Source organism: Grammomys surdaster, unplaced genomic scaffold (assembly GCF_004785775.1).
Source record: "Grammomys surdaster isolate TR1022 unplaced genomic scaffold, NIH_TR_1.0 279, whole genome shotgun sequence".
Taxonomy (NCBI): domain Eukaryota; kingdom Metazoa; phylum Chordata; class Mammalia; order Rodentia; family Muridae; genus Grammomys; species Grammomys surdaster.
The window spans coordinates 9,391,001-9,454,136 of record NW_021604720.1 but is presented as its reverse complement, the minus strand read 5'-3'; the positions used below and the strand labels follow the sequence as shown (position 1 = coordinate 9,454,136).

General features: G+C 42.3%; 1 protein-coding gene across 1 annotated transcript; it reads right to left on the bottom strand.

The window, feature by feature from the left end:
* Window positions 1-3,760: 3,760 nt before the first annotated feature.
* Ttc8 (tetratricopeptide repeat domain 8) lies at window positions 3,761-56,170 on the bottom strand. Its single transcript, XM_028777259.1, has 14 exons — window positions 55,998-56,170; window positions 41,479-41,599; window positions 40,430-40,493; window positions 40,188-40,347; window positions 39,885-39,974; window positions 37,025-37,069; window positions 26,535-26,620; window positions 22,551-22,638; window positions 19,927-20,037; window positions 10,424-10,563; window positions 8,814-8,988; window positions 8,360-8,482; window positions 6,936-7,019; window positions 3,761-4,607 (listed from the first exon to the last, which is right to left on the bottom strand). Exons 1-14 carry the CDS (start codon window positions 56,109-56,111, stop codon window positions 4,491-4,493), a joined length of 1,518 nt encoding a protein of 505 aa, XP_028633092.1. The 5' UTR covers window positions 56,112-56,170; the 3' UTR covers window positions 3,761-4,490.
* Window positions 56,171-63,136: the final 6,966 nt, after the last annotated feature.

Below are 63,136 nucleotides of genomic sequence, written 5' to 3'. Positions count from 1 at the left end.
CACACACACACACATACACGCACATACACACACACACACAATATACACACATAAACACATGTACAGGCACATACACACACACACACCACACACACACACACACACACCCTCCACGCAGCCTCAAAGGTGTCATCTGCCTGGCACCATGTGGGCAGCAATGGGTGTGGAGACATGCCAGTGTAGAAACTGTCTCCAAACTCAATTCTCCCACCGCCATTCTCCCACCGCCTTCCAAAAACACAGTGTTGCGTTTACAGCTTGAAAATGTAATTAACACTTTTACTTACGGGAGAGTAGATCTTGAAGAGTTTTAGCAGGACATGCTAGAAACAGTCTTAAATCTCACAGTGAACCACGGCTTTACCCAAATAGTATTCCAAGTGTAGCCACACTCTTTTGAACTCCCAGGAGACCAATACAGGTTTAGGCCAACCTTTCTTTGTAGTCATCCCAGCCTACCACACTTCAAGACTTTAAAGTTAACTCCTACTCACTCCAACACTAAACAGCCCCATAGCGAAAGCTTGGAAAAGCTATTTGAAGGATTAGGTTCTGTCTTTGTTTGGTTTCCACTGCTATGATACAGACACCATGACCAAAAGCAAATTTTGGGGTAAGGGGGTAAGGGATGATTTCAGTTTACAGTCAGTCCATCATGAAAGAAGTCAGGGCAAGAGCTCAAAGCAGGGACTTGGAGACAGAATGAAGTAATGACCATGGAGGAATGTTGCTTACTGCCTTGTTCCTCCAGGCTTGCTCAGCCTGCTTTCTTATACAGCTTCCTCCAATTTGCCCAGGGGTGGCACCACACATAGTAAACAAAGCCTTCCTACATCAATCATTAATGAAGAAAATGGCTATAGACTTACCTTCAGGCAATCTGATGGAGACATTTTCTCGACTGAAGTCTCTTTTCCCAGATATCTGTACCTTGTATCAAGTTGACTAAAACCAAACAAAAACAGACCCACCAAGACAGGTTCCACAACTTTCTGCAATGATAACTTTACTGTCAAGGCTCTACATGTGTCTTTACAAGGCACGGTGTGTGTGCATTTAGGGGTGACATGACTCATAATATCTTGTTCCCAGATCTTCTTCCTGTAAGTCTCTCTCCTGTAAGCCTGACACAACACCTTGGGTCTTATGTTCAAATACAAAAATCTTTTACTTGAAAGAAAAAAAACAAAAGTATCATGATTAGATAGTTAGTAGGTTGATAGGTTGGCATGGTCATTAGGGAAAGAAACAGACCAGGCAAATTTTGGTAAGGGAACCGAAGCTGCTGCTGGGTGGTGGTGCTTGGGTAGGAATCTGGGCCCTGGTGTTCAACCAAAAGCTGGTCCCATGTGAGAGAACCATTACTAAGGTGCAGCAAGACTAACAAAAAGGGGTGGGGGGCAGACAAACCCAGGATTGCATAATTTATTGGGAACATAGGTAAAGAAATGTCTTTTGAATAGCAAGACGGGTGAATCCTCATGAACTGGATCAGAAGGGGGAAGATAGAATGCCCAACATAGGACTTCATCCAAGCCAAATGGATGAAGTCAAGCCGATTTATTTCCAGCTAATACCAAGGACACTGGACAAATTCCCGGTGCTAATGGACACATTCTCGGTGCTGATGGGTCTAGAGTCTTGGTCATAAAACTCTAAGGATCACACTATTTATAGATACTGGCGAGCTATGTGGAGAAAGTTTGCCAGAGTTATAAGGTGTAGCCATGGTTCTTATGACAAGATGGCTGCAGTCAGGTCAAGTTAAAGCCTCACACCTGTGCAAAGGGAAAGGCAGGTAGGCAAGCCAATCGGGCAGAGGGAGATCAGAACTTGTTTCTTCTGCTTACAGCTAAAACATACAGACGCCACTGGGAAAAAACACAAGCTAAAATATTGGCCCCGTCCCAAACAGCTGCTATATATGATGATGTGAGAAATTCATGTTTTATGTTAAAACAAATACAGATTTTTCTTTGGGGTTAATTGCAAGATTCACACGGTTATTTTAGGTAGAAAAAGCAGAAGGCTCTAGCTTCAAATTTCACGCATAGAGTGGAGTCTTTGAACAGTGACTTGAATACCTCAGATTTTTTCCAGTTGTCCTCACCTGCTCCTGCTAATGAAGATGGCTAGAGACCTGAGTGAGATGCTTTTTAATGAGCATCAAGGATGTAACACTAAGAAGCCTTGTCACGATGATCCGAAAACAGTACTAAGAATATGAGATCTTTGCACTCAAAGTCCTTGAGGGTGTCTTCTCCCCCATTTGGAATTCTGCCAAGGACTATCAGGACCAAGATGATTGCACTCTAGGCGAATCAGAATGAGGAGTTGAGAACACAGTCCATCCATTTCTATGGCAGACCACCAGCATCAGCGACTTCCTTTACAAACTGAGACACAAGCTTAAGGCTCATTCCCTTACTCCATGTAATATGCCTAAGACATGGCTGGTACTACTGGCTAAGACTGAATCCAAGATCCCTTCCCTGGCTAGTTTAATAAGCATAGCTCCAACTTGGGAACCATAGAGATAACTTAATAGTTTTGTGAAATTGTATGCAGCAGGTGCATAATACATATTCATCACTCACTATTAAGATATTTTACAAAGATCTCAAAAGATGGACTGGAGTCTTTAAAGACCTCTTTTAAGGAACCCGAGGCATGTATTGGACTGTACAGGAAACTTATTCTTGTGGTTATATTGCTAGATCACCTCTTTAATAGCTGTAGGGACACTTACATTATCTCTGCTTCTTCTTGGAGGAGCTTCAATGGTGTCTTTTAAGGGATTTAGAGATGAAAGTGCTTTTCGAAACCATTTAGCAAAGTGGTTCTCAACTCCAACACCTGTCAGAATGACTTCGGCCCTACATATTACTTTGAATATTATAATAAACACTGTAGGAGAGAAAGGGGCAGCCTGGGGTAAATATTAGTATTTTCTTCCTCCACAATTCCCAATGAAATATAAAAACACCGCACAACTAGTGGTCCTGAATGTGTAGACAGACAACGATCTTGTTGAGAAAACTATTTGTTGCAAGCCACAATTAATGAGGCACCATCTGTGAGAGGAAATGTTCGTTGCATAAGCTGTGACTACCCAAAGTTCTTATGCATTTTAGCCAGATGGGAGAGAGACAAGGGTGTAACAAAGCAGAAATGTAGTGCAAAGTATCTGATTAATAACATATGCTATCTATGTGCTTAAGTTTTTATTTTATTATCTGACATATAGATTCATTTTCCCATTCTTCTTAGAAAACTTGATTTAAAATTTATATCCAACTTTGAATTTGTCCACTTTACATTTTTTGTCTCTGTCTGTCTCTCCCCATGCCCCTGTGTCTGTCTTTCTGTCTCTGTCTCTCTGTCCATCTCTATCTCTCTGTCTCTCTCTGTGTCTGTCTGTCTCTCTGTCTGTGTGTATGTGTTGTAAGTTTGTCCATCACTCATTTTGAGTTAACTTTTGTCAAGTTATGAACCAGCTGGCATTTGGAGTTGGTACATAATTTCAAGTAAACTTAAAATAATGGTTTGAGTTATAAAATGAATGGGCTTTTAAAACCAACGTATATCATCAGAGATAAAGGAAATAAAAGCTCATGACAAGTGAAAAAAGTGTTTTAGGTACTGATTTATTTAAGTGCAATATATAATACAAAGTTTCTGATAAAAATAGTTTAAGATACAAATTTTAACGTTCTAATTAAAGCACTCATGATAAAAGCACAAATTATTAGCCATAAAAATAAAAATTTTAAAGCAGATTTCTGACCTCCTACATTTTTAATGATAGCTAATGCTTAAAGACTTTTTTTTTGCTTAAAGAGTTTTAAAATATACATTTATAAAAAAAATTGAGGGTCTTGGAAATGTTTAACAACTGTATACAAATATCTACCATGCATTGTGAAAGGAGAGTTCATCTTAGAAATGCTGAAGCCAGCTGGGCATGGTGGCGCCTGTCTGTAACCACAGCACTCAGGAGGCTGAGGCAGGGGATTTTAATTCAAGACCAACCTATACTACTACAGTACGTATGCACGCACACCCAGCTAATTGAGTCAGACTCAGAAAAACAAATATTGTGTTTTTTTCTCAACTCTGTGGCTTCTAGATTTTACTCAAATAACTAAAATCACATCCATACAGATGACATGAAAGTGGCTAGGGGACACAGGGGACAAAGCGGGAGGAGAGCACGGCAGAAGTGCACCCAACATATATGCCATATTTCTTTGAAAATGTCTGTATCTAATAATAAATTTTTTGATTGATAAAGCAAATCTAGGAAATGCTTACAACCTGTTTTTATAGTGTTACTTATAAAACGACAAAGTTCTTATAACAGGTTGTGGTCTAGAGTCTTGTAGGGCACCTTACGAGGTCTCCACCACACTACTGATACAAATGCACTCAGCATGTTTTCTCCCCTGTGCGCTGGCCCTTCATGAAGACAGATTTGGTCCAAGGACAGCTCAGAGCATAGCGAAGTGCTGCTTTAGCTGCTTAATTAAATGCTGGGTGTCCACATGCTCAGGAAACGCAGCTTCAGACTTCTGAGCTGCAACATAGCTTCTCTGAAGATCTCCAATCTGGAAGAAATACCAGATCATGAAACAGAATAAGATTTCTGTGTCGGAAAACCGTGAAGGGTTCTTAAAAATAAATTGCAGTTGAGAATCACCTCATCTAAATTAGAAATCCAGCATGGAAAAAAATGAGGAAAATAAAATTATATAATGTACGCTGTGTTATCGTTCTTTAGTTATGAATCAGAAGCCCGTGTTTTTGCTCCCTGTAAGTATAAGAGAGAATTTGCATGCCTAAAGACCTAGCTTGATGTTACTAGAATAAATGCAACATCCAACAGTGACATTTTGATTAGTATAGTATCTCTTAGATAGGAAATTTAAGATATACATATATATATTATAAACTTAAGCTATAAGATATGCTCTGAGAAGTTCCAAGTGAAACTAAACACAACAATGTTGGGAATGTTTTCGACGTTTATAAAAGGACATCTCTAATGTTCAATTAACTCTGTTTAAGTCCAGTCCCAAATTTAAAAAAAAAATCTACCTTCATTCATGTATGTACTTCTGAAAAGACAGAAAATTATTTGAATGTGTAACCCCCCCACCAAAAAAAAAAAATCTAGATGTCAACCCTGATGGATTTTTCATAAGATTTATGTATTTTAGGTTGGAATAGTTTCCTTTTAAAATTGCAACATTTCAACGTTATTATTTTACAGTAGTTTGCTATCCTACCTTATAAGAATCCATTGAGGTAAAGTCATGAAAGCGCACTGACCTTCCTGTAAGATGCCTGTGCAGTTTAACTGCCTGGCAGCAGTGGGGGATGGAAGGGGCCGTGGGGGATAGGAGGGGCTGTGGGAGCTGGGCTTCAGTGTGAGAGCTCAAGTGCCACATGGCTCTGGTGTGTGTCTTTGATTTGTTCTATTTTTTCATATTGGTTTTTAAATTATTTTTCATTATGTGTAGATGTGAGTGAGTGTGGATCTGCATATGTGGATCTGCATATGTGTGTGCAGGTGCTGTCAAAGTCAGAGCCGCAGAACCTCCTGGAGCTGGAGTTACAGGCAATTGGGAGCCGCCCGGTGTGGACGCTGAGAACCAAATTCTTGGACCTTTGGAAGAGCAGCAAGTGCTCTTAACCAATGAGCCATCACCTAAAGACCCCTGCTGTTTGAGTTTGGTTGGGACAGGTCCTTGCTGGTCTAGCTTTGAACTAGTGTCCCTGCCTTAGTCTCCAGTGTCTAGGGTTTTACAGACTTGTATCTTCATTCCCAGCTTCTACAGATGCCTTGTAACCTCTGTGAGTCTCAGGTTCCAAAAGAGTGTAAGTATCATGAGGTACAAATTTTTGTCTGTTTCATTCATTGCTACATCTTCTATGCACACCACAGGGCCTAGTACAGAGAGGCTCAGGTGAAAAACATCACTGGGATTTTGGAGAGAATTCCAGAAGACAGGTACCAATAGAATCTGGTACTTAGCAACTGTCCCTAAAATTGTAAGACAAGTGAGAGCTTCTTCTATTTTCAAAACAGACATGTGGATAGTTTTGTATTCATGCTATAAAAATACCGTGTTTGTATCTTTAGTCAATAAGACCCTGTATTTATATCTCAAACATTTCAACTGTTTATTAATCTTCAAAACAGACTTGCTCTTCATGGTAAAGTGGAGACATGCCCTGGCTTGTTTGTTCATGTCGTATTTAAAAACAGCTCACTAGCCAAGCATGGTGGCGTATGCTTTTAATCCCAGCACTCGGGAGGCAGAGGCAGGAGGATCTCAAAGAGTGTGAGACCACCAGCCTGGTCTACAGAGTGAGTTCTAGAATAGCTAAGGCTAGTCTTGAGAAAAACAAAAACCAAAACCAGCTCTCAGTCTTTCTGTTGGCCCCTGGACATTAACTGATTGGTGACAGAATATTAACAGTTACCTTTCCCCAATATTGTTCATAACTAAACAGCATTCATGACTGTTAATCCATAACAATCATGAGAAAGGTGTGGTGGAAATATGATCTGCAGATAACATACACAATTCCCTTGCTGTAAAAGTCAGTTATAAATCCTTCCCGAACCAGGAATTATAGAACAAGTGTTTCTTTAGTGATTAAATGTGGTATTTTAAAACCTAGAGATTTATTCTGCAATTTATACTGGTGTTTTAGTCAATACCCAGTGATAAAGTTTATTACATAATCTCCTGAAATGAAGATATTTGTGATAAAAATTTTTAAAAAGTCATTTCTTTCAGATTGAAAAAAAATCAACCTTCTGTTCAGAAAGATAAGGTTTAAAATGTTGTATTCAATTTGTATTTTTTTAAAGCAAGAAAGATCAAGAATGTGTCAGATGACAAATTAATAAAGGAAGAAAATACCTTATCAGAGACTGTTGCGAAATTAAAATGTGGCTCATACATATGGGGTGCTAAAGACGACGCAGTTTGTAAGAGCGCTCGTGCCTGTGGGGAAGAAAGAAGAAAAAGCGGACATATGAGTGGATATCAGCACTGTATCTGTGATTTCTTTAAGTTAAAACAAAAAACCTTGACATGTATCTTGTGGAAATATGGATAACAGTCTCAGAAATATAATGATGTAATGAACACAGCTTACTATAGACACACCAGAAAAATTATAGTCGCAACACACACATCAGGAGGCTATGATTATCTATTCCCTAATAACGACTTAAAACTAATACATGTCCAGTGCAAAGGTCTGCACAGAGTGAGAGCAAGCAAGCATTTACTATATTACCGATCAGTTCGCAAATGAAATAGCAATAGGAAGTGACAAGCTCTCTTTAAAGCATTGTCCTAGGTAGGGTTGCTATTGTTGGGACAAACACCATAACCAAAAGCAAACGGGAGGAAAGGCTTTATTCAGCTTACACTTTCACATCCTAGTCCATGACTGAAGGAAGTCAGGACAGAACTCAAGCAGGGCAGGAACCTGGAGGCAGAGCTGATGCAGAGGCCACGGAGGGATTCTGCTTACGGGCTTGCTCCCCATGGTTTGCTCAGTCTGCTTTCTTATAGAACCCAGGACCAACAGCCCAGGGATGGCTCCACACACAATGGACTGGACCTCCCCCCCCAATCATTAGTCAAGAAGATACCCCACAGCTGATCTGATGGACGTATTTTCTCAATTGAGGCACCCTCCTTTCCTATGACTCTAGCTTGTGTCAAGTTGACATAAAACTAGCCAGCTCAAGTACTCAAAGTGGAACAATTAAGATTACATATCACAGGGTCATGTTTTGCAGAGACTTTGGAGTAAGACAAGATACTCATGTGTGCATCACAATTCATGTGAAGCCAGCAGACAACCCTCCCCAAACTGTGTAGAAGGAAGACCAGCTCAGGGGCACCTGGGATAGTGCAGGAAAGAGATGAACATGGACTAGAGAAGACGGGCCGTGGTGAATTAGGGCTGACAGGGCGGCTGAATAATGTGGGTGCAGGGGTGGCAGAGAGAAGAAAGAAGAAAAGACTGGCTGGAAAGGTAGCCACTAGGGTGTTGACAGGAACAGCTAAATTATAGGTGGGAGATGCTGCTTTGCAGGTGGTGAAGCCATGGGGGGGGGACATTATTCTCTGTAAGTCCAATGTCCAATTCTGGCCTCAGAGAAGTGAAGTAACTTGGCCAAGGCCACACAGCTAGTACTTGACAGGGCTGAGATTCAGGCCCAGGCCTGTAAGACTGTAGAGCTACTAAAACGAGTAACACACAATGACAGCTAAGCTTTCCTTTGAAGGAAGTCAGCTGTCCACTGTGACAGTCGCAGTCCTCTGACCTGTTCAGTGTGACCCTTCCGCATCTCCAGCACAGCTAGGTTGTTGTAGGCCTCGGCATGGTGGTTGTTGTGGACCAGGGCCAGCCTGAAGCACTGATGGGCCAAGTTTGTGTCTCCTATCCCCTGCAGAGAAAAGCATGTGTTTATACACACCAAGCCACGCCCTTCCCACTGCCAAGGCCTCCCTCATTTGCATAGAACACTTTCTAGCTACTTGGAGAGAACCAGCACCAACCTCAGCAGCGAAGGGTGAGGTCTGTGCTCGGATTTAACTTGAGGATATAAAAATGACTCCCACAAATCTCTAAATTGTCAGTTGGATTTATGATATCTGAGAATTGCTTCACAGGAGCGTATGGTAACTTTATCCGAATCGGGAAACACACACACACTCACACACACACACACTCACACACACACACTCACACACACACACTCACACACACGCACATACCACAGCAATGTGCCCCAGGTTGTACCAGACATCAGCTGCCTCTTCTTCATTTTCAGTCAGGGAAAGGGCGCGTTCAAACGAGGTCAGAGTCATATCATACTGCTGGGCATAGAAGCAGCACAGCCCCAGGTTATTGAAAAGCTGGCAGTTGTAAACCCCCATCTGCAAGAGGCGCCTTTTGAAGGAGGAACATAGGATTTGCTGTCAGACTAACTTTATAAATGGAAACTTTTTTTAAAAAAAAGTTAGAAGCGAACTCATTTAAGAACTTTAGGAACCCTGATTCACACAAGCAGATCAAAAAATGTTTAAAGCAATGCTCACGACCTGTCACAGGGTATGCATCCAGGGGCACGATCAGAAAAATATTTGCTTGTTTGTTTTCCAAAAGCTTTATTAGAAAGAGAGGAGGAATAGTCAAATAGAGGAAAGTTCCCACCAGTTACTTCAGAGGCCTCAGTGCCTTCGGTGAATTCCCTGAGGCCTGATCCAGCCTGAGGAGCGTGTTCCCCGTTTACCACCAAGCCTGCAGTTGCACCCCGGATTCTGCTGTCTGTCCTGCATGGTACAGATGAGCCAGTGAGCTTCTGCGACAGATGTCTCTGCAGGCGGCTCTCTGTGTTGCCCACTAGCTTTCCCATGGCAGCTCAGGAGCCCCACTTTGCTTCTCCACATAATTATCCCAGGGTTCAAACACACAGAGGAGAAGCCAGCTCAGCGGCTGTGAGAAGCCTCTGACCCACTTTAGGGAGGAAAAGTACAGTCAGCGCATGTGCGCTGGATGGCATCTCTGTATTTATGTTCCCGGCATGTGTTTGCGAAGGACTTGTCTGTAGCAAGAGGTATTAAAAAAGAGGCTGGCTCCCGGCTTAGCCGTTATGTTCCCACTTGTCAGCTGTCAACCTACTCCCATGTATTACAAGGGCTGAAACCACTGGGTAAAAAGTTAACTTCAGGGGCCAGAGAGATGGCTTAGTAGGCAGAGCTGTCTGTCTCCAAGCCTGATGACCTGAGTTTGCTCCCTGGGACCCACATCTTTCAACCTTCACAAGTAAGGCATGGTACATATACCTTATCCAGGCATTCACACAAATAAATTGTGGATGCTTAAAAATGCATTTCAGAAGCCACATACAGGATAAAATAAGTGTGTGCTTAAACAGGACCAGTGACCACAATTTTCTCAGGCTTGGAAAAAGCTGCAATACTTCACAAAGCAGGTGAGCCTGTTTTAAGTCCTCCTCAAGGTTCTGAGCACAGAGTAACTGCAAATCCTTTCCTGCTTCAGCCTCACCGCCTTTAGGTTTTGTGGTTTTAAGAGGCAGAGACAAAAAGAGGAATAGTTTAAATAGCTATTTCGCTTCTGTTGTTTCTTGACGACTAGCAGGCACCCACCCTGAACTAAAACGCAAGCCTGGTCGTTGCAGGTATGTTTCTCAGGGCGCCAGCCCGCACACCCCTAAAGTACTGAATGCCACTCGAATCCTCAGAAAGCAGCTGAGAGATGCATCCTAGATTTATAACCTTGTGGCCTATGGAAAATGCATAATTTGTCTGCATTTTCATCCCTTCCTGCCCCACCCCCACTCTTTCACCAATGTAGGGCCCACCTGTAAAACCGGAGAGCAACCTCCGGCTGGTCAGAATAAAAGTGGTTGCTTCCAATACAGGCGATGGCTTCCACGTGAGTATTGTCCTGTTTTAGAACTTCTTTGTAGTATTCTGCTGCATTGGAACTATTGTTCATTTCCTGTTCCCCATCCAGAGAGAAGAACGACACTTTAGTCACACGGGACAAGGACCTGCTTTTTTTTTTTTTTTCCTGACCGACTTAAGTTCATTCATTCACCAAATATTTGTTTCGAGTCTGCCACATGTCAGACTCTGCTCTAGACGTCAGGGACAGAATACGAACGAAAAGCATGAAGTCATCGTCCCCTGGGAGGCGGCAGCTGGTGGAGAAGCAAACAAATGAGTCAGTGTGGGGCGTGATGTCAGGGAGGGATGCGCAATGTAAAGAAACAGGGAAGGGTGAGTGGAGAGCAGGAGAGGCAGGGCTGCTCACTAATGGTCACCTTGGAAGAGGCCCTGTCTGACAGAGATGCAAATGAAATGAGGTGTCGGAGCCAGCATCTGTGGGGACAGTCTCACTTGGCAGAGAGACCAAACCACACAAGCCTAAAATGAAAACACAAGAAACATACCCAAGTGAGCCTGGAAAGGAGGCAGTGCCCAGGAGACTGGAGAGGCAGCCAGGGCCCTTTAACGGGGGGTGGGGGGGGAGAGAGACAGTGCCCAGGAGACCGGAGAGGTAGCCCCAGCCTTTTGAGGCTATGGGGAGAGCCTCAGACTTCATGGAGAATTGAGAGAGCATCCGGGGATTAGAAACAGCACAATCATACTGCACCGTTTCAGAAATCACCTGGCGACTGTCTGTAGAGCATTCCAGCTAGGGAAGACAAAACATAAGAAAAACCAGGCCTACGAAAGAAATGAAGGCAACCCAGACCACGTTTAGAAATACATAATGGTAAAAAGCCAAAGGAGACTTTGTCGTTACTGTATACATTTGTAAAAAATGGCGGTGAGCACAGATAAAAGTCTCTAATTGCTCTGACTTACAAAAATCAGGCTTGCTTCAAGGAGCCAATGTGAATGACTCTTTAGATGACCTTTATTAGGGGAGAAGTCATGGTGATGAGGGACAGTTGAGGGAAACCCACTACTGGGAGAGCATCAGGACAGACTGCATCATCCAGAGGCCAATGTAATGCGGTACTGAAGGAAGAGTTCAGTTTCCCCAAGGGAGCACCATTGGGAGAAACGCCCAACACGCACAGCATGCCGAGGGACCTGGAGGAAAAGAAGCTTCAGTTTCCAAGGACAAGGTGGTTCCTGAGTCTTACAGGTGCTTCGAGTGGGATGGCGTGGGCAAGCTCCATTGCTTGGGACCTAAGCTGGCCTGGCCTGCATTCCAGGAGACACAAGAAAGGAAGGCACTAGATAAAAGTACACAATTCATGGCTGTCCTAAGTCTAGGGACTGGGGACTGGGCTTGCTCACAGCAACAAGCGGAAGGGAGGGGACTGAATTCACTGTCAGTGCTGTCACACTGTCAGCTTTGTCCCAGAGCTGAGAGGGTGTGGCCTGAGTTCCAGGGCAGGACAGCTAGTGGGCCTGTGATCTAACACTAATTTCATTAAAATCTGAGGTATAATCTCACTGTGTTGCCCACTCTGGGTTTGATCCCGGGCTTGAGCTAATCCGGCACCTCCCAGCTTCCTAAGTAGCTGGACTGAAGGCAAATGTCATCATATCTGGCTGGACAGATTTGTTAATAAAGGCTACCACAGCTTAACTCTGTCTCAAGGTCCAGTCCATCCTCCATGAAACTTTGCTCATGTCTAACTTCCCACAGATGTCTTCCGCCTCGAAGGTCACATGACCTTCACTGTCACCCACACACTTGCTCGAGAGGACTCTTATCTATGTTAGGTTTGAACCACCACACAGTGCTTCTTTAAACACAGGACTTGTTTTAGATATAAGATTCACGTAGACCAGGATGGGGACCCCTAGACCGCATTTGCATACTTAATACATATTAAATAATATGTAAAGTAAGTTCTTCCACGTGCGGAGTCAAATTCTTCCAAGTCCTCGTTTCACTTGGTTACCCTTGTCCAGATTTTTCAAAACAGTACTGTCTGTGCACTTGGTGCTCTTCACATTTTATTAATAATTCTCTATGTTTGTGGGACATGATGTGCAGCCTTGACAGGAACGTTGTATAGAACGAGTATCTCAGGCCAAAGCAGGCATCTGTGGCCTCACTTACTTCTCATCTCTTTGAGATGAAGACAGTTAAGGTCTGCAGTGCTCCTCACAAGTGCTCCCCGCCAAGGCTCGGGATTTGCTTCCAAGCTCCGGACAGTTTTTGCAATGCAGATGCCTGTGCTTTCTGGCTCTAACCAGCAGGTGTCAACAAAAGCTTTCAGGCAACAATCAGAGATAATTACCACCTTCACCATGTCGGCTAATCAGAATTAATCGCCAGGTTCTCACAAGAGCTGCAGATGAGAAAAACTACACAACAGCTGCTATTTGGCTACAAGGATCAAAAAAAACAAACCCTATGGTATATATAAATGCAGTGGAGTATTATTCAGCCATTAAGAAGACAAAATTATGCCATTTGCAGGAAAATAGTCAGAAATGGAAACCATCATGTTAAGGAAAAGAAGCCAGGCCCAGAAAGACAGGCACATTTTTTTTTTCTCATATGATTAGCAGGAAGGAGGAAGGAAGACGTAAGAGAATGACGGGGTGGTGAATAAGATCAAAGTTCACGATACGAATGCACGAGCAGGTCACGATGAAACCCGTTACTCTGTACAGTGACTACACGGTAATGAAAGGGAACACGCTCCGTATCGTAGGGTGCACTCCAACAGCAGAGTCGTTCAAGTGTGAGGATGGGTTTTCCGTGTCTCTGTGCGTACGTGTGTACATGTGTATTATCGTATGTGTATTATGTGTAGAGAAGCACTCACATGCACATGTATGGGCATGCACGTGGAGGCCACAAGTCAACTTTAGCTGTCATTCTTCAAGCACCAGCCACTTTGGTTTTTGAGACAGGGCAGCTCACTGGCCTGGAATCCCAGTGAAGCTATGTTACAGGTATGTAAAAATGAAGCCCACTGATGCACTGTTCTTTTTCGGTGGAGTGGTCACTGCCAACCAGAGCACATTTTCTTTCTTGTGTGTGACGTATTTGTGAACACATTTGTCTGTGCATGTGTGCACCTGTGGAGTCCAGATGCCAATACTGGGCGACTTCCTCTATTGCTCTTAACCTTGTTTTTACTCTAAGAAAAGGTCTCAAGGAAGTGAGAGCTCACTGGTTTGGCTAGATGGGCTGGCCATAGAGTTCGGGAAATCTTCCCGGTACTACTTCCCAGTACTGGTGCTGGGATTCTATGTGCACACCATGTTTCGGCACTTTCTGACCGAAACAGACATTTGCGTCATTGTTTTTAGTTCTACACAGTGATGCTTCGTGGTCACATAGATCACAAATTACCCAGGCCCTTTTGGTGAACCTTTAGAACAAGAAACAGAGTATAACCCAAAGAACAGGGTATAAAATCTACACACCATGGTGGGAAATTCCCAGAAGTAAAACCTCCCAAAGAAGAACCAGATTTGCAACCAGGTCTGCAGTCTCCTTGGTAACTGTAAACAGCTTCCAGGTGGGCAGCAGCAACACATGCTCCCACCAACAGTGTGTGCACATTGGGTCTGTTTCCTCACACCCTCGAAAGCCTAGGTTCTGTGGAACTTCTTCACCTCTATCACTCCAATCAAGTGGAAAGGGTAGTATGGTTGGCTTAGCATTTAATTCTGACGGAGACCAGGCACTGAATGTATGAGACATCATACGTGCTTCTCTGTGAGCTGCCAACCTGTGACCTTTGTCTATTTTCTGAGCTAGTCTGCCACTGCCCTTTTGTTATTGGCATTCTGTGCGGCTATAATAGAACAACACATGCAGGGTAGCTTATAATGAACAGAGAAGTATTCGGTTCTGTTTGGGAGGCTGTCGAGCTCAAGACCAAGAGGTGCTATCTTGTGAGAATCATCATGTCCACCCGACAGTCACGTGTCACCTGTCATCTGTCCCAGACTTGACAGGCATTGCACTGGTTGATATTTTAATCTTTTAGTTTGATCTTACTTAAATTTTAATTTTTGTTACATAGGATTTTTTTTTTCGGGATCACAGAGTTCCACCTGCCTCTAGCTTCCCAGTGCTGGGATTAAAGGCGTGCACCACTGTGCTTGGCTTTGATATATAGGAAACCTATACAGGAAATAAAAGTTTTCAAATATCAGTCTTTGCTGCTGTGGCCTTATGAGTTGGTATTCTTTTAAAAGATTCTCCTCATGTAAGAAAGATCACTGGATGCTTTCCCAGAGGACATGAGTTCCATTCCCAGTGCCCAGATGATGGCTCACAAGAGGATCTGAAACCCTTTTCTGTCCATGGGCATCAATCATGAACTGTGGTGTATAGACTTATATGTAGGTAAAAACACTCATAAACATAAAAATAGCTAAATAAATTTTTTAAAAAAGATTTTCCTCATTCTAATTTATACAAATAGCACACCGATTTTTTTTCCCCCATAAAATTTTCATTTTCCTTGCTGGATGGTTTTAACTATCAACTTGACAGAACCAGGGAAATCACCTGGGAAGAAAAGTCTTAATAAAGAATGATCTAGATCAGGTTATCCCGTGGGATGTCTGTGGGGAACTGTGTAGACTGTTGCTATAGGGATAATCCACCTCACTGTGGGAGGCGCCATTCCCTAGGCATGGGGCCCAAAACAGTATAGAAGGAGAGGCTGGATGAGAGCAAGCAAAGATGTGTTTATTTTCTTTGCTTTTGCCTACAGGCAGCTGCTTGAGTTTGAATCTGGGGTTGTAAACTGAATAAACAACTTCCTCCCCAAGTTGTTTTTGTCGGGATATTTTATCACAGCAACAAAAATGAAACTAGAGTAGTTTCAACGTTTTGAGGTTTTAACTCTTTTTAAAATGTTTAGATCTGAGACTGGAGAAATGGCTCACTCAGTAAAATTCTTGTTGCAGAACACTGAGGTCCCGAGTTCAATCCCCAGAAACCACATGGAAAAGTCAGACATGGTGGCAAATGTGTGTAACACAAGCGTTCGGGAGGTGGATTCACGGGGCCTGTTAGCCCATCAGGCTTGCAATTAGCTAGGCTAGACTAATTAAGGAGCCCAAGTCTCAAAAACAAGTTGATGGCTCCTAAGGATTGAGGGTAAAGTTGGCCTCTGGCTTCACACACATGTGTACATACATGTATACAAGTAAACACACAATTTAAATCTGGCTGAAATAATTCTTTTAGTACAAGAAATATTTGTTCATTTGCTCTATTCTTAAACTATTTAATCAATAATCTAATAAGTCAACTGATACAACAGTCAGTCTTTTGTCACATCCTAAAGTTTCATATGGACTCTCTTTTGGTCCTTAAATTTATTCCTGTATCGGAATTGGTTAAATCATAATAGTTCTAGAATAGATTTTAATAACATATCCTTAAAATAACACTTCCATGTATATAAATATCACCTCAAGAGTGTAATAAACTTAGTGACTTTTAAAGTGGTTATTTCTGAGCCAATTCATGAAACATGAACTACACTTACAGTTGAATTATTTGAAGTAAAATTGCAAATTGCTTAAGAACGTGAACACCGGAATGGTTCTGCTCTGAACAGCAAAAATGTGTGTTCAAATATAAAAGCCCGTGTCCTGTTTCCAGGACTTAAACTACAGCAGGAAAAAGGCTGCTTTATACCTCTTAAATATATGCCTGAGGCGATTTTTACCCTCAATAAAGTTGAAAGGGCACAAGAACACTTCCAGCAAAGAACAGTTGAAATGAGGGCCTTTCTATTAAAATGCTTCAAAAAAAAATCAAAGCATCAAAAAGTTCAACAAAAATACATGATCTAAGCAAGTGTCTGTAAGAAACACAAGAAAGTCAAGGCGGTACTACATGCTCAGTGCAAAAATGGTGCGCCCAGGCCCATGGCAGAATGAACGTAGCAATTGGAAACAAACACGAGAAACGGAAGAGACCCTCAGAGAAAAGTGAAGTCCTCAGAGGAATGGAAGAGACTCCCCAGAGAAAAGTGAAGTCCTCAGAGGCAAATGCAGTGTAGCTGCAACCTAAGGACTTGGCTAATTATCTTTCAAGCCAGAAAAAAGGAATTCTCTAGAAATCTGGCTTTGGCATGGTAAGCTTTGACAGAAAGGAAATTAATTGCAAGGTTAAGGGGGAGATACCATGTGTAACCATTTCTACTCTACGCTGCCACTTCCCCTGGGCTGCTTTCCTCTCCGTATCTTTCTCCTGCTGCTGCAGACTCCACTCTGAGGAACAAAGGGCAGCATGTAGCTGCTGAAAGACTAATCTAGAGGATCACTGGGTGTGGTGGTACACGGTGGTAATCCCAGCACTCTAGAGACAGAGTTAAGAGGATGGAGAATTGAAGGCCAGTCAGGGAGGCTGACGCAAAGGAAAAAACCAATCTGCTCCAGAGCCATGGCCATCCCAGCCTTAGCAACAGCGTCTGCAACAGACAGGCATAGATGGAGTTCCTCTGAGAAGCAGTGTGCATTAAAGATGGTAGCAGTTTCCGGGCTCTTTCTGCCAGCACCTTCTATGAAACAGAGAGGGATAAAGGGTCTGAGAGATGCAAAGGGCAGGTCCAACGGTCTAATCACCACCCAAAGCTCACTGCCATTGGCAGCAGCAAGAATTCCCCTAACTTCAGAAGGTGACTCTATTTTATTTTCTTTCTAAGTATCTTGGTCAAAGGTCTGTTTGTATTCCATTTATTTAAGGTCACAACAAATAAATATAAAAAAACATTGGCAGTGTTTGTTTGGACGGGTCAAAGTCTTCTTTGTATGTATGTATTAAAGTTATGTTTCAAAAAGAAAACTTTTTTTCTAAACAATTTGAAAAGTATTTATTTTCATTCAAAACATAATTCCTTAGTAGGGTATGGTAGCCTGACCCTGTATTACCAGAACTAGAGAGGTGAGGGAGAGTATCACCCCATGTTCAAAGGTAACCTATTCTACATTGTAAGTTCTAGGTCAGCCTGGGCCCTGTTTCAAGAAATAAAATTAAACAAGCAAAACACAGAATTCATGTTCTTCATACAAAATTTGGAAAATACACAAAGTGTAAGAAAACAAAAGTTATTCACACACTATTGTCTAGACACAGCAACCCTCAATCTCTTCCACTTTTTTTTTAACCAATATTACAAGTTAGTGTCTTTCAATGAATTTAAAGAAAACAGGGATGTGTTTGTTCAATATCATATTAAAAGTTCTAAAAAAAAACCTGTAAAGTAGAATATCAAAACTAAATGATTATTATTTATAATGATTATTTTATTTATAAAAAGATATTTAAGAGAATCTGTGGACAAAGTCTTAAAACTTAAAGAGTGGCTACTATCAAAGTAGCCTTTAAAAAGTAATATATTCCTATTCACCACTGTCAAACAGAAATTGCATTTCATTCATAATAGTACATCTATTCATAGTAATACATCCTTCATAAATATACCTAGGAATACATGTATGCAGGAAAGAGTTAACAGTGCTATTCTTAGAAAGGTATGCACTAGGGAACTCAGCTGATTCCTGCTCTCATATAAACTTTCCCCAGATGACAAGAGTAGCTTGCTAATGTGACACTGTTTGTACCATGTGGTTTGTGCTGATACCTGGTAATGGAAAGCTTGGTACATGATAGGCATGTGGAATCCACACACAGTCTCTAATGAGATTCCTGAAGACAACAGTCTGCAGGAGCTGTCACAACTTGTTGCTAGGAGAATTAAGTGTGCTCCTTGTGTGTGACTCTACCCTGCGGAGAAGCTCATTAAGACACTGGATGTTCTCAACAGAGGTGAACTTTCCACCCTGCAGGGGAGCTTATTAAGCTCAAGAAGGAAACAATTCAAAGGCTTCAGGAAGTCCCTGAAACTGACCAGATACATTAGGTTCCTCCTTCCCAGAGCATATATAAAGGCTACTGAGCAGCACTCTGAGACAAGCTGAGCTGCCTAGGAGAGGCTCAGGCAATGAGTCAGCCAAGCCACCTGGAGGAGCAGACACTAGTCCAGCTGCCCAAGAGAAGCAAGGATCAGCTGAACTATCTTGGAAGAGTCTAACCACTGGAGCTGCCTGGCTGCAGGCTGGCAGTATGCTCTCAGTTTCCAGCCTTCCTGAGCTGATACCCATGGTGCTGTGGGCCTTGGTCATGCAGCTGTCTTTGAGTCATTCCTGTCCCTGTATAGGTAAGTAACCCTTCACCTATACTCTTATAGGTAGCCCCAATAAAACTCACTGGTTCCCCAATATAGATGTTGATGTCATCCATCCTTTTGTTTGTCACTGGTGCCCTATCTGGGATAAATAGGAGTTTATTCCCATCTCTGCCAGCAGGGTCACATAACACTCCACCAGAAGAGGTCTTTTTGAAGCTCACCCTTTGCTTCCTCTGAATTTTACCCATGAGCCTTTTCCCTTTCTAATTTTGTTTTGAATCTCTTTTGTACTAACAAATGTTCCTTGTGAGCCCATTGCATGCGGTGTTTTGGGAGTCTTACTAAAGTGCTGAATTTTAGCATGGTTTGGTAATGACCAACACAACCTTTTCCTGGAAATAATCACAAAATATTCACTGGAGGACAAAGAAGAATAAAAAAACTGAAGCATTATATCATACTTGAGAACGGAAGGAAAGGCAGCTGACCTGCCCACCCCACCAATCAAATAGTAACTAAAAACCTAGTCATTATGCCAGCAAGGATTATAAAGAGAAAGCAGTTCTTGAGGCATTAGTCTTAAAATCAATATGGAAGGGCAGAGAGAAAATTTTTCAGCTGTAAGGGGAAAACGAGGTGGAGGATTGCCTAACCTAGCCTCGGAATCATTGCAATGCTACAGTAATTAGCAGGGAAAAGAACTCAATGGAAATTTTCTATGGTATCTGAGACCATGGATCTAAAACTGTGTAAGAATAAGGAAGAGTTCAAACTGGGAAGGCCATCCTGATAAGGCACTCCTACTGGGCGCCATTAGAAAACTCGAGAAATGTAGCTAGCCTGAGATGGGTAGGAGGATGGACAAACAGGCTAGTGGAAAGATCAAGCCATATGAAATGGGAAAAACTGCTATTTGATGTTAAAGATCTTAGGAAAGGATTGTTAAGTGTGCTGAGATAACAGGCTACCCATACAGAAGAAATAAGTTAAAGTCCTGTCTTGTATCGTCGACCTCTGGGTGTCTAAAATACTTCATTATAAAAACCTAGCTGAATTAAAACACACACCGCAAAATCTCTCCTCATACTGCTGAATCATGGCCAATGATTTTAATTTTATAAGCTGTGCTCCCTCCTAGCACCCAAGGGCCTATGAGCTTTTTAAAGTAGCACATAACCTCAATTTTATACCAACTTTTAAAATAATATGAACCTTACCTCATAGATCCTGGCAATTCCACAAAGCAGGGTCACCTCTCCTGGAAACTTCTCTAAGCTTTGTTTGAACAGATTTAAAGCAGTCACTGGTTGATCCAAAATGATATAAACCTAAAAGCAAGACGTATTTCAATAAGATTATGGGTTCTTAAAATAATAGCATTTGCATGGAAAATTTTAATTATTGATTAGAAACAAATTATGTCCCAGAAATTACAGTAAGAATTTTCCATGGGCATAATTAGATTCTAATAATGACTTTACAGTTTATCTGCGTATGCCGTACATAAAATTTATCACCCCAAGGAGAGTCTTCTTTGGGGTTATTATTATCACACAGACTAGATGACAACAAAAAAGGGTCAGGGGAGTATCTCGCCCCCGCCCACACCAACACTCCACCCCCCCACCCCCCACCCCCGTAAGCCCTTTTCTGACACTCAGGTCTTTTTGTTCTGTTTCTTGACCCACTAAGTGCAACCGGAGTAATATGCATGACAAGAGTTTTGAGCTACCGGCTGGAGCCTGATGAGCTCACTAATGGATACACATCTGAAGACAAAGACTGTCTCTCCCCTAGAACATACCAATAGCCAAAGTTCAGCAGGATGGAGGTCCCTTCTTCAACCCCCAGCTGGCCCATTTTAAGCTTGGTCTTGTACAGGTAACCCTGACTGCTGTGAGATCCGGATTACAATGGCCATGGGTACACCCAGAGGACAGCAGTTCACAGCCTGCCCCCTCCCTTCCAGCCCTTATGTTCCTGCTCAAAGCTCACTTCTTCTCTGTTGTTTTATTCAATTTATTTATTCACTTTACAACCCGACATCAGCCCTTCCTCTCCCTCCAGCACCCCCTCACAGCAAATCCAACCCCACTCCCCTTAGAAAGGGAAGCCCCCTCTGGGTGTCAACCCCCCACTCCTCCTCCCCCACCCCACCGCCTACACATCAAGTTGCAAAGCATGATTCTTGGAAATCTTTTGCAGATAAGCCAAGGTAACTGCCACTTCATCAAGTGTTTTTTTTTTTTCAAAGTGTCCTTGATGAGACTTAGGAAGTATCTTATTCCAACGATGTAGAATAAGGTAGAACTTTTCTTTGCTGAAATGTTTTACCTCAGAAGTGCTCTTAATTTCTGATTTTGGGGGTACTCTGGGATATGTGAATATGAATAACCAGATACCTTGGGGATAGAACTCAAGTCTAAACATGAAATTCATTGTTTTTAAAAATTGTTTCTATTTTTATTTTATGTGTATGTCTGTGTATCGTGTGTGTGCCTAGTAACCTTGGAGACCAGAAAAGGGTGTTAGATTTCTTGGAACTGGAGTTCAGATGGTTGTGAGCCACCATATGGGTGTTGGGCCTCAGGCCTGGGTCCTCTGGGAGAGAGACAAGTGCTTTAATGGCTGAACCATCTCTCCAGACCTCTTGCTGATATTTTCCATCTATATGTAAGGCAGTTTTACACAATAACTTTAGTGTGCACCTGTGCTTTAACTGTGACACACCCAATGATATCGGGTGTGTCACAGTTTAAATCAGATGAAACTGTTGGCATTAAATCACGTTGGCATTTAATAAATTCAGATTCGGGAGCATTTCAGATTTCAGATATCCAGTTTAGGAATGTGCAATCTATATTGAAAAACTCTAGGTGGCCCTTGCACTGGAGCTACAGGTGACACCATGCAGCACAATGGATTCGAACCCTTGCTCTTAGCAGCCCGGTGGCGCTGAAAAAAATGTGACCCCTTGCAGTCTTGTCATCCTTCGCAGCATAAAGGAAGGTATAAAATGTATCCTGTAGGGTTACTGCACAGATTAACTTAATCTGTCTTTACTAACAGGTCTGCTACAATATAGCAGGTACAATTGTTTCTATAGTATAGAAACAATTATAGTTAGTTTATAGTATATAGTTAATTTATAGTATAGTTTCTATTCAGTATAGGAATTGTACTATACTATACAGTAATACTATAATTGTATAGTATAATTGTATAGTATTGTAGTATACTATATTGTATATATTGTCTATATTGTATTATAGTATACTATAATTGTATAGTACAATTCCTATACTGAATCCTGCTCAGTAAGAAAGAAAGGAGACTTGCCATTAATTACTGCAGCAGGACTGAGTGACTAATGTCCTACAAAACAGTCTATGAAATGGCCCCTGTTCTTAGAGCAGGGTTTGACAGCACAGGCCTGGAATCTCAGCTACCCTGGAGTCTGAGGCAGGAAGATGCTGAGCTGATGTCTGGACTATAGAGAAAGAGATTTGAAAACAAAGGGGCCCTGTTCTCTACAACCTGCCCAGGTCTGGGACAAAATAGATTGTAGCAAATGCCTCTCTGGTGCCTATAGGGTGGTGAGTCTGTGGTGTTTTCTTTTGTCCTGCTAAGCAATCTGTCAAAGGGATTTTCTTCTTTTTCCATAGCCATCTATTCCCTGTGCCGTGGGTACTCTCCATATGTTATTTTTCACTTGCTATAAAAAAAAAAAACTCTGAACATATGAACTTGTCAAATATTCTACAAGGAACTGGCAACTTTTCCCCGTGCAATGGCCAGCACCTTAAGACAGTTTTCACTCAAATTAAGAATATTTACTTACTTTTGCCAGATAGAGAACTGTATCTACCATTTCCTGCTGCCTCAGAGCGGATTTAAACTGTTTCTCAGCTTCACGGTACATTCCTAACCTAGAAATAGCCATTAAAAAGAAATCAGCCATTCAATTGAAGAATCAACACTCCATCATTTGTTTCAAGCCCTGAGGATATGAACAGACACATCTCATCCTAGAGCAAGCACCGACTAAAGCAGGCGATGCCACACATGCTGACAGTCACATGGACGTCAACAAGAGCTAGCAAAAGCCACCTGTCTCCCAGAGTCAGGAGCTACCTATGCCTCAAATGGTGTTTAAAGACTGCAGCTCCATGGAGTGGGACCAAGAGCTGTCTGTAAGCGAGGTCACATCGGTTCACCACGTGAGAGCTTACGACCAGCTGCACATATGGCAAGTGACCTGGATAAATGTGGAGCCGCCACTTCACCAGAAGCACTGAAGGATGGCATTTCCTTGAAAACATCTCCTTCCCTAAGACACCTCAGCCCTCTTTAGTTATCCCTACACTATTTTGGTAAAACAATTGCCACTTGCAAGCCATAGCTATATCGTCATTCTTCTACAAATCTTGTTTTCCTTTGCCCTTAGTGGACTGCCTCCACTATGAATCTGAAACTTGCTCCTCGCCTAAGTGATGGCCCTGATGACAGTGTCCACCTCTGGCCCAGGGAGCTTTGTCACCACCAGGACAGTTATTGAAGCACATACAGATTTCATTCAACTTGATCTGTTATGCTTTTTACTAGCTACTCACTCTGAAGCAATCTAAGAGCTACTTAGGTATTAGATTTTGCAAAAATAAACTGAAAAGTATTTTCAGTATGCTTCATTGTACTAACTTCATGTAAAGGCTGGAAAGAATAGCTTTGATCATTTTTCAAGATGTAGACTTCAAGCCCTGGTGTGGCTGATACACTAGCAGCTGCTGGAAAGAGGGCTTAAAGTGAACAAAAGTGGCTTCACCAGATAAAGGTCAAACTGGCGGGCATGTGATAAGGAAGAAGCCCCTTCCTCTTCAAAGGTCCCATACACTTCATAGACTATGTATAAATTATCATTGGAGAACCCCAAAATAAGAACAGAAATAATAAAAAATAAAATGAATTTGTCACATGAATTATTGAACAAAAGAATAGAATAGGCCATATTAAAAGAATTCTAGTGGATGGGAAGATAGCTCAGTTGGTAGAGTGCATGAGGACCTGAGTTCTAGCCCCAGAAACCACATAAAAGTTGGGCCTGGTGACCTGTACATGTAATTCCAATGCTGGCAGCTGGAGATAAGTGGATGGACAGTCAGCCTAGCCCAATAGACCAGCCTCAGACTGAGAGAACTTATGGGAAAAAGGTGTATGGCATCTAAGAAATGACACCAGAAGAAGATGACCTCTGGCTTCCATATATGCATTCATTCATTCATTCAGTTCTCTCTCTTTCACACACACAAGTTCATACACATCCATACAACATACTTAGACATACCACCACCACCAAGTTAATCAACTCAGATCAGTATCAGAGAGTCCAGAGAGACAGTGCCCGCCAGCTTCCCACCTTTTCTGCCAATGAATTCAACAGAACTGTGCGGCATCACTGTGCATGCATTTGACGCTGTGAAAGAGCTATGAAAGTGAAGAGGAGAGTAAGCATCCTTAAGGTAAGGACGGGTGAAGCCTACATGTGTTCACTAACTGAGTTGGCCAGCGAGAAGAATTACTTACAGAAACATGAGTGAATTGAGAAAATTGTGGGTGGGAATTGGACAGGCAGGTAAGGTGTGTGCTGTGCGACATTTCCAGGGCTCTAGGAGTTATGACGGCATCAGCACACGGCAGGAAGGTGGACAGCGTGTTAGGCACAGACTAAGCTATCTAGTTCAACCGAAAGGGACATAATGATGCGAATGGTGAGAGTAGGAAAGCAGGGAGACCTGGACAACAGCATGAGACTGCTAATCCTAAGAGTCCACACGAGAGCCATCAAGGAGCTAACAGCAGTGTCTGTGCCACTCCCTCACTATACTCAGGAAGGGTTGCTGAGACTAGAGGCTGGAGGCAGAGACCCAAGGAAGAAGTCACTGTCAGAACTCAACAACAGATATTAAAATGCTCACAAGCGAATCACTGGTTCTCAACCTGCGGGTCAAATGGTAAAATGACCCTTCAACCGGGGCCGCAGATCAGAATTCCTGCATATGAGATATTTCTATCACAATTCATAACAGTAGCAACATTATAGTTACGAAGTAGCAATGGAAGTCATTTTGTGGTTGGGGGCCACCACAATGTGAGGGACTGGATTAAAGGGTCTCAGCATGAGGAAGGGTGAGAACTGCGGTGGTAAATGACAATAAAACGTCCAGAATTAGGGTACTGGAGAGGTCAGTAGAACTTAGGTGAGGAAGGAAGAGGATGAAGCCAACTTCAGGCTGCATCCCCTAATGAGGTATCTTTGCTCTCTCCAGGTGATGCCACAAGTCTTCCTCTGGGTTCTCAGTGTGCTGCTAGGCTCTTGCTTTCATAATAATGGCAATCACCACAACACTTATTTGTTGTCTGGCTCAGCATTGGAAAGTGTGGACAATCTAATCCATCTTTGTAATCCCATTTGAGAGTAGGTGCTCATTAAATATTGGCTAAGTGGATGAATGTACAAAAGAGTGAACAGAATACATAGCAAAGATGTTCTGAAAAGCAGAACAATACTTTAATGTGATAAAATGCACTCATTTGAAAGAAGGTACAGTCACATCAATGGCATGATTTTTGGGCAGTTCAAAGAGTCTGAGTTGTGCTTTCTTTTTATTATTAACCATGTCTGAAGGTTATGTATGGAAGCTCAAGATGGTAAAATTGTCTTTAAGAAGTAAACTCATAAGATTTTAATGTTATAATGATCTCATACTATCTTCTAGTACAAAACACTTTTCAATTTGTCAGTGAGGAAAAAAAAAATAGCCTAGAGTTCTATGTGAGATGCCTAAATGGAGAGTCATCTTCATTTCCACAGCAGCGACAAGTACACTTTCAGTCCATTTTCTTCCTTTTCCTCACAGAGCTGGTCTAGCAATGCTGATGGTTACTCATGATAACTGAAGCCAAGCTTGATTCTTAACAATAAAACCAATTTGGCATTATAAAATATGAATGCCTATCTTTCCATTTTTCCAAAGGTTCTAAACTATCCGAATATCAGCAGCAAGTTTCAGATTGCGCTTGTTGCTAAATAGTCATAAAATTAGTTACGACTTTGCTGATCTGTTTTCTTTCCGATGTATTTAAACATTAGGCACATTTAAAAATATCTGGGTCCTAGAAAAACAATAAGGATTATGGAAATAGGAGCTGACTGTGGTAGGCTGCTGGTAATCTTGGCACTCTGAAGATTGAGGCAGGAGGATCATGAGAGCAAGGCCAGCCTGGGCTACATAACAACACTCTGTCTTAACTAAATAAAGTGTTAATAAGAGAATCGGATCCAGAAAATTAAATTCTTGCTATAGCACGTCAGTTCTAAGAATCTGGACAGTTAGCTTTGCACTGGCAGGCTCAATCCTTCTCAACTGAGCAGCTACCTCCTGGTGTCATGAGTCCTGAGTGAGCCGAAGCAAGGCACAAGCAAGCTGGCTCCTATGTAGGGTGCCCTACAGATGTGAGGCATTTGAGTGACATTGAGAACCAGGAAGACAGACTTTTATGAACACACTGGGTTCTTGTCCCAGGTCTGTCACGAACCAGTTTCTGGTGAGAATCACAATCAAGCTCCGGCCTCTGCTTCCTTGTACAAGTTCTCAGGGCGCTCACTGTTGCTGTCACATGATTGTTTAGAAACTGTTTGCTCAAATAAGCCCAAACTGTCACTGTTTCATGAGGAAAGGTTTTGTTTTTTTCTTTTTTTTTTTTATTCTCATATTTACTGACAAAACTATTTCCACTTTAAGGCTTTCATAGATAATGAAGACTTTACCTGTAGTAACATTTTCCAATCTGTACCTTCCACCACCAGTCCTTGTACTGAGAATACTCCGTGGAAAGGGATGCCAAATCCAAAGCCTTTGAAAACAATTCATTTTCAATTATGATTTGCTTCTCTAACAACAAACAGGCAGGGGGAGAAATAATGAAATAAACCAGATAATTAGCATCCATCAAAACATATATTAGAAATTAGAAACTCAAGTTGCCCAAGTTTCCAGATGGCCCCACCAATTTCCCCTGAATAATCAGTTCCAGGCCAGAGGGCAGACAGAACACAGATTGGAGACATTGATCCTAGGCGAGCAGAAGCACAAACATATCAGAATACAATTTTAATATACAAGGCACAAAACTGACATTTAAAATGCTAGGGTTTTACTTTCTTCCTACTGTGTATCTACTCTCTAAAGGTTGATGTCTCAAGATTCAGTGCTGTCAAGCTTCTGTATGTAAGACGAATCCACTCAAAGCCCCCATTTTAAACAAAGATGTAGAGAAGAGAGGGAACAGGTAAGTAGATAGAAAGGGGCTTGGAAGGACAGAGGCCATTGCTTAGGGTGGAGTATTTCCTCACATGTGCGACCAGCCCTAGCTTCAGTTTCTGGTCACACCAGAGGAGGAGCTAGATGCTGCCTGCTTGCTTAAGGCCGTCAGTGGCTAAAATGCTTGCTACGCAGGCATAAAGACATGAATTCGGACCCCTAACCCCTATGAAAAGCTGATTTTGGCACCATGTACCTGTAACCTCCATGCTAAGGAACACAGATGTGAATTCAGAACGAGGAAAAAAAAAAGAGCTTTGGAGAACGGGACGACGGAGAAGAGGCAGAGAAGATTCAGTATTTGGGTAACTGCTGCCTTCAAGGAACACAACTCAATGGCTCTGACATCGCTTTGCCTTCTAGTAATTAAAAATTTTCTCCATATTTTAACTGTTTAATCTCATATCTTCTTTTAAGGATTCCTGTGTGTGTGTGTGTGTGTGTGTGTGTGTGTGTGTGTGAGTGCAAGTGTCTGCATGGATCACAGACATCAGATTCCTGGCCTTGGAGTTACAGGGTGGGTTGTACACTTCCAGGGGTGGGTGCTGGGAACAGAAACTAAACTCAGCAGCAAGAGCAGCATGCTCTTAACCCCTGCACCGTCTCTCCACCACAATCCCATATGTTTTTATCTTTTTCCTTCCAGTGATTTTAGATAGTCACAGAAGAGATAACTTAATCAAGAATTGGGATTCTTATGGAGAGGAAAACCTTCTGACAAATGAGAAAGAGAACAATTTGAAGTTCGCAGAAATCCAATACTAGTTATTAGTTAAATGAGAATTCTGATGTTTAAGTCTTGTCTTCTCACTGTTGGAACTCTTTTATTCTGGAGTCAGTCTTAATATAACCATGATAGCCAACAGTTCCATTAATGGGACACTTGGATGTTGTGGTCCTATTATCTATATTATATTATCTTTTATTATAGGACTGCATCCCCTATTACTGTCCTCCTTAACAAGAGCTCTCTCCTGAAATGAATGCCAGAAAAGTCCCCTCAACCTCCTCTTGCAAAACTTAATTACTTTTCCTTGTGTTCTCCACCTCTCCTGCTCCAGGGGAGACCTCTAAATATGCAACTACTTATCCAGGAATGGTGCCACCATGCTGAGCCTCTAATGGACCTAAAAAAGAAAAAATCAACATTCTCTACTTGAATGCTATGGAAATGAAAAGCCACAGACAATTGTACTTTCATGTGCTTATTTTTCTTTCTCCCCTCTAGCCAGAATAAACCAGGCTTGCACTGTAAACATCTATGCATACTAACTTTAACTCCATCTTTATTAAGACTTTTCCTAGCAAATAGATCACATTCACCACCATGTTTAATATAGACAGACCATCGACACTTTTAGAAGACGCTCTACTTTGACTGGTTCTTATGTACCTGGACTTCCTAAGGTTGCATAGATCGGTGGCTGAGTTTGCCTTCCGATACAATCCTGAATCAAGTCTAGGATAGAGGAACCAGATGTTACTGTTAATCCCATTAGGGAACATTTACATTTCCGAGACAATAAAAATGGTAGGAAAAAGGTTATATCTTAGCAATTCTTATTCACATGAGGCTCAAGTTGAAGTAGACAGGAAGACTTTCGATGACTCCTGAAGGCCCCTGTGATCCCCTAGGGAAGTCCTTTTGTGGTCAGTTGAATGAGACTGTTCCCATAGTGTCATGTTCTGGAACACTTGGTCCCCAGTTGGTGACACTGTTTGAGGAGGTTTAGAAGATATGGCCTTGTTGGAGGAAGTTGTCACTAGAGGCTGGCTTTGAGAGTTTGAAGATTCATGCCTCTTCCAATTGCTCTGTGCTTGAAGTTCAGGATAAGAGTTCTCAGTATCCTAGTCTAACTGCCATGCGTACCTACTACTGCCAATCAACCGTTATAGACTCCACCCCTCTGGAACCATAAGCCAAAATAAACGGTTTCTTCTCTGTGTAGCCTTGGTTGTGGTGTTTTGTCACAGCAACAGAAAAGTAATGACTATCCTGTCTTTCCATCTCCACTGTTCTGGAATGTCACTGTGCTCACAAGACGCAACTCAAGGATGACTTGCTCAGGTTGTTAACTAGAGCTCTTGCTTCTGACTGTTGTGGAAAAGAGTTTAAGAACCAAATAATTCCTCTTCATAGTCCAGAGCTACTAGATTTAAAGTATTTTATGTAGAGGCATAAGACCTGTATTTCTTTAAAATGCTAATCTCCCCCAGAGCTCGCTCCCTCTCCCTCTCCCTCTCCCTCTCCCTCTCTTCCCTCTCCCTCTCTTCCCTCTCCCTCTCTTCCCTCTCCCTCTCTTCCCTCTCCCTCTCTTCCCTCTCCCTCTCTTCCCTCTCCCTCTCCCTCTCCCTCTCCCCCTCCCCCTCCCCCTCCCCCTCCCCCTCCCTCTCTCTCTCTCTCTCTCTCTCTCTCTCTCTCTCTCTCTCTGTCTCTGTCTTTGTCTCTGTGTGTATGTCTTTGTCTCTCTCTCTTTCTGTGTGAGTATGTGTTTATGTGTGTCTGTGTTTAAGTACATGTGGAAGCCAGAGGACAGCCTTGGTTGTTGTTCCTCAGGTGCCAACTACCTCATTTTTTTTGAGACAGAGTAGCTCATTGAAACTTGCCAAGTAGACTAGACTGAGGCCAGCAAGTACTCCAGGGATTCCCCAGCACTGAACTTATAAGCATGGGTCTCCATGCCCAGCTTTTTGTATATAGGTTATGGGGCCGAATTCAGATGCTCATGCTTGCACAACAAGCACCTCACAGGCTGAGCTATCTAAGAATCTTATTACACTTAAGAATCTTTGCAGCTCCAAGGCAGCCACTCCCTGGAAACTGCACCAACCAAGCTTCTGGGAACACAGCACATGCTGCAGGTCCCAGAAGAAAGACTGCTACCTTCTAGCCCCACTCCCAGGGACCCTCTCTGGGCAGCCTATAGCCATGTCTCAGAACACACTTCATGTTCCCAGGATGAATGCTACTCTCAGCTTTATTAAGGGAAGCCTCTTTTTCCAGAGAAGAGTGGTAAGTAAATATAGAATCTGATGGCTACAAAGAGTGCTAAGAAACGTGATATACAAGGGACAGCCCTTAACAAAACATTCATATCATCCCTTCTAAGGCTCAGGGAATACTGTGGAAAGGATGGGGGAAGAACTGTAAGACAGGGAAAAGGGCTGCAAAATGCCATGTCTTCCAATCACAGACTCACAGTAGCTGCAGATGCCTGTGCTCTATCTGCACAAGAACACAAACATCGACAACCAGGAATGGACGAAACGTATTTCAGGGGACCCTTCTCCTCATTGCTGAACTACTTACTACTGATAGATGCAGGAGAGGGAGAGTCATTGTCTCAGATGTATACCCACTGGTAACTCCCATCAGATTCCAATGGGGAGTCTGACCCCAGTAATCACAAAGAGGGTCTTGGATAAAAGAAACAGATCACACACACACACACACACACACACACACACAGAGAGAGAGAGAACCCAAAAGTCATGAATCTAGAAAAGGGACTGGTAGAGATGAGAGAAGAAGAAGGCTGGCAGGGATGAGAGGGAGAAGGGAATAATCAGAATACATCATGTACCTATGAAAACAAGTGAGTGTGGTGGTTTGAATACAAATTACCCCATAGTGTCCTTGCTTATAGATTTGAATGCTTGATCATCAGGGAACAGAACTACTTGAGGAGGATTAGGAGGTGTGGCCTTGTCGAAGGAAATGTGTCATGGGGTAGGGTTTGGGGTTTCAAGGGTCCAAGCCAGGCCTAATGTCCCTCTATTCTTGCTGCTGGCTGATCCAAATGTAAAATTCTCAGCTACTTCTCTGGCACCTGTCTGCCTGCCTGCTGCCACACTTCCTGCCATAATGATAATGGACAGGACCTCTGAAACTGTAAGCCAGCTCCAACTAAATGCTGTCTTTTATGAGAGTTGCCATGATCACGGTGTCTCTTCACAGCAATAGAGATGAATAGTTATTTTTAAAATAATATTATAATAAATAGTTATATTAAATACCATTTATTATTAACAATGTGTGTTTAATATAAAACCCTCAAGTGTCACTTTTTAAAGCCACAGGTTGGTTGAAATCCAACCGTAGAAGGATTTGGCGAATCTGACCAATGAGGTCTGTGGACATGTCCAAACACTTTGAACTTTTGAAACTCTCGTTACAGTTATGACAACTTCAAGAAAGTGAAATGAAAGAGCATATGGACATAAAGATTCCAGATCCTCAACCCACATGTCTTACTGCCAAATACCATCCAAAACCAGAGAGAGAATGTCACGAAAAACTGGAATGTTTACATATAGGTACATATAATAAAAGAATAAATACAGATCTCTTCAGATCAACTTAACCGTGGCCATGCTTGTCTTGTGTCTCTGCACATGCTACACTGCACATGCAGAACTCAGAGGATAGACTGCAGGACTCAGCTCTCTACTTCTACCATGTAGGGCTTAGGGATTGAACTCTGGACCCTGGGCTTGGTGTCAGGTGACTTGACCCACTGAGCCATCTCACATGACTGACTTTATTTATTCTTAACATTGAAATGCAATGTCATAGTACACTTAATTGCTCTAGCAGTCTCCCTGTTAACAGAAAGATGTCTGACCCGCATGTCACTTTAGGATTGTCAATGATGCCACCCAAATAGGAGCACAGAGACAGAAATGTAGTTGTCACATCAAAGATCAATTTCACTTTCTTAACATTTAAATGCCACTGCACAGTTCTTGATATTTACCTATAATATCCCCTGAATTTATGTAAAATACTTTCTTTTGAAAACTTTGAAGGTCATCCAAAGTAGTGCAGATAAAAGCAGCTCTGATTTCATTAGGATACTAAAAGACCGAAATCTCCCCCTCCCCCGCCTTTATTCGTTTTACAGTTAAAGTTGCAAAACATATGAAACGCTTTTTTTAAGGCCCAGTTTGTGCTCATTATCTAAATCCTCTTGGAAAATAACATTTGTGATAAAATCTAAAATGACATTTTAATGTTAGTGTCTGATCCACAGACGTGTGTGTGTGTGTGTGTGTGTGTGTGTGTATGTGTGTATGTGTGCGAGGGGGGGGAGGGGAGGAGAGGAGAAGCAAGGGGAGAGGAGGAGGAGGAGGAGGAAGAGAAAGAAAGAGAGAGAGAGAGAGAGAGAGAGAGAGAGAGAGAGAGAGAGAGAGAGAACGACCCCGCATGCGAGCAGGCATCTGTCCCCGGCATTCCTCCAGTCAATCGTAGGATCAAGGCAAGGGATTTGGTTATTATTTGCTTACGGAATAAACCTGTCATCTATCTTATAAGTACAAACAGGAAATGAAAGTTCTTACTTTTCAGTGAGTAAAAACATAGCAAGCTACCTCCTTGAGTGTTCTACACTATAGTGAGGAGCAGTGAATATAATAAGGCCCAATTTAAATTTACTAGGGTACCTAATTTACAGCTAATATATACACCAAAAGTTGCTACTGAACCCGGAAACTTACAAAACGCTTGAGAAAACAATAGAAAACGAGACCCACTCTCCACCAGTGCTGTGAGCCAAGCTGCTTTCTGTACTGTTGTGATCCAAGCGGCTGATGGATTGTGAGCATTCACCAGTTCACATGGAATGTAGGAATCTTAAAGCTATTCACTAGAAACACAACCAAGTATGTCCTGAGTATATGTGCGCATGTATTTACCTACAATTCTGTTTACCATTATGAATGGAAACTTTTTGACTTAACACTATATAAAAACAAACATTTGCAATTCTTATGATTTTGAAAATTATTATTTTAATGGATATCTGAAAAGTCCATCCCGCTGTTTGCTTACCAAATTTGTTCTCTAGTACTGAGCATTTATATTGTTTTTCAATTATTTTTGCTACTATGACTAATATTATAATGACCATGTCAAATACAGCTATGTTTCCTGACTTTCTTGAGAGCTGAAAGCACAGAACAAATCAAGCCAATGTGTTTATGGCTATCTGCTTCCTGTTATCATACCATTTTCTAAATTGCACCCTTTGCAACATTATCTATGATTTGTAATAATTTATGACCCTCTCCCTAAACATTCTAAAGTCTTTTCCTTTACATTTCTCATCAGCAAGAAAATATATCTCTACTGCACCTGGTTCCTGCTATTTCCCCCAAACTGCCTGTCACAGGGTCACTTCTATGTCCAGAAGAAGCCCTCTAAGGGCTGGGGAGATGACTCTGTGGGTGAGTCAGACTCTTTTGACAAAGCATGAGGACCGGGAGTTTAGATCCTTAGAATCCACCAGGTGTGTGTGTGTGTGTGTGTGTGTGTGTGTGTGTGTGTGGTGAGCTGCCTATAAGCCCAGAGTACAGGGCAGGGAAGCATAGTGGGGCGCAAAGACAGCAAACCCCCTTAGTACCTAGACTAGCTGGAATGCAAACGAACTTCCAGGTTCAGTGAGAGAGTCTGCCTCAGTACATTGTGATTGAGGAAGATACCTGACAGCAACAGCAGGCCTCCACGTGCATGCATGCACATAGATATGTGGATGTGTGCCCATAGACATATGAACATGCATATACATACCACATATATGGCAGAAAAAAAGCTTCCTAAAAATTCAGTTAATCTTTTTTTAAATATGACAAACAATATTTAAAATCACCCTATAGATATATTTTCCCCTTCTGCCCACTACATAGAATTTTACATAAGAACCAGGCAAATTATTTGTGATGGCTTCACAAATCTAATCCATGAGGTAGCTTCATTGTTGAACTGTATGTGAGTGAGTGTGTGTGTATGTATGTGTGTGTGTAACTGTATAAATGTGCATGTGTACATCCATGTGGAAGCCAAAGGTACGCCTGAGTGCCATTCCTCCAGAGCCAGCTATCACATACACACACACACACACACACACACACACTCACATGCAGTTTAAAAACCAAATCTTCATGAATCAGATTTATGATACAATCATAAATGTAAGAAGTTGCCTGGTTCTTATATACAATTTCTACATAGTGGGCAGAAGGGGAAAATATATCTATATGGTGATTTTAAATATTGTTTGTCATATTTTAAAAAGATTACCTAAATTTTTAGAAAGCCTTTTTCTGGCATATATGTGGTATGTATATGCATGTTCATATGTCTACGGGCACACATACATGTATCCATGTTAGGCTAGACTGGACAGCAAGCCCCCAGTAATCTGCCCATCTCCACTTCCCCAGCACAGGGATCATAAGAGCATGGCACCATGACCAACAACTGCATGTGCACTCTGAGGATTAAGCTCAGGGTCTCATGCTTGTAAGACAAGCACTTTACTGAGCTGAGCCATCTCCCTAGCCCTAATTTAAACTCTAATAACTAGTCACCCCAATGTCTAAAAGAACGTCTCTCAACAAGCTTCCTCAGTTGTCATTTAATGAATCAAAAAGATCTACTGCAAAGTCTTCCTACCTGTTGAGCATTGCTTGTTTTGAATATATTGAGCCATTACTCATGAACATAATCTTATAAAATTTATAAATAGAAACTCTGGTTCCTGGTAAGAGTTTGCATCATTTTCTGTTCCTGAGATGTATTTAAGAGTCATTTTGTTATTTTTATTCTACTGAATCACTGACTTCTTCTAATGAACGACCTTCCCTGCTGAGGGTGTCATATGGAACTCAAGCTTTCAAACGTCGCCAAGGGTCCTCAACTCTCTTTCCTACATTTGAATAAACATTTTCTAGTGTTTCTATAATTTCAGAATATATTCTATAGCAGTAGTTCCCAATCACCACTGAACACTGGCATCACCTGTGGAGTTCTTAATAGCAGCGGAGTCACAGCCTCCCCTGGAGATTCTGATTTTGGAAGTGCACCACAGACCCACACACCCATTGCTATTAAATGACACAGGTAATTAAGAAAGAGGGGCCCTTTTGAATTTCTAGTTCTAGGCCAATGTGGATGTAATCTGCTGATATAAATATAAAGAAAAAAGACTTGGGTCAGACTGCCTTCCTCTGCCCTTGATCTCAGGGCTGGAACAGTGGCTGGCATGCTCAGTAAATGAATTAACCTTTAAAAAAAAAAAACAACCCAAGAGTATAAAGCCAAGATGTGATGGCTTGTACCTGTAACCCTAGTACTTGGCAGCAGAGGAAGGAGGAGTGAGGGTCTAAGGCCAGTCTGGGCTATATAGTGAGATCCAGTTTCACAAAACAAAAACACAAAAAAACTTCTAAAAACAGCAGCTTTGTGACAATTTAGTAATTAGGGATTTGCTCATCTGTAAATGGAGTAGGATTCGAGCAGTATTACATATCATCCCACAGAAAGCCCCTACAAGCTGTATAGTAAGCGAAACCACTGGCTTCTGTTTACAGAAAGACGCGTGGTTTCTTGGCAGGCTGACCTTAGGCTTCCCAGGTCCCTGTGTGACCCACACACCTGACTTCTCCATACCCAGCCTAGGCTCTTAGATGCATACACGCACCCTACTCCTCAGAGCATGCAATGATGTCCGCACGCAGAGAGCCTTCCGTCACTTAGACCACAAAGCTCTTTGAGTCACTTGTGCAGCTTTACAAAGTGATGAGCTGCCCTCACATCCTGTGTCTTGGACCAAAGCTATGGTCCTCACGGCATGCTCGGGTGGCAGCTTTGAGGGCAGTCTCCTTCCTTTGCCCACAATATGGAGTCTATCGTCAAGTTCAGTCACTTCTTTAACCTGTCTCTTTGGTGCTCTCGTTTTTAAAGGTAAGTCTTATTTAGCCCCCGGCCCATCCTCTGTTCAGGGTCTCTCCATTTCTTTTGCCATGAAACCCTGCTCACCTGGGGATCTGCCAGCATGGGCCACCCTCTAAGTATTCCCTTGGCTTACTTCTGTGTGGCAATCGGCTCTTGTTTTTGTCTTTCACGTGAGACCTTACTCTGTAGCTAGGACTAGTGTCAAACTCATGACTCTCCTGCTTCAGAGTGCTGCGGTCATGACTGTGCACCTCCACACCCAGGAATGGTTTCTACCAATTTTATTTCCCCAGTTCGAATGGACAGCTTAAGGAAGCGGGTGCAGATTCACGTTTTCATTAGCTCTCCCTGTACACTGAATTGTGCCTCATATACATACATACACACACACACGCACACACGCACACACGCACACAACACACAACTAAGGGAAGTATTTTCCTGAATACTCGACATGTATTTTTCCTGGACTCATAAGAAAATGGGGATCTGAGCAGTGGTGGTGCACATTTTTAATGCCAGCACTCTGGAGGCAGAGTCAGGGAGATCTCTGAGTTTGAGGCCAGCCTGGTCTACAGAGTGAGTTCCAGGACAGCTATCCAGAAAAATGCTGTCTTAAGAAACCAAAAAAAAAAAAAAAAAAGTACAGGATTGACTTCATTTGACTTAAACAACTTTGTGAGGTTTCTTCTCATTTACATACCGGCTTATATAAACTGAAACAAATTTGAAAAGCCGCATGCATATAACCTCAAAATCCATTACTGAGAAGTCACCATGAAAACTGACTATTGGTAAAGCTAGGTGGTAAGCATTGTGGGCTCTTTATGTCATTCTTTCCACTTTTGTATTTAAAACCTTTATGGGCAAGAAGGGCAGAAGAAGGCAGAAATGCATGCTCGTAAACTGCTGTCTGAAGAATGGACCAATGACACTATAAGCATAAAGAATGTGGTTAAACAGGCAATTGGTATTCTCAGTTATCCTGCCCTCTAACAAGAGCTGCATAATCTATGAACCAGGCATAACTCTTATCATTTCTGTATTTATACAAATGTCTTCACTGAAAATGAAACTTCTCAGTTCCTCCAATGTTTAATAATTCCATTTGATTTTAAGGAAAGAAATAGAACATTCCAAAATCTGAAGTCCCAGATTCTGGAGAATAACAATGAGAGAAAATAACATGAATCCATCACTTACCATCTTAACATCGTTTTCATGGTGGAAAATATATTCAAATAAAGCCTGGGAAGGGAAAATGTCAAAAGTGCACTCAGTTTTATCTGAACAGCTATTGTTATGTGAAAACTCAAAAACTTAGTTGACTCAAAAACCCAGGATATTCTAAAGTGGTAGAAACTGGTAAGTAATAAACATGACTGTCATTTGTCACAATAACTCATTTTAAAATTCTCCAACTCATAATGGACTCTTCACTATCTTTTACAGATAGTAAACTGGGAAGTTCAAAGAAATGAACATTTTCTCTTCATGTTATAGACATCATTTTATTAGAACAGAAGCAGTTTACATTATTTCCTGAACATATATGATTGTCACCAATGTTTCACCAAATTTGCATACTCTATATTATAAAGATTATTACTTAATTTTGACACATGAGAAACTGGGTATTCCTTTTGAAATGACATGGAATATATATGTTAAGTAGAACTTTCTGCTTAATTTTTTTTGTTTAGTTGGTTGGTTTTAGCTTTTTCGAGACAAGGTTTCTCTGTATAGCCCTGGCTGTCCTAGAACATACTTTGTAGACCGGGCCAGCCTTGAACCCAGAAATATGCCTGCCTTTGCCTCCCCAGTGCTGGCATGTGCCACCATCGCCCAGATTACGGATTAAATTTTAAAGCCATCCCCTCAGGTTTCTATTTGTTTGTTTGTTTGTCAGTTTGTTTTTATTTACTTTACATCCTGATCACAGCCTCCTTCTTCTTTACTGTTCGACTTATTCTAAGCTATTCCCCAAGGGACCTGGAGTTTTGTTTTATCTCATTTTGCTTTTAGGAGCCTGTGTGTAGATATGTGTAAGCCAGTCAGAGGACATCAGCTGCTGTTCCTAATCAAGCACATCCACTTTGGTTTCTTTTTCAAAGATATATTTGTGTAAGAGTTCGTGAATGGTGGCAGGGGTGGGATGGGATGGGATAGGGTGGGATGGGGAAGAGGGGGAGAATGCCTGTTTGCACATGGAGGTCAGAGGACAGCATCAGGAGTTCCATACTATCAGTCTGTTCCTCTGAGTGGAGTCTCCTCTCCCTGCACTTGGGGCTCATGTTTTTCCTGACTAAGATGGAAGGCATCAAGTCCTAGCCATCCTCCTGTCCCCACCCACCCAGGAACGGCAGTTATGTGTGTGAGTGGGACACCTAGCTTATTATGTGGGTGCTGGATCCAAACTCCCGTCCTCATGGGTGTGCAGCCAGTAGTCTTAGCCACTGTGCCTTCTCTTCAGCCTCACCTTGTTTTTTAGGACAGTCTCTCACTGGCCTGGGGCTCACTGACTGATTAGGTTTGGCTGACTGGCCAGCAAGCCACACAGCCTAGTTTCACTTCTGTTGATGTGGTAATGTATCCTGACAAAATGCAAGTTAGAAAAGAAAGTCATTTATTTGACTTACATTTTCAGGTTAGGTGCATTACTGCAGGAACGTGGAGGCAAGAACTCGAGACATTGGAATCATAATCAAGAAAGCAAGATCCTTGCTTGCTCTCAGTGAACTATCTCCTTTCTTACGACTGGTGCAGATCCCTAAGGAATGGTGCTGCCCATAATGGGCTGGGTGGGTCTTCCTACATCAATTAACAAGCCAAACAATCCCATAAAGATATGGCCACAAGTCAACCTGATCCAAATAATTCCTCATTAAGGCTTGCTTCTACGAGACTCTAAATTGTGCCTAGCTAATAAATTAAAGCTAACCATCACACCACCATATAACACACCAGTTTTAAAAAAGCATTATTTATTTATTTATTTATTTACTTACTTATTTACTTATGTGTGTATGAACACATGCATGTATACATGCATACAGATGCATGTCACCGCACACATGAAAAGGTCAGAGGATAACCTAGGGAAGTCAGTTCTCCCTCCATCTACCATGCAGGCCCCAGGGAAGTGAGTCCAGGTCATCAGTGTTGCTGGCACGCAGCTGTTTCCACTGAGCCATCTGACTGGCCCATATTCAGCATTTTTATGTTATCCCTGGGAGCAGACTCAGACCATCTTCCTTGTGAGGCAAGCACTTTGCCAGCTGAGCAGTATCTCCTAAGGCCTCCCATGTCCTAGTTCTTCAGACTGGAAAAGACCTGAACATCTTCCGTTCCTTTTTTTTTTTTAAATTTCTCTAGTTTCCTTTTCTTCTTTCCACTCTCCCCCGTTCTGCTTCTTTATCCACCTGCTCTCTCTGCCCCTAATTCTCTCTTTAATTTAAGGGAATTTGCTGAGTGATGAGAATTATTAAAGTAGTTGCTATGTCGGCTGCTGTCTGGTTGAGCAATACTGAGAGTTTACTTAATTAATAATTAAGCATGCATATATTTTCCATCCTTTTGACAGTCCTTAAATTATACAAGAGTTGAAAATTATTTTTCTAGAAATAGTCCAAGATGAAAAACAAACATATACACGTACAGACAGCATCAAGCTTAATTCTACGAAGATGATTCTGCTTCTCGGCTTTCTTTGTTGTACAGTTATTGTTGTGACGGGGGGGGGGGGGGGAGATTTTCCGATAATAATTACATATGCACTTATTTCTGATATTGTACTTAACTCAAGACAAAGAGAATTTTAACATGTTACACTAAAATCTCTATTTACACATTATACTAACTAAAACCTCTATTCACATGTTAAACTAAAATCTCTATTTACACATTATACTAACTAAAACCTCTATTTACATGTTAAACTAGAATCTCTGTTCACATGTTACAGTAACTAAGATCTCTGTTCACATGTTTCATAACTAAAACCATCACATTGTTTTTGTCATTCATCATTACTTCATAACTTAGAATCTTTTGAGGCACGTACCTTTGCCAACTTAGGTTTCTGGGAATATTTTGTTAAATTCAGTCTAGATAAATTTATAAATGGTCCATCCGGACTTGTAAGCATGGAAGCCTGTGAGAGAAAAGAAAGAGAACAAGAAACTGAAAACCTTCTCTGGAAACATAAATAGAGTTTCTTATGCATAAAGATTATAAAGAATTATAGAAATTATAAAGCAACAAGAATTACTTCAAAATTTCCATTTAATTTTTCACTACAATACAAAGTTACTCCATTAATACGAGGTTCTTAATATGAGGTTCTGGGAAAATTGACAGGACTTACAGTCCCTAGTCTGACGTATCTTCCAGATGAGCTAGTGATAGGTCGTGCTGTGTAGGCAGTCCTGGGTGTTCTGATGGCCTGTTCCATTGTCCCCGGCCTTCCACTCTGTGTGCTGGGCCTAAGGAAACCCGTAATGGGTCTTCCAGCTTGAGTGATTGGCCTGTGGAGATCAACAGTAGTTACAACACAAACAAGATCAATTAAGGATATAGTCTGGTCAGGAATGAAACTAAAATACAGACCTGACAGCTTGAGTTGGTCCTCCTGTCTGGTTAGTGCCAGGGAGCTTCAAAGATGTGCCAGGGCCTACAAGATGGGATGATAATCAATTTATGTATTACGTATGAATCTTTAGAAACTCTTCGCAATCTAATTTTCAGACTTGTACTGGCCTGAGAAAGAAGACATCACTAATAGGACATGCATTGAGGAAATGTGTCTGAGGCTCATCTTCAGTGAGTTTTTACTGCTCTACTTGGTGGCATGAACCTGGGAGAGTGGGTAGACTAAAGCCTCATGCAGGAGCCAGCTGTACGCAGAGCATCAGACAGCTTATACTCTGGAGATAGGAAGAATCACGTGAGTAAGCTGTTCAATCAAAGGAAAAGCCACACGTGTTTTTCCTTAGAGGCATATCAATAACAACAGCTGATGTAGATTCACTCCTATCCGGTATCCCTGGGAGGAGCAAGGCAACACATTCAAAGAACAATTCTGTGTTTTGAAGAAACGGAGGTCACAAGACTCTTGTCTTGTTTTCTTGGCGTTTTCTCGCGCTCGTGAGAAATTCTTGGAATTCTTACACGACTCCATTCTTGCCTGTGATCCAACAAGTGAGCACATATCATGAGACGTGTGCTATCATCTTCACAAGGAGTCTATAAGACATGCTTAGTACAGTACAAGCCATTTCTCGAAGGCTCGAGGAATCAAGTTAACAGGTCATCCTATCAGCAGAGCATGCATTAAGATTCAAAACTAGCATGCCTTAACGTTTAAATTAACGGTTCTAGACCCAAAAGTTAATTATCTTTTATACAGATATCTCCAAGTAAGAGGTTATGTCTAGGAATTTAATATATTTTAGCAAGCCAACAAGGAAAAGATGATCCTAACAACTAATAAATTACCAGCAAGCCACCATATATTATGGCCATTCTCTAATACCATTCATATCATGACCCTGACCCTGGACTCTAAGGCAATCTCATACGTGCTTATAAAAAAATATAAGAAGATATGTGCACACGTATTCCTCTTCCACGGTATACTCCTCCTTTAACTGACTTACGTGGGACCTGAGCGATAGCATTTTCATCCAGGATCATTTCGGCGATTCCTTCCTGATCCACATCAATTTCATCTATGTACACCATCTCTGTCAGCGCGCGTGCTTTCAAAATCCAAGCCGCCTAAAAGGCACGGAAAAGGCAAGTACTCGGTCAAATACCGTTAGGGACCTTAAACGCTTTACCAAGGCCAGGCATGTTGTTAGTATACTCTGCACTCTGTTTCAGGACCCTGACTTCCAGGAAGTCCTCCCCCGTCTCCAACCCTCAGGCATCCTCTTGCCTTCCTTACAGTCTCCCCTGCATGCTTCTGATCTTCTACACTTACCAAATCTGACAAATACCGTGATCACTTTGGCATGGGTTAGCCCCTGTTCCCCAGAATACATGCATTTCAACCTTGTGTGCTCCTGAAATTTCTAGACCTTTTAGGTTTTTATACATAATTAGGAGTTCAGGAGATGTTGGTTGACTTAACCTAAGATCCATTAGCTAAGATTTCTCTGGAGTTCAAGTCACTACTCAAGCCCTGTAATTTTGTGATCCAGTCAGAAGAGAACCTGCTGAAGAGAACGGGAAAAGGAAAGGTGATTAAAGAAGCTAATCCAAAAGCATCGCTGCTTTGCTGGAACCCGAGAAGGGCATCGTGAAGCTGTACATTTTTAACTTTCTTGTTAAACACGTGACATTGCACTGCTGAAAAACTTGACTTCTCTGCTTTTTTTCCAGAATAAAAGCCGAGAGTGATAAGGCTCAGTGTCCCTTGCACGATCTGAGAAAAATGCATGACTGGAAGAAGCAGCATAGATAGACCTAACTCTACCACCTACAAGGAATAGGGGCAGGGAAATCTAGGGAGGGACTGAGGCTCCATACACCAGGAATCTAGGTATAAAGAAGGCTGAATAAAGCTGAGGAAAGCAGAAAAAGATGAAAGCCAAAGAAAGTCTGCAAAGTCTCCACATATATGGAACTTCATCCAGTTGGTCATTTTATTGACTAACTCAGGCTAGCTCTGAGTAGGAAACAGATCACAACATGGATCCTAACATTCCTGAATACACCATCATCTGATGGATGAAATCACAAAGCACAGCAGTGTGTACAAGAAAAAATAGGTTTTACAGAATACTGTTGAAAGAAGGGAAAAGAAATCAAGAAGGAAGACAGGGAGGGAGGGAGGGAGGGAAGGAGGGAGGGAGGGAGGGAGGGAGGGAGGGAGGGAGGGAGACAGAAAGAGAGGCCAGGATAGTGGTACATGTCTACAGTCCCAGCACTTGTGAGTTCCCCTTTGACTACACAGGAAGTTCAAGCCTATAAGACAAAATGTTGTCCAAAAACAATGATGATTATATGAATAATAAAGGCTTTGGCTCTGTGGCCAGGAAAAATTGGCTCACAGTGTGTTTGGAAACTCATAATAGTTGTTGAAATGTTGAAGAATTTGTCTAGACCAAGAGACCAGTCAGAGGGCACATGGGCCCAGTGAGATTTAGGAATTTTGATTCTGATACTGAGGAACCAATGAAGCTTATGGATCAGGCTTTGGGGTAAGTTAAATCTTTCTCAGCCAATCTGCCTCCCTCCCTCACCCACCCCAATACCCCTGCCTGACACGGTCGGTCTCACTTTGTAGCCCAGGATGGCCTGGAACTCTGGACCCCTTGATTTAGCCTTCTGAGTGCTGGAATTATAGACATGTATACCACACTCATATTAAATCAAACTTTTTAAAAAGCCAAGTTTGTATAATAGGCATTATTTACACAACCAGCCACTAAACAGCCATGAACATATTTTAACTAGTTTTGAGTTGCTACTACTATTTTATAGTCCAATCTGTTACACTAGATATCTAGGCCCCCTACTAACCTCTTAAGTGCTAAGATGATATAAATTTTCTATGTTGAGCTACTCAAAACTAAGGTAGCAAATCCATCATTGTCCCCTCCCCCCAATAAATGCATGAGTACATCAGAAGCCAGGTAGGAACATCTACTTCTTTTATTCTCTGTGAATTCAGACTTTATAAAAGATCTGACCGTTGGTTTTACGCCTTGGATTTTTTCCAGGTAGGACTGTGAAAGCTTTCGGGAGTGTGTGCTAGAAAACCATTGAGTTCTCAGAGGTTAACGGGCTGTTCTGAGGAAGGCTGGATGATTACGCTGGACGAAATGCAGATAATGAAGGCCTGGCTCATGAAATTTAAAGTGAAGTTTAAGTCAGTTCAAATACTCTTATCAGGGCTGTTTGTGTGATACATTTGGATTCAGAATCTGTGGAATGGAAAACTTCATTTTAGTGGGACAATATATCCTGGTTATCTAGGGCTGAAAGAATCAGTTATGATTAATACGAGCACAGCATCCTGGAGGTGAAATCTTCTACGAAACATTTCTCCAGGGTCAGACCCAGAAGCTGTGGTCCATGGAAGGCAAAGGCTGCATTTCAAGTTGGTAGGCAAACTTGACCACGTAGAGTCTTACACATCATCCTGGTTTTAACGGCATGAAGGGATCATGGAGAGAATATGAGGTTGGCACTATATGGCAGGACTCTGGTCTTCCTGAAGAGAGGCCAGGAGAGGCTTTGTGAAGACACAGCCTCAGTCTGTAGTGGAGGCCCCAGCATATTGGAGCCCTAGGGACCATGGAGTAGAGCCAGCCTGAGCCTATGAGAAAAGCTGTGTGTGCTAGTTAGTGGTGGCACAGCTACAGAGATGGGGTCACCAAAGGCCTTTGCAGCCCCAAAGATCATGAGTGAATTCTGGATGATGAGCGCTGAGTGATTTACACTGTTGGAGTTTGCTTTTACTTTAATCTGGTTGTTACTGTGTCCTGGTTCCTTCCTCCCTCTTAGAATAAGGAAGCATATGTTACAGTCAATAGACTGAATTTCTGAAAGAGACTGTAGACTGAAAATGTTGAAAGTTTTGAAACGCTGTGGTGTTTTTAAAGTTAAACTACATTTTAACATGAGATCTTGGGATAAACAAGAAAGAAAGGTTATGGTTGGATATTGGTATCTTTGTGATTCAATTTGGGAAAGGGTCAAATGTGATGATTAGTAGCCTATGGGCATGTCTGTGGAGGCATTTTCTTCATTAATAATTAATACGGACACCTAGCACCCTATTTGCAGTGTCTTCCCTGGGCAGGTGGTCTTGGGCTGTATAAAAAACAGCTGAGCAAATCATGGAGAACAAGCCAGTGAGTAGCATCCCTCCATGGCCTCTGCTTCAGATCCTGCCTGCAGGTTCTTGTCCTGAGCTCCCGCCTTGGCTTCAACAATGAACTGTGACCCGGAAGTATACGATGAAATAAGCCCTTTCCTCCCCAAGTTGCTTTTGGTTATAGTGTTTATCACAGCATCAGATATACATAGAATACATACTCAAACCATTGTTGGATTTTAAAATTTCAGAAAAATTAATCTTCCTGGGATTTTTTTTTTATGTCCTAACAAGAAGTGACCTTGAAAATCACGTATCACTGCTTGATTATCCAGCAGAGTATGTTCAAAACACCACTCCTAGCAATGTGGACAGTTCTTGAGATTTAAATGAAAACAGCAGATGGGGCTTTGGCTTAAAAAAAATTTTTTTTTTTTTGGAAATAAGCCGAATATGTTTTATAGTCCTAAAATCCTCTGTATATTAAAAAAAAAAAAGGAAGCGTGATCAAGCACACACAGTAATCTCTAATTTTCCCTTAAATCTGAATAAAACTACAAATTTGTTTTATATGCTATGTCCAGCTTTAAAAAAAAAAAAGTTGCATATACAAGGGACTATATTTGTATTACAAGTTCTATAAACAGTTTCTCCCCATCTAAATGAGTGATCGCCGTGCTGGTTTATTTCCCTGCATATCTTTTCTGCGATTCTTAGATAACATCATACAATGCCTGTTGACCATAGTCACTTTCTCTCAGACCCTCCCCCTCCTGACTGTATGTTCTTTTTTCCTCGTTTGTGCTGGATGGGTCCCTCCACTGGAGCACAGCCAACTTACCAGGGGCCACCTAGTCACCTTTTTCTATTCCTCTATTGAGATAAGTCTCTAAAGCATTGTCCTTCAGGCACAGACCTGCCAGCTGACATCAAGAAAGGACTGACTTACGTGTTCCACCTTTTATAAGGTGAATCCAATTTCACATATGAAATAGAAACTCAACCAGCTGGCGGGTGGGGAATGTGCTTTTGCTATTCTGTTCTTAATGTAATAAGAATAAGTAATGCAAGGCCAACAGGCGAAGGCATGTGAGACATAATTCGTGATTAATAGAGAAAGTCAACCAAGAGAATAATCTTTCTGATATAGTTTTGGATATCATAAAAACGGGTAGTGTTACTTGACAGTCTGCCTGTAAAATGAAATTTTAGGCACAATATATTATGCTGTTATGGTGAGGCCTTCTTAGGGTTTGGGTTATGAAATATCTCCAAATGTTTGTGAACAGAAGTCTTAGTCTCCAGCTAGTGGCACTGTTGAGAGATGACCCTCACAAGGGTACTAATCACATCAACAGATTACTCCACAGTGTCTACATGGCTGACTATTAGGAGGTGGGTGGGGGGAAGGATCTAGCTCATAGGTACCTTGTGTGAAGTCCAAATCACTCAGTTACATACTACTGCTAGCGCTGTATCTCACTGGGCAGGGCAAACATGCATAGTATTACCTAAGCACTCTGATTTGCTACTATCTGCACCTCATCTTTCCCCAGACTCAATAAGGAGCCTTCTAGACTAAAAGCTTCTCAGGCTAGTTATAATCCTGTACAGCTAGGTCCTAGCCAACCGTCTTCCGTTCCAGGGCTTCCGTCTGACTCAGTCTCTTGTTTCTTACCTAGTTAGCCACTCTCTGTGTCATCTCTAACCAATTAGTCATGGCAATCTGGCCACTGTCCCTCCCTCCTTCACTCCTTCCCTCTCTCCCTCCCTCTCTCCTTACCTCCCTCCTTCCCTCCCTTCTTCCCTTCCTTCCTTCTTCACTGGGACAGCTTTGCCCTCCCTGTTAGAGCTACCAAGTCAGTTAGAAAGCAAGCAGCATGAGACCAATGTAGTAAAAATTTGCTGCTGTCCATCGCCATTCTGCACATACTTGTGGCTCTGCTGACAGCCCCGCTCCCTCTTACATCTGATTCTGCCACCCTGTTTCTCCTTCTCGGCATCCTAGCCAATCTTGGCAATTGTTACTGAAGCCCCAAGCTTTAATAAGCAGTTCACATTAGCTCTACAAGGCTAATCATGTAAATAAGAGATTTGGGAATACTAAAGTTTATTTATGCAATAAAGAACAGAACAGCTGGTAGATGCAGCTAAGTTTCTAATACTATGAGCGGATATACAGCACATTTGCTATTCTTCAGTAGCGAATAAGCAACAGCGACTAAGCTACTCTCTAAGCCAGAGTTTGCAGCTAACTTTTTACCTGAGACACTGGCAAATCGGGAGCTGGTTCCTGGAAAGCGTTAAGAAGGTTGTAGACACTTTTAAGACATGCAATTTCTGAAGTCAAAAGTCTTAATGAGTATTACTCAATAAAAATCCAAATATTAAATGTATGTGTGCACAAGTGTAGCGGGTGCATGGTTGTGCACGAGGCAGGTTCATTTGCCTGTGCACATGGCAGGCCTCTCACTCAACCTGGAGTTTGCAAGTCAGCTAGAGTGCCTGGTTAACAATACAAGAGGCAGTGAAGTGCTAATTAAAAAATAATTATTTCAATAAACATTATTTATGAAAAACTCATAACTTAGAACTTAAGCATAATTTTAAACTATATCAAGGAACTATTTCTTTATGTCTGAAAATAAGACATTTAGACTTTAATCTTTTATTCCACATAACTATGATGAGATTAGTGGGTGACAGTAAATTAATTCCAGATGGGTGGTGGCACTCACCTTTAATCCCAGCACTGGAAGTCAGAAGCTGGCAGATCTCTGAGTTCGAGGCCAGCCTGGTCTACAGAGTGAGTTCCAGGACAGCCAGAGCTACACAGAGAAACCCTGTCTCCCCCCAAGAAAAACCAAAGAAACAAAATAATCATAATCATAATAATTCTAACTGCAATGTTCTAGTAGAAATGTTTATAAACGATCCAGTACGCATAGTGCCAAGTGCTAACAAATGTGACATTTGAGTCTTCTCTTTCCAAGTTAAATAGAAACCTGTCAGTCAAATCTGGTCTTACAATAAATAGCTACACTTAACGCTATTTTACAGAGACTATTATCTGTATAAAGCACGGTGCGAGCTTTGGATAGATCCGTGACTTCTGTACCATGGTGCATGGTTAGAGAATGAGAGGAAAGGCTAAGACAGGCTGGACGGTGAGCCCCAAAGAGTGGGATTTAGAGAGGACCTTACAATGTCCTAAACCAAGCACAAAACAGCAACTGGGAAGCACGGAAGCAACCCCGGGCTTGCAATCCAGTGCATGGATGGAGGATCTGAAGGCGGTACTGATCTCAGCATGCCTCATAGGTCAGCAATGAGGGACAACGGGGATGAGAGGGAGAGCCCAGAACTACACCCAGAATAACACCTTCCTGTTATTTCTTGTGCGTGTGTGTGTGTGTGTGTGTGTGCAGCTCATGATATCATTTGAATGTCATAACAATACTCTAAAAGAATCAAGAATCACCATCCATTTACAGAAAGGAAAGCAGATTTAGAGATACTAGCTAATCCGTTCAAGGTCACTGCGATGACTGATTTAGATGAGCAACTTGACTGAACTAAGAGACATCTAGTAATGAAGCACACCTTTGGGTACATCCGTGAGAATCTTTCCAAAAAGGGTTAGCTCAGGAGGGAGGATGCACACCAATACAGGCAGCACTATTTTGGGATGGGGTCCAAGACCAAATATGAGAGGAAAAGGAGAAAATCAGCTGAACACTAACACTGTCCCGCTGATTCTTTAGTGTCACAGACCAAATAACTCCTGCCAGCATGTCTTCTCTGCCACGGTGGACTGCCTTCCTCTGAACCATGAACCGAAATAAACCACTCCCCCGTTTAGTTGCTTCTAGTTAGTATTTGGTACCAGCAGTGAGAGAAGCGACCATCACAGTTGTTATACAAATGTTTCAGTGACCCAAGAGCATTTTCTTGTCAGCTTACTGGGAATTTAAATTTTCCTAAATGCTAGAAATAAAAAGGCAGGCTGAAGAGTAATGCTCAGATGAGAGGCTAGATGCTCGTCTCAGTGGTATAGTGTAGGCTGACTATGCACCAGCACCTGGATTCATGTCTAGAACCTCAAGAAGTAAAAAACTAAATCAAGTTCAGAATAGCTATAGGGCTATAGCATTGAGTGGGAAAGACTAACAACGGGCAATTGCAGGCAGCTAAAGGAAACAGAAGTCGTTTAACACAAAGCAAAGGCTGGATGTTTGTTATTCTCCCAACCGTAGTTAGCTTCCTCTAGTGGCCCAAACAGAAACCACCAACTCAAGCCTCACTCATGGGGTTCTGCTCACTGATGAAGTACTTTGTGATCTCTCTGTCTTATTCCTCCAACCCCTGGGAATGTATGTGTGACTATACAGGTGACGAGCAGATAGGAAAACAGTAAGGAGGTCAGAGAAGGAAATGAGAGGCCTAGAGAGTAGGGTGACAGAGGACGGGGGCTGGTTACGGGTGGGAAATGTGGGTTGAAAACAGAGGCGGAGCCTAAAACGGTGTGGGACGGAGAATATGTTCATTCCGCAGCCTGTTTCTGGCAGTCCTGGCACCCGCCAAGTTGCTACAAACACTGTACGGGGGAATCTACAACATTAAATAAGTCACAACATAATGTGTACAACGCGGTACTCATAAACTTAAGTGGAGGGGAGAGGGCCAAGCAGGAGACATGGGACTAAGAAGGGAGTCTGAGAAAGGGGAGGTTATTCTAGAACTTGTGACTGACACTGATTCGTGAACTGTTGGTTATCCCAGCACCCACTTCCCTGGACACAGTCCTCATGAACACTTTCTAGACGATCCACAATCCTTTCGGAAGAACACGCGATAACGGAATCTCACATGCAAATATCTCTAGGACAAAAGTGGTCAGAATCAAGATGAACTTGCTTGGGTCGAAGTGTAATGGGAATTAGGCGGGGTGGGGGATCTCGTGAGTATGTACCTCGTAGTGAGAACAGTCGAAAAGACTGACGGGAGTACACCCTCAGCCAGCGGCCACTGAAATCTCACACAGAAAGCTTCTAGCTCGATTTCTGTCCGTGAAACTCTCCATTCAACCTTGGACGGACACCACGGTTGTTACAGATCCTTGAATGCCCTTGTTATTAATCCTGTGGCTAAAGATTACTGTTTCAAAAGAACTTACGTAATATTCATTTTGCCGTTTACCACATCCCACGGTTTCAATGTCACATGTGCTCCCCACTACAATCCCCCCTGCTTAGTCTCAACAAATACTATATTTCTCTGAAGATTTCTTTCTGTATATTTGGTTCGATATTAGCTGTATAGAAACTAGAGCTAATATTTTTGGCTATTAACCAGATATCAGTGGTTATATAGGTATAACTATTTATAGGTTTATAGGCATATAGGTATATTACCATTTTCACTAAATAAATACCATATTCACTAATTCAGTGGAGGCAGCATTTGCACCTGGACACCCTGGGCTGAGAGTATGCACTATGCCAAGTGTGTGAGACTCTAGCAAGGCAGGAAAACGGAGGATGCAGAGAGACAGGCATGGCTCATCTGGAGGCCTGTCAGGAACACAGCCATGAAGAAAAAGAATTTTAATTTAATTTTAATTTAATTTAATTTAATTTAAAGTCAGGGCAATACTTTAATTTAAAAAGAAAAGACACTACAGGTTTGACTTGGAGTCTCTATAAATTACCTTTTTGTGTGCTTAAATTAATTCCTTTAGATAGGGAACCACACGTTAGACTCACTTAGTCTACTGAATTATTTCTCTGGGCAGCTACACGGATGGGTAGAAAATACCGGACCTTGTTCTAGAGTCAGAAGCCCTGGGCTTTCTCCTAAAGAAATGAGTCAGGTATGGAATCCTGAGCAAACAGCCTTTCCTACCCTCTCAGAGGAAAGCGATAATGCTCCTTTAGGGGTTAGTTTGGGGGCTAATCATAAGACCTTGCCCTCTTTGGAGCTCTTTCACTGTGAGATATATGGTCCCCAAAGGATAAGCTTAGCACACCAGTGCCAACTGACCTCCAGGTCCCTTTCAGGACTCAGTATTCCCTCCAGGCTCTAGAGGATCAAACTCATACTCGCTTCTGTGCCTCCCTTCAAAGCATGTAAGATGTGGAGAGCCACTGTCCAGGCCCTGCAGTGCTCTTCAGAGTCAACCCCAACTCCAGCAGTATGCCTCTGTGGTAGTCTAAATTGATGGTCAACTTGACAGGATCATCTTGAAGACACATTCTCTGGACATGTACCTGAGTAGTTTTCTGAATTAGGTAAATTGAGGTGGAGAAGTCCCATCCTAAATATGGTTGGCTCCGTGGCCTGGGGTACCAGACTGCACACAAAGAGGAAAGCTGCCTGACAGTGAGTGAGCATTTACTACTTTCTGCTTTCTCACTTAAGAAGCAATGTGATTGGTTAGCCTCCTTCTCCAGCTGCCATGCTCTCCTGACCACAATGGACTGTGTTCCTCGCAACTGGAAGCCAAGACAAACACTTCCTCCTTTAAATTGCTTGTCAGGCATTTTGGACACAGCAACAAGAAAAGCATCTACCACAGTCTCTTGTCTTCCTCCCAGGGGGGATAAGTTTCTCTTAAGCTGCTGCTATTACTTCAGGGAACCGATTCTCCAGATACTTCTGAACACAACTTCCTAACTATCATCAACATTTACTCTAGTTAATGAGCCTCCCTAGATCTAGAACTGCAGCAGCACTGTTACTTGGAATTTTGTAATTGTGGTAAGGAGAAGCCTGTGGGAGGACCAAGACGGGTGGGTTTCAAAGGGCTAGGAGGTCAAGAGACGAAGCAATACAATATGTGTAATTTGGCAGGACAGAAATCCATGCAACAAAGAGCCTGGCAGTGTACAGACAGAACCAAAGGATGAAGTATTGATAAGTCTCCATGGCCCCAAAGAGGAAACAAATTAGATAATTGGACAGAAAGACATATTTGGAGGTGGGGGGGTTGTATCATCAAATTATTGCCTGAAGCTACTGCTCACAGCCCCATTAAGGACAACTTGCTCCAATATCTGTCATCTAAGCCAGAGGCTTTGAGTCTGTTCTCCCCCTTCAAACCGTTCACCTTCCTCTCTGTACCATCGGGTCAGGAGAGGAGACAGTGAAGTAGAAAACCCTCTTCCCTCATTCTAATAACACACCAAAATATAACCACCTCCAGAACCCTACCCAGTTCATGAAGACACGGTGTCTTCTTTAAAAGCCCCATGCTGTATGAACTGTGAGCTACGCATTCAGCACTGTTTTTGAAAGCCATTAATCTGACATATGGACGGCAAAGAATAGTAATCAGATTGAGCAACTAATCAGGATAATCAGCATGAGCCAGGGAAGCCAGCCCTCCCTCGAGGTCACAGGGCTCTGTGGAGGGTGGCTTGGTGTCTCCTCCTTTTACACTGACTCCTTTCTCAACACCTTTTTAGTCGCAATTTAAAAAAAAAAAAAAAAAAGGACGACGTTTCTCTCTGTATTGGTCATTCTTAATATTTTTTTTCTAAAGGAAGGAAAGTATAATAAATGAGCCTGTTGTCTCTGCCTTTACTCTTCATAGATTCAACCTCAATATCCTCCAAGCTTAAGGACTCCACCTTCTGTCTGTCTCTGACTATTAATCAAACTGAGTCTGGGAAAAGAATTCCCAAGCCCCAGGTGATAGTGGCACATGCCTTTCATCTGAGCACTTGGGAAGCAGAGGCAGAGGACTCTGAATTCAAGGACAGCCTGGTCTACAGAGTGAGTTCTAGGACGACCAAGTGATACAGAGAAATCCTATCTCAAGGGAAGAAAAAAAAAGAGGAACAAACTTCAAATCACTTTACCAAAGTTCCCTTATTTATCTGGAGGGAAAAAAAATAAACAAAACCAAAGTGAAAAAATACTACTTTTAAAAGCAAGAATTCTGACTTGTGTTTGAGGACAGAGTCAGGCAGGAGCCAGAATGAACCTATGTGACACACGGAAGAAATATTTGTATGTCTTTGTCCCACTACGCACTACTCCAAAAAAATTCATTCACACTAAAATTGGTTTGGTAGCCCAGGAATGGCAATTTGAATACATGGAAAGGATTCTGAAATGAGGAAGTTCAAGAAACACTACGGTTTTGCCAACTTAACACAAGCTAGAGTCATTTAAGAGGAGGGAACCACAACACAAAGAGTGACTTGTGGGCAAGCCTGTGGCTCTTTTATCATTATCATCATCATCATTATTATTATAATTAATGGTTGATGTGGCAGGGCACAGATCACTGTGGGCACTGCTAACTTTGGGCAGGTGGTTCTGGGGTGTGTAAGAAAGCCGGTTAAGAAAGCCACAAGGAGAAACAAGCCAGTAAGCTGCACTCCTCCGTGGCCTCTGCTTCAGTTCCTGCCTTAAGTTCCTGCCCTGGCTTCCCTTCATTACAGACAACAAATGTGAGCAAAATCAGCCTGTTCCACCCCAGTCATGGTGTTTTTATCATAGTCATAACCCTAACTAAGACATATTTACTCAAACTGAATATGACCCTCGTCATGCCAACAGATAATAAGAACAAGCCTTCCTAGTATTAAAAATCACATGCCACATTATGGATCTTATCACAAACCCACAAGAAACAGAGTGATGAAGCCACATAGACCCATTGAGATCTCTTTCCATGATGCTCTTAGGCATGCTGACCCCTCTGTAGTGCCAACAGCAGTATTCCCCAGTGGGATCCCGTGACTGCTTTATGTATCCTCATTATCCGAACCAGACAGTCACTCACATGCACAGAAAACCAACCAAACAAACAAACAAAAAATAGAAAAAAAAAAGTCCAAATCTTGCAAGAGGACAGAGGTCAGGCATAACAATGGGATCACATTAAACAAGAGATCACATTAAAGACCCATTTATCTTATTTAGCTGAAAATATGTGGCTCTAAACCAAACACTTAATTTGTTTTCTCATTTTTCCTGGGGGAAAAAAAAATCTACCACTCCTTGTTAACAGTAATAAAAGTACTGCTTCTTTTCCCAGTAGTTTTTCAAAACGGTATCTTCACCAAATGACGGAGGGAATTTTCTCCTCCTGTTTCTCTTCCAGGTCAAGCGAGTTTTATTAGTTGGGCTAAATAAGAATTTGAACTTTTGAACCCAACCACACAAATGTGTTAAAATCCCTCACCAGCTAAAATCTCTCGGGTAGAGAGAAGGTACTTAAGAAAATACACTGGGAAAAGTTCAGAAGTAGTTTTGAAACGCTCCTGGCAGCCTAATGGACTTGCTAGTCTTGTATCTTTTGGACACATTTCAGAGTCCTAGACCTATAAGAAGTGGGAAACAACACCAACCCCTATAATAGTTGATGATAAACAAGATAACACAATAAAATTCTCTGAACCAAGTCTGTTATTTTTGTTACCAACTTTACAAGGTTATTCCAAGCATTAGAAAAATATTTACTTTTCACGACTTATGTTTAGGAAGTTACATGACGTCTATAAAAGGTCACGGAAATGAACACAAAGAGGCCTCATCACAAAACCCGGCACAAATAAAATTTCAACTTCACAAGTGCAGCACCAACGTCACCATGGCCTCAAGATCACAGGGCCTTGCCCAGAAGTAAGAATGCTTTCACTAGCAGTATCTCCTCTGGATAATAAGAAATATAATTGTCCTTTGGCCTGGGGCAAAAGAAATTACCAGTACTGGAGAAAGTTTCTACACTGGTAAAGAAAACTGGACAAAATCAGGTTTATTTTCTTCTGAACTGTTCAGAGTCTTTGGGAGCACATTTTGGATCTCTGAGAAGGGAGTATACATTTCCTGCTGGCATTTAATGAGGAAACTTCCAGTGAGTGATTCTTGGGAATCCTGTTCTGTGGAAACTATCTCAACTCAATGAAAACAACATGTAGAGCTCCTGAGAACCACTGAGCCTAGAACAATGTCTGATACATCAAAAGGTCTTAACAGACTTCCCTTGTAACAATGGTAAAGAGATTTTTATACTGCCTTGTTCCAAAATGTGCTGCATTGTGCTGGAAACGCCTTCAGCGGCATTTGTAGAACCAATGTACCAAGCAACACTCTTGGAAAAAAAATACAGACACACAGTCCTTTAATGGGCATGCATAATAGGAACAGAAGCCAGCTTAGCATCACCACTGATGCAGACTGTTCTGCAGGACACGTATGACCACTTGAGTATCCTCCATCCATCCGCTCAGAGAGCAGCAGAGCCCAGGAGCAACCTTCACACTCAGGCCCTTGCTTTTCTAGCTCTCCCCTTTTTTCCCCTAACAACTCCAAGGCAACACCACTAGAGGGAAAGCAGGGAAACCAGGGTCTGTATAGATACATTCTACACGTACCTGAAGCACTGCCAAAGTGCTATAACTCTACTCTTAATCTTCCGTTTTAATTCTTGTCTCTTCCAGAGGCTGTTTGCTCAATGGCATGGTACCTCTCCCCTTCATTATTGTCCTATTCATTCATTCTACACAATATTGCTATATTTATTAAGTTCCCTTTTGTCTCTCCCCCACCTCTCTCCTCAAGACAGGTTCTCCTTTAGCTCACCAGGCTGGCCTTGAACTCTCTACTTAGCCAAGCATGGCTTTGAACTGATCGTCTTGCTGGGAGTATAGGAGTACCACCTCCACGTTGAACTGTTAACTTTCCTTCTAATCAAGGCTATCATTTCCTCTTCTGTCTTACCAATACTCTTATCTTTCCCTCCTACAAGAAAAGTTTCTCTTGTCCATGTAGTTTCTTTAAAAAGAAATAAATCCTTCCCTCCACTACATTCCCATTCCTCTGTCTTGCCTCAAGTTGAATTCATGACTCAGAAACAAAAGCTCCTTCACACGTGGACAGAGATCTAAAGATAAGGCAGAAGATCCCATGCTTCATCATCTGAGCCCAGAGACAGGTGTGTTTAAAGGACGCTGCATCTCATATCATTGTCCACATATATTTTTCCTTTTTAGAAATCAACGAAGAAAGAGTGTGACCAGTGAATGACCAATGAATTATTAAAGTCTCTCACAAACTTAACGGAGTCCCTTTAAATGTAACTAATTCTGGAAAAAAGTGTGAAGTCTGTATAGCAGGAGCTGTCAAGGCACAGAACTCAGGATCCCCAGGGGATGCAAAGGGCAGGGATTCGCCGTCCAGGATTCCAAACAGTCTTGCTCCAGGTGCCTTTGAGGACCACACAGGCAACCTCGCCTTGAGCCCTCCTCCCGGGCCTCCCCACAGGGGACAGAGGGATCCCCCAGAGCCCATGGCCTCAGCAAGAGGATCCACAGACTGCCTAGGGCCGTCAGGTACCTGGTCATAAGGGGACTTCTCCAGCATCTGCGTGCATAGATCGGCGCAGAGCTGGAACTTCCTGCGTCTAAAATAGCTCCAGGCTCGGAGCAGTGGCTCCATCTCTGAGCCCATGGTGGTCCGGGACAGCGATCAAGAAACCCCAAGGTCCTGTGCCCAGAGCCAGCCCGGGAAGGGCGGGGTCCCGGAGCAGCGAGCGGGAGGCGTCGGGCTCTGCCGAGCAACGCGCAGCAGCGGGGCCTGGGCGGTGGTGTCCGCAGCGCGCCTGAAAACAGGGTACAGAAAAGCCGCCGTGACCCGATCCCAGCAAGAGAGTTTGCAAAGAACTGGCTTCTAAATTGTGTGCTTTTAAAAAACAACAGATGACATTAATTTTGAAAAACCACCATGCCTTTAAAATAAACAGGTAGTGACTTAGACACCTCACATGGGGTCCTCCGTGCTTACAAGAGATGCAGTTGCTTAGCAACCGCCTGGTTGCTTACCCAGTAAGTGCAGAAAAGCCACCTAAATTGACCCGGGTTCTGTCTCCCGTCTCACTCCCCCCTTTTGCGCATTCCTACTGCTCTCACATTTCTGACTCTAGAAACATAAATGCGGAAACAGCTTCTCCTGTGCCCTAAATCCAAACCCCTTCAGTATTTTTCCACCTCACGTCAGTGTTCAAATTGCAGGGGATTTGAGAGATTGCTTAGTCCAGTGCATTCATTTTACAGATGAGAAACTGAGATAGGCTCCAAAAAGAGAAATTATTTTACCTCAAGTTGCTTGGAGTTAGGGAGGTGAGACTATAATTTACAGATTGATGACACTTCTCCCTAAAGGGGGATTTGTTGCTTGTATTGGATTGGTTTTCCTTTGTTTTCTTTTGGTATCAGGATCTTGCTATGTATCCTAGGCTAACCTGCTGTGCAACCTCCCCAGTGCCCATGCTTACAGGCATTTGACACCAGATACAACAAATAAACTTTTGAAACACCGTTTACAGGCACATGTAGTCTGTCAAATGTTTTCATATGCACAATGGTTTTTGTTTTTGTTTGCTTTTATTCTTGCCCTGCTAAAGAGTCCAAGTTTTTGGCACACGCTAGGTAAAGATTCTATTGTTGAAATCACCGAGCTAAATCCCCAGCCCAGAGTAGTTCTTCAGGCGCTGCCTGACTTTCCTCTAAAACGTTTACAGAGATGGCAAATATCTAACAGCAAGAGCCAGTAAAACAGAAATGTGGTTAAGGTAAGTCTGGGGATGGCTTCTTAGCCCTACCCCTGCCTCTTTTCTACCATGATGGAAGACGGAAGAAAAATATGAAGAGTTTTCTGATAGTGTCTACATTTTCTTTCACAGAAAACAATCAATAAAGACAGACATTTTGCAGTCTCCTCAAGCCACTAGAGAATTATGACACAGACATTATATGTTTAACCCAGGTAGCTTTTGCAGATGTCAAACCAAAGTATAGATTTCAGAACTAAGGAATGAATTGTGAATATTTCTTTTCTCCTTTCCTAAGCAATCCTTCTAGAATTTTTGCATCTTGGAAGTGACTAATAATAAAGATTATAAGCTTTACAGTGATGATTAATACTGGTCCATCTGTGTTTCCCTAGAAGTGACTCTAGAGATGAAATTTGTAAAAAAAAAAAAAAAAGTCCCAGTTAGGTAGTCTGTGTGAAGGCCATGTTCTTGCTCTCAGGAAGGCATGTGTTGGCATGGTCAGTACTTCACGGGGGTCTTTTTTTTTTTAATATAAAAGATTTATATAATGTAAATGATTCTCGACCCTTATACCCCAAACTGACTGTGGAATGATCAGTTCTGCCTTGGCCTCTAGACTGTTGTGGTTAAAGGAATGGGCCTCCACAATGCATATATATTTAAAAATTTCAAGGTTATTTTTATTTTATGTGTACGAGTGTTTTGCTTTCATATCTGTCTATCTACCATGTTTGTGAGAAGAGTCTGCAGAGGCCAGAAGAAAGCATCTGGTTCCTGGAACCTGAGTTCTCAAGGGTTAAGAGCTGCCATGTGGGAGATGGAAATACAACCTGCATCCTCTACAAGAACAGTAAGTGCTCCTAACCTCTGTGTCTTCCCTCCAGCCCTATACACAATTTTTTAAAAAATTTTAAAATAATGTGAGGTTTCCATTTTAAAACAATGCACAGATAATACTGAGTTCAATGTATTCCTCACCCCACTGTCAATATCTTACACCGCCACAGTACGCTTGTCACATCGAAGGAGCTCACACTGATAACATTGTTAACCAAATGCCATATTTATTTAGATTTCAGTAATTTCCTGCCAATGTTACTGGAATGCCAAACATTGAGTGATTTTTTTTTGTTGGTAACATAATATTCTCTTAACACTCTTTTTCAACTGTAGCAAACTCCAAATGTAGAAGTCCTACACAACTAATCACTTCCCCGAAACTAAAAAATCTCAGTTTCTACATATGAGCTCTGTTACATTAGCCTCAAAGTGCTGACCATCTGCCAAGATCCATCCCCCTCCTGCAGCCTTCCAATGAAGCCAGCACCTGTTATTTTGGAAAGGCTTTTTAAAAACTGAAAATACAATGAATAACCATCCCCTTTGATTCTAAATTTGTTTTCTTAGCTCTGAATTTCACAGGCAATTACACATTCACTAAGGTGAGCCAACTAGGTGTTCTTAGGAATATTTATCAGGTCCTTCTGATTCAGACCACATACGGTAGCCTGAACAACACTAAATTAAGTACATAAAGAGAGCTGATTCATTCAATTGCTTTTTCTATCAGTCTTCTTGTACTAGGCAAATCATATTCTGCAGTCTGAAAATGAATTAATTTTCAACAATGGAAGTAAGATTAGATGCTGTTGGTATAAATTCTATTTATGCAACAAGCGCGGCTTCCGGCCCCATCTTATCCTAATAGGAGTGAATGTGAGGTGAAAGAGTGTCCCTTTCTATTCAGAGTCCCTCAACATGTTTTCAGTAATAACAGCAACAGTAATAAAAGGTGTAGTCTTTTTTTTTTTTTTTTACGAAAACAACTGTATCTCCTTACAGGTTACATACATAGGAAATCAAGGTACAAATATTTGAAATGCAAAATATAAGTACTTTTTAAAAGTGCAGTAATGTAGTTCTTACACGTCTACCTTTAATCTTCCACAAAGACTCGTGGCGTGTATCGGAGACCGATGATGAATAAGAAAGTGTCTTTGATTTGGCTAGAGTATTGGTTGTTGTGTTTTATAAAAATGAAAGTGCCTCAGTGGGCCCATGCTGAGGCATCTTTTCCCCCTGAGAGACCAGCCATACGGATATAGTATGGAATAGGGGAGTTGGGGGAGTAGAGACAGAGAAAGGCAGAGAATGAGACAGACAGACAGACAGACAGACAGACAGACAGACAGACAGAGACAGATGGAGACAGAGAGACAGAGAGAAAAGAAGAAGGAAGAGGAGGAGGAGGAGGAAGAAGAGGAGGAAGAGGAGAGAGAAAAGAAGAGAAGAGGCTGGCCAGGAACATGTGGAGAGAAAAGGGGAGGGAGAGGGGAAGAGAGGGAGTAGGGGCCAGGAGATAAAGGGCAGAGGGTAAGAGAGTAAGAGAATAAGAGAGTGAGGAGGGGCAAACAGCCCCTTTTATAGTTAGTCAAGCACACCTGACTGTTGCCAGGTAACTGTGGGGAGGAGCCCTAGAAAGAATGCTAACACTGGTCTTTAAAAAAAACAAGTTCCAAAATGCTTCAGCACCACAAATCCAAACTTCCTACCTGGACTTCCAGGTTCCAGCTTGGAAATATTTCTCTGAGTGTAAGGAACCCCATGCTCACAGTCTTCTCGCTGCACCTTACGGGACTTAGCAAGAGCATTGGGCCGTTGTTCCTGCTGTACTTTGGTCCAGACCTCCTCCTGCATTGCTTTATGAAGATCTCCCATTGAAACATCACTTCATTGGCCAGGTCCCTTTTCAAATGGTCTGCACGTCATTTCCATGCCACATTTTTTCTTGAGGCCCTATCATTAAAGGTTCTTTCTGTTACCAAACTTTTTTTTTTTTTTTTGAAACAGGGCCCTAGATCTCTCCAGCTGGCCTTGAGCTATGGAGCCACCACTGTGGCTCCTGATGTGCTTGCCTCCTTTTCCCAAGTGCTGGGATAACAGGTAGTGATACCATGCCTGCCTTTCTTTTACCAAACTTTAATTAGATATCTCTAAGCCTTTTCACTACTTGGTCCTTACCTTGGGTTTCTGTGTTCATCCCTACAGAGTACAATTATACTGCTAACTTGGTTTATAGAGAATCCTCATTAGATTTGACTACCCTCTATATCTTACCAATTCTTCATTTTCCACTGTCTTCTAGGTGGTCTGATCATCCTACCCTTACCTCCTCCAGGAATCCTGTTAAATGATTTTAGCAAGAATTTCCTCTAGGTCCAATGTCACCTCAGAGACTTTTCTATTTAGTGATGGTGGTAAGTTCTCATCCTCTTGACACAAACTAGAGTCATTTGGAAAAAAGATCCTTAATTGAGCCAGTGCCTGTATCACACTGCCTATAGACAAATCTGTAGGGACACTTTCTGGATTAATGGTTGATGTGGGAAGGCCCAGCTCACTGTGGGTAGGGTCAACCCTGAGCAGGTGGTTAAGGGCAATTCAAGCAGGTTGCTACAAGAAAGCAGGCTGAGCAAACCATGAGGAACAAGCAACAAGTAGTACTTTTCATGGTCTGGGTTCAGCTCCTGTCTTGAGTTGAGGTTTGGTCTAGTGCTATGTATTGTAATGCTAAATTCTATGCTGAAAGGTCTAGGCCTACCACTGACTTCTCACAGTTACAAGCTTTTGTTATGCAAAGTTTGTTCCTTGATTTAAAACTATTGGTTAGCCGGCCATGGTGGCGCACGCCTTTAATCCCAGCACTTGGGAGGCAGAGGCAGGCAGATATCTGCGTTCAAGGCCAGCCTGGTCTACCGAGTGAGTTTCAGGACAACCAGGGCTACACAGAGAAACCCTGTCTCAAAAAAAACAAAACAAACAAATAAAACTACTGATTAAATAAAATTGGCTACAGTCAATTACTAGGGGGGAGGAGGTATTAGAGGTGGGTGGGTTTGGAGTGACCTGGTTGGAGGAGGAGAAGGAGAAAGATGGAGAGGAGAGGAGGAAGCCACCTTGGAGATGGATGATGAGCACATGGCCAGGAAAATAGCAATTATCTGGGGTACACCGCTGGGAAGATAGCCAGGCCAGCAGTTAAAAGAATAGATTAGGGGTAACCTCAAATAATTGTCAAAGCCAAATAAAATAGCCATAGTCTGCGCCTCATTTATTTATAACCTAGTCAGAGATAAGCTTAAATTGGTTGTACTACAGTCCTGGTTCCTGCTGTAGCTTCTCTCAATAGACTGCGACCTGGGTGGGACCTTGAAGCCAAATAAATCCTCTCCTCTCCAAGGCAAACTAGGGCCACAGCCCTCTACTTCTGTATTAGTCGGGGTTCTCTAGAGTCACCAAACTTATAGAATGTCTCTATACATTGTACACGTCTAAAAAATCACTGAAGGAAGCCCCCAGACTCAGATAGTATACAGAGTGTTTATTCTACAGAAACAACCAGCATGTGGGGATCAACCATTCTTTGAAATGGTGACCCCATGGAAAGGCACGAGGGCCTTCTTATAAGGAACGGGGCCTGGGGAGATTGGGGGGACTGTCTAGAAGGATTAGGTAATTGAAAATTTCATTGGTGGGCTCCCAGGTAGTCAGTGGTCTGCATTCCTATGTCATGAGTGTTCAACCATGTGATGAAATAGGGCTGCCCAGCACAGATGGCCCATTCTGAGACAAGATATTTTCCCATTTTTTTGTGGCTATCTCCAGGCTGTTCTTTGGGAGGGGGTTTTATGATCTTGTTCTGGGTTTTATGGTCTGTTCCTAGAGCTGGTGCCTTATGACTTAGTTTCTGGGACTTATGCTCTGTTCCTGAAGCTGGTGCCTTACAGCCTTTTTTTGAAATCAGGCCTGGTCCTTAAATGGAGACAAATGGTGTTCTTACATGGAGACAAGTGGTTTATGTTGCCCTTTTAATATTAAGGGAATTTATTGTGATGACTTACAGTCTGCAGTCCAGCTAACCCAACAACGGGCAGCTGTAAATGGGAAGTCCAAAAATCTAGTAGTTGCTCAGTTCCATGAGGCTAGCTGTTTCATCTGGCCTTCTGTATAAACTGGAATCCTGAAAAGGTAGGTTCTAACAGATGTGCTGGCAAGTGCAAGCAGGGGAAGGAGAAGAGGAGGTGGAAGAAGGGGAGGAGAGGGAGAAGGAGAAGAAGTAAGGAAAGAGAAGAAGTCAGAGTCTTCCTTCTTCCAGTGTCCTTATGTAGGCCTCCAACAGGAGGTATGGCCCAGATTAAAGGTGTATATCACCACACCTGGTTTTCCTCTGTCCCAGACTGGCTTTGAACTCAGAGATCTGCTTGCCTCAGTCTCCTGAGATTAAAGGTGTGTATGTGCTACTTTGCCTGGGCCTAAGTTTTTCTTGGCTACTATGTCTCAAGATCTGGGTATGTCATCTCATGTCAAGATCTGAGTCAGAAGCCCGTGTCTTCCAGCCTCAAGATCTGGATCATAGGTGTACCCTCCATTTCTGGATTGTAGTTTATTCCAGATGTAGTCATCTGACAACCAGAAATTGCCTTCCCAACCCCCATGGTCTGAACTTTTTCCTTGACACTGAATGTCAGCATTTTACCTAAGCTCTGACCTACAGTTACCTGGCAGTAACCAGGTGTGCCTGACTCACTATGAAAGAGGCTGCTTGCCCCCTCTGGGCATTTGCTCTCTTGCCCTCTCTCCCAATTACCCTCCCCCTCTCTCTCCATATGCTCATGACCTGCCTCTACTCCTCTTCTCCCTCTCCCTCTCCTTCTCCCTTTCCAATTCCCCTCCCCATACCCTGAACAAACTCTATTCTATACCATACCACTGTGTGGCTGGTCCCTCAGGGGGAGGGGATGCCTCAACATTGGCCCTCAGAGGCACCCCTTTCCCCAATACCTGACTACACATCCACCAAACATATTCCTTCTCTCTCCTTATCTTTTTATAAAACACAACACTGAATCTCCAAGTATAAGTA

Excerpts from the sequence above, each read along its gene's own strand:
- Ttc8 (XM_028777259.1), bottom strand. The coding sequence starts at position 56,111 with ATGGGCTCAGAGATGGAGCCACTGCTCCGAGCCTGGAGCTATTTTAGA. Across the intron at positions 20,038-22,550 it reads CAGTTCTCTATCTGGCAAAA|GTTTATATCATTTTGGATCA; the intron begins GTAAGTAAATAT and ends TCTTGCTTTTAG. Across the intron at positions 7,020-8,359 it reads GGAAGGGTCACACTGAACAG|GCACGAGCGCTCTTACAAAC; the intron begins GTCAGAGGACTG and ends TCTTCCCCACAG.